General features: G+C 39.2%; 2 protein-coding genes across 2 annotated transcripts in view; both read left to right on the forward strand.

Moving 5' to 3' along the window:
• Window positions 1-1,821: 1,821 nt before the first annotated feature.
• Window positions 1,822-29,769, forward strand: LOC104158067 (PHD finger protein 20-like protein 1; the record flags this gene model as incomplete). The annotated part of the gene is made up of 11 exons (XM_009695628.1): window positions 1,822-2,007; window positions 2,210-2,416; window positions 10,088-10,144; window positions 11,468-11,572; window positions 18,631-18,795; window positions 19,197-19,378; window positions 21,298-21,397; window positions 23,594-23,789; window positions 24,190-24,559; window positions 27,959-28,121; window positions 29,244-29,769. Coding segments are annotated over 11 exons (1,874 nt in total), but the record flags the coding sequence as incomplete, so codon positions are not given.
• A 10,197-nt stretch (window positions 29,770-39,966) lies between these two features.
• Window positions 39,967-72,089, forward strand: part of TG (thyroglobulin) — a gene marked incomplete at its 3' end in the record, with an annotated part of 53,155 nt that continues 21,032 nt past the window's right edge. The window contains exons 1-20 of the mRNA XM_009695629.1: window positions 39,967-40,033; window positions 41,361-41,469; window positions 42,540-42,637; window positions 43,091-43,294; window positions 43,641-43,800; window positions 48,041-48,147; window positions 49,295-49,438; window positions 51,192-51,374; window positions 54,787-55,839; window positions 57,499-58,086; window positions 59,429-59,671; window positions 60,007-60,144; window positions 60,716-60,793; window positions 61,243-61,292; window positions 61,333-61,353; window positions 62,058-62,169; window positions 63,161-63,361; window positions 67,314-67,523; window positions 69,781-69,935; window positions 70,416-70,572. Of these exons, the coding sequence (XP_009693931.1) occupies window positions 39,967-40,033; window positions 41,361-41,469; window positions 42,540-42,637; window positions 43,091-43,294; window positions 43,641-43,800; window positions 48,041-48,147; window positions 49,295-49,438; window positions 51,192-51,374; window positions 54,787-55,839; window positions 57,499-58,086; window positions 59,429-59,671; window positions 60,007-60,144; window positions 60,716-60,793; window positions 61,243-61,292; window positions 61,333-61,353; window positions 62,058-62,169; window positions 63,161-63,361; window positions 67,314-67,523; window positions 69,781-69,935; window positions 70,416-70,572 (4,078 nt within the window). The remainder of the gene's footprint in view (window positions 40,034-41,360; window positions 41,470-42,539; window positions 42,638-43,090; window positions 43,295-43,640; window positions 43,801-48,040; window positions 48,148-49,294; window positions 49,439-51,191; window positions 51,375-54,786; window positions 55,840-57,498; window positions 58,087-59,428; window positions 59,672-60,006; window positions 60,145-60,715; window positions 60,794-61,242; window positions 61,293-61,332; window positions 61,354-62,057; window positions 62,170-63,160; window positions 63,362-67,313; window positions 67,524-69,780; window positions 69,936-70,415; window positions 70,573-72,089) is intronic.

Below are 72,089 nucleotides of genomic sequence, written 5' to 3' on the forward strand. Positions count from 1 at the left end.
AATAATATATTTATATTTATAGAGTTGTGGCTTTTAATGGTTGGCTTTCCCTTCAGCTGAAATCTCCACACTAGTATTAACAGTGATACAGGAAAAATCAAACCTCCCTTCTGAAGGGGCCTGATTCATTAAAAAGAAAAGACAGACATCTTGGTTGTGAACCTTTCCTTCTCTGAGAAATTCTGCCTTCAGCAGGCTGATGTGCTGTACCTGTTGGCTGTGGCATTCATCACCTTATGTGGTATTTCTGCCAAATACGATGTGAAAGAGAAGATGGGTTCAAGATCTGTGATGGGGAAATATAAAAAATCGAGTTTCTTTGTCTCAGAAAAATACCATAGATGTTCATCTTCTTAACATCTGTAACTGATTTACAAAGTACCAAAATATTGGTTATCAGAAGAACAGGGAAAGGTTTATTCTGCATCCTTGAATATGCTGGTTTTTGTGAATATTAAAATAGTTCTATAATTTTTTTTGAAATTACATTAGGTTTTTAGTGTTGCTTAGGGTCAGACTCTTTGCCTGAAGAACATTAAATGCTGAAGCTAAGAGTTAAAATAAATGTGGGTTCCAGTGAGTCAAAAGCTACATTTTTGTTTCACTTTTAGAATAGTGATTGAGGATGGAAGACTAAACCTGCATCGTGTGTTCCCCTTAACCTTGATTTGATATTTTTCCCTTAGGAGATAAGTTTCTTTTAATCTTTTCTCACAGATAACTTTAAATCAATGGGAGAGGGAGGGGTGCAAATTCAGCCATATTCAGGACACATTGGTATAAATTGTATTTTATCCTCACAAAATATTAGCAGTCATCTATATTTAATACACTTTCCCTCTCCACCCCTAAAACAATGGTAAGTAGTTTTCCTCGAGCGTGTTTGTATTTTGGATTAAGTTAGACTTCTCTGTAGCAATATTTTTAAAATAAACTAATTTAAAAATTGGTTACTTAATAGCTTGGATCTTGTTAGTGCTGTCTTTTAAACTTTGACTTCTGAGTCTTTACGACCTCTAATGGAAGTCTAGTTTTGCTGTGTCTTTATTTTTAAATCTGTACATCTTTGACTCTCAAAACTGCATAAGAAAAGGAGAGAACAGTCGTTTACAGTATAATGGTGATTTAAATGTTTTTCTTAGGCAAAAGTTTGTGAAACTAGGTCAAATTGGAGAGGTGTAGGGGAATGTGGGTTTTTTATTTTTAATGAATCAGGCCTAAATTAACCTATATCAATCCTCCTCCCCCCCCCTTTTTTTTTTCTTTTTAAGTATAAGGTTCTTGAGCCTGCTCGCTGTGCCATGCATTGGCAATGTGCATTTGAAATATAGTTGGGGTATTGATATCAGGTTAGCGGAAGACAGGAGGTGGGATATAAAATTAACCACTGCTTCTGATTATTTTTTGTAAGTTGTATGTTAGCACTGTCCGTGACTTTTTAGGTCTTTAACTGTGACCGTTTGTTCTGTTTACTGTTAAATCCTATTGCCCCCTTCCATTATAAGTAGCCTACTCTCATGGGTTATATGGGCGGGTTGCTTATTGTAAAGACACTGTTTGCGTGACACAACAGCCTTTATCAGTGGGGAAGTAGGTACCCTAATAATGTATAATAAGCAAAAAACAGAATCCTGTCTTGAGTATAACTCTTTTTTTACTCCTGGTAGTCACAGTTTCTAATTACTTTTACCAGTTCTGCTGTGATTACCAGCTTTGCAAATAAGAGCTATTTAAAGCACTCCCCATCTTTAGCTCTCAAATACTGCGGTAAGATTATGGTATATCTCTCTGCTTCATGAACATTGAAAGATCTCTTTTTAGGTCCATCACAGCCAGTGAATTCCCCTAGATCCTACAAACATAGCCAACGGAGAAGAAGATCACAGCGTTTAGCCACTTGCTCCTTGCCTGATGATTCTGTAGAAAATGTTTCTTCTCCCTCTTCAGTTACTGATGGAAAAGTGTTCTCCATCAGTGGTCAAAACCAACAGTCATCAAAATTGGAGGGTAATGTATCTTAATCTAATAAAGAACTGCCCAAGAGAAATTGAATCATAAAAATTAGACCTTTCATGGTTTTCATCTAATGGGATATTTTGACTTACTGTAGCTATAGCTGTATGCTGTTCCTATGTTATGTAACGCTGCAATCCAAACTGTTGTTTGACCTATGTATCTTTTTTAATACTACATTTTTTCTTTTATGTAGTACCTGATGTTGCTCATATGTCACTTGAGAAGCGTGGACCATGTCTCCCTCTTGATTTAAGCCGTAGTTCGGAAGTTACAGCACCATTATCCACAGAATCCACTTTCCGTAATGAATATCCCTGTAAAGACAAGGAAGATATTCAGATGATTACATATCTTTCTTCCAAAGCAGTAACTGATGGAAGAGTAGCTACAACAGCGTCAGGTAAAGAGATTCAGTATACAACCAGTTAGATTTATAGTTGTAGGGTTAAAACGTGTATATATTCAATCACACAGAAAGAGGGGATACTTTTTTTTTCCCTTTCTGCACACTCGCAAACCTGCCACTCTTCCTGGCATCCATCTATCTGCATATTCTTCATCTTCCGCTGGCTTTGAGCTGCATTAGCACTTCTTCTAACACACTTTTGAGGAGGATCTGAGAGTGTTGAATGTAAAAAGCAGTATTTCTTTCAAAAATATTTTATATTGTTAAAACTTGTAAAAATAATTTAAGAAGTTGTTTACTAAGATACTAATATGTACTAAATCTAGATGCCCTCATTTATCTTGTGGCTTCAGCGTTAAAACTTAGTACATTTTCAAAGACAGTCAACATTCTTCTACCTTTGCTTCTGTTTGCAGTGGAAATTTTGTCATTTGCTTGCTACAAAATGTTACTTGAAAATATTTCTGAAAAATCGTCTAAAACTTATGTAGATGTGGTTCACCCTCACAGAATTATATTAGAGGCCAGTACGGGAACTCTGTGCTGCCTCTCACTTCGTAAGTGTTTACTGGCTACTCTGGTTTAAGTGAATCACTTGGATAGAGGCAATTAAGAGATTTGGAGCAGGGTTCACATACTAGTTTGCAGACCCCAAAAGTGGGTTGTTTTAATCCAGTGTATGTTAGATGTCCATTTTCATAAATAAACCTCTTATGTGAGTATCATACCGTTTTTAATTGACTTCCAAGAGAGAATTCTCTCAAGTCTTTTGGTTTTTGATTTTTTGTTTGTTTTTTTGTTAAATGAGAAAATTGTTCAATAAAGTAAGAGGAGGAAGAAAATCAAATTATTGTACTCTGCTGGGGAAGTTTTTGGTAAATGTGATCGGTAGTAAGGGAGGACAACATGACCTTATAGTATATAATTATGGCACTCAAATTATAACTTAGTCTTGTTGCAGGGGGGAGAAATAACAACTTTGCATTAAGCTGATATTATAGCTGCAGTGCTCAACAGGTCAGTGAAACATTTTATTTAGTATATACAGCCCCTTCTTGGGTGTCTGCTTACACATGCTCCCACTGAAACTGTAAGGTAATCGCTTCATTGAATTGTAGCATAGCTATTTTAACCTGATGTAGCAAAAGCCGAGCAGAATTTTTGGATCAATATTGCATAGATTAAAACAGGTGATTGTAATTGTCCTTTCTCTCTCAAAAAAAAAATCTATTAATCTCTTAAACTAATTTGTCAAAATAAGGGCTATGGGAATTTCTAATGAGCTGCCACTTAAACTTTTAAAAATATTACTTAATTTCTCAAGTGAAACCATGTGGCAGTCTTCATTTGCCTTTGATACATTGCATAGCAGTAGAATCACAGATTCCTGAGAAAATGTCTTCTGTAAACGTCTTTTTATCTCATGTCTTCTACCACTAAGAGAAGTGCTTTTGGGAGATATATATTTGCCCACTCATAGACCAAGATCATAAAAGAAACCAACAGCTTCCAACTACCATCTGTTTCTTGTTTCTTAGAACTCATTTCAGTTACTAGGAATTTTTCTGATTCTGGCTTTTCTGATATTTTTTCTGTATCATTTAGTGTGTAGTTGGTAATGCTGATAGGTATTTATTTTGTTGCCCGCTTCTGTCAGGGGACTGGCTTGGAGTCCGAGTGATCTGACTCTAAACCCAGCACCCATGTGTTCCCTTGTACCTGTTTATTTGTTGAGCTGGGTCTTGGTCTTGACCACAGCTGAGTCTAATTAAAGAAATAATATGTTTCATTTATAGCCACCTTTATTTATGATTTGAAAGTGTTTGATGTCCACACACTTCATGTCAGGAGAAACCATTCCCTGACAAAATTATCTGATATTACTACTTGAGTCTGGAATGGGAAGATGGAAGCACTTTCAACCTATGCTGGAGGATACAGTTTATAGTGTATGTAAAGCTTAATGGGGCTTTTTTGGATCTACATAATTTTAAGTGTTATAAGCTCTCAAGCTCTGGTGGAACTCATTTGTCTCATATCCTCATATTCTTCTTAGAAGAAAAAGGAAAACAGCTTTTAAGCTCAGGTTTGAAACCTCTGGAGTTACTTTACACTGTTGAATAGTTTTTGTTGCATTCTCTGCTTTACAAGGTGTCTTTTTGCTTTTGAAATAGCACAGGTTCTCAAGACAGGTTACTTAAGCACACATATTTACACCAAATTCTTGCATGCTTCAGAAGAATTAATAGAATCCACTCTTTTTTTTGTCACTACTTTTCCTTTTCTAATGAACCTGTTTAAACAATGTCAAGCTAGTATATAAAGGAGAGGTACCCAAAGTTTTCCTTTCTCATTCCTGTTGATGCTTGAAATTATTGAGAAAAGTTAATTTGCATTATGCAAGAACATCTGCGTGCCTAAGTGTAATTTAATATATCGCATTGTTTAGCATATGCATTGTGACTCTATACATTACAATTTGAGAACTCTGGTGTAAAATCCAGACTATTCTGTAATTGTCTGCTTTTTTTAATCTGAAAGAACTATTTTAAATCTGTGTCCTTTTATGATGTTTCTGTTGTTTAGATTTTATTGACACAGTCTGGACAGATCTCGTATTGAGATTTTGATAACACTATGGAATTTACCAAGTGGACTTAAGTTGGACATGCTGTCTTCATAATCATTGAAGTAGATAAGTGTAGTTTCAGAAATTACAGAGATAATGGAAGTATTTAGCCTGAAACAGCCTATTACAATCACCGACTCTTCTGTAAAAGAGCTGTACTGATTTAGACTCAGAGTTGCAATTTGTGGCTTTGGAAGTTTAGACTTCTGATGGAGGCTATCTGTTGAGTCAATTGAAAAAATAATTTTATGTTGTTGAAAATGATGCATTTTAATGAGTTCTTCATTCAAAAGGTACTAACTTGGTGTTTTTCAGAGAGGAGGGACAAGATGCACTGAAGCACAGAAGCCTAAATAGCAACTCATAGTATGAACACATAGATCTCAGAATCGTTGCTCAAAATGAACAATTTATCATTTCTAAAGGCAACACAAAAGCACTGTGATCAATTCCTTCAGTCCACAGGCTACGTGGAAGTGCTGTGTGCTTTGGTAGACACTGATACACTACCAGTTGATCATTGAGCAGAGGTACTGCTGTGCCTAAACTGTTGCATGGGCCTACTTCTGATGGCCTGATATTGTACACACACAACTAAGAATCCTTGCTTTCATTTGTCGAACTGCTTAAAATGTGGATAACTTGCATTTTTGTCACTTAGTCTTTCCTAGACTTTAAATTCACAGTCAGTCGGAATACATGCAAAACGCTGTAGTTTTCCAGTTCTGACTACATGAAGTTCAGATCTTTCTGTAGTTGCAATTTTCTTTAGTTTTTTTTACTAGGTGATATTTTTCACTTGGTTTCTGTAACTCTACACCATTTATGTTAGTTTAACTGTTATGTGTTGAGCAAACATAATTTCAGCAAGCAATCTCGGTTTTAAAATTTAAGTAAAAGGAAAATATTACTACCTTTACTAATATAACAATAAGTATTTATAATACTAATATAACAGTATTATCATTAGCTGTTATTTTGTGTTCTAGCTCAGTCTATGATTTTGCTAGTAGGGTAACATTAGGTTAACTATATGGGAGAAATTTGCATTTATGCAAAAAGAAAAAAAATATTGTATACTTTTACATAATTTTACTGACAACAGTTCACTGCAGCAGGAACAAGAGGTGACTGATGTACAAAATTTTCAGAAAATGAGATCAGTCATTTTTTAATAAACTCTTGCCAGTGTTATTGGTTACCCTGCTTTTAAGAGGTATCTAGACTCTAGTGAACTAAAGCTCTTGTTACTTTGGAGCTGTTTGTTTTACTCCAAACATCTATTCACAGGTTTACTCCCTAATTTGAATGTCTGCCATTCTAATCTCTGTCCTGAAGTTCCCAGCTGATTCTTGGGGTGATGAGCTGAAGGCAAGCAAGAACCTTTCATACCCTTATCCTTCCTAAAGAGATAATTTTGTGCAGGTTCTGGTATTAATCTGTAATATGTATTTAAAGTGCATTTAGATATAAAATTCATGCTATGCACTGGGAATTCAAAACACAAAAGTAATGATAGAAACATGAATTATGCTGACCATGTTATGATTTAAGTGGTATATTAATGCAGATCATGATGTTTCTGTTATTAGGAAACTTGAAACATCAAAAGCCATGGAACAGAATATCGTGCAACAAAATAAGTTGCTTAACATTGGTACAATTTATTTTTAATTTGCTGAACTGAAATAGGCAGTACCACTAAAAGCCTGTCTGTGCTGCTGCGCTCGTAGGACAGCATCCTGTTCTGTGCCTGTGCTCGCACAGGGGAGGCTTGTGTCGCTTGACCTTGTCAGACCAGGAGAGGTAGCATTGGAAACGTGTCGTAAACCGGACTGCAAAGTGTTGTGGTTTGCATTTATTTTTAATATGAAACCAGTCTTCTGGTGATAAAATTGATCTTAGAACAATGATATAATCAGTAATTTCTCGAGTCTAATCTCTAAGCATCTTTCTCTCTGCTGAGTGTTAATTGCAAAGCTCCCACGCTTCACTTTGTGGGAGGTGGCTGACTAGACTGCTCCACAAGAACAAAATTGCAATTAAAAGTAACAGTTAAAAAAAAGATAATATTTCCATAAAGGAAATTTTTTATAAACTAGTATTTTTCTTGCTGTATTTGTTACTTGTCCTTCAGACCATGATTGTCTGCTTCATCTAATTTTGTGATTGATTGTAAGGCATAGTGATTGCACAGTTGAAAACTAGACTTTACAAGCCTTCACACTTTATTTAGGATTTGAGAATTTAGGATTGTCAATCTAGAATGATTTCTCATTAACGAAAATAAAAACCAAGAATAACATTGCAGTGTATGCAGGCATAATAGTAATTTCTCTTTTCAGGTTACTATAGTAAGGCAGTCTGGAAAGCTCTGTTGTTCATATGGATGTTTGTGTGACTGTAGCAGATTTCTGCCCATCATAAATGTTCCCTCAAACAGTTACTTAGTTACTAGCTGATTACTTTGTCAGATATGCTTGTATTAAAAATTATTGAGACACTGAAGTTTGTTGTGTTGTGGCTATCAATACCAGAGCACGTTTGAATGTCTGAGATCAGGATTTCTTCTGAATAATGAAGTTTAAGTACTAATTCATCTAATACTGAGACTAAATTTCTCTTGCGATTGCTTGGATGATGGATCATTCTCACATCTTTTCATCAAAATGGCAGTGACTTCACCAAATTATGTGCATTTGGGTGATCCTTTTGTGCTTTTTTTAGAAACCAGACAAGACGTTGATAGCATCATGATGTGGAGAAGTGTCACTTTTTTCTTTTGCTGAGGTGCTAAAGTATACTCATTGCTCCACAGATGGCAAAGCAGTTCGGAGAAATGTTAATTAGGAAACCCAAGAAAGGAATTATTTCGATAGTATTTTGTGTCGATGAGAAGTATCCTAGCAAGCTAAGTCCACCTGTGAAATACAGACAGAGGCAAGAGCCTGAATAGTAGATCAGTCTTGAAAGGATTTTGGTCTTAGATGAGATGGTTGATTTGAGGTAGTGGAAAGGCTCAGGTAGCCTCAGCCATGGTCAATCATTCAGCTTGTGTCTTGTGTTGGAAACCAACATGCAGAACTGAGCCGCTGCTTCTGGCTGCTGGCTAGATTGCATAGTATGGTGTTGTCTTGCATCTTGCAGCTGGGAACAGCTGGCATTTATAAAAGTGCTGTGTGGTGTGGTAGGTGATGTACCACTTGCTATTGCTACCCCTGCAGCTTTCTCACTCTATGTCATTTTGATTGTTTTCCTGAGAAGGCTGCCTTGGACCTGGAGTAAGTTTCATGTAACGTGTATGTTGTATCATAGTAGAATTGGATTGGTCTGTCCAAGCCTGGAAGGCCACCTTATGGAGTCAATCTTGCCTTTTCCCCGGAATCCTTTTATGACTGATGAATTTACTAAATTACCTTAACGCTGCTTATTTAAAAGCTATTTGTTATTTTATTACTGGATATTAAAAAAAAATTAAGGAGGAGATCAAAGAACCCATTCCAGATCAGCTTTGTATTTTGTCTTGACACCTAGCAGGTATTTTTCAGGACCTTTTTTGTTTTTTTTTTCATTCAGCACTTTAACCCACACGTGTTTCTTACATGCTGATACTTTTGTTGGGCTCATGCGCTGAGAGACACCAAAGGTGACTGGTGCCTCCACGTACTTACAGCTGGCATTGTAAAACCTGAACCCCTTATGACTTTGCAGAGCTGCCTTTTTGTACAGTGTGACTTCGGTATGGTCCTGAAATATCCTTAATGGTCTGATGAAGATTAGGCTTTCGTAATTACATTTAAATGAAACTTAAAGCTCACACAGTATTAGTGAACACAGTAATAGAGAGTTTCGAATTAGTTCAATAATGTTCTTTATAAATAACTTTTATTCTAGTTTGATTATTTGAAAATTCCATTGTCCTATTTGATTATAAATATTAACAATGAAAATTATAATTTGAGTTTTGTTTTGCCATGTTATTTCTTAATTTGCATCAGATAAAGATTAAAAAAACAGATAAATATTTCACTGAATAAACTTCTGGATAGTGCAATATAACAATTGTCAGTATATGATGCTGAATTCTGACAAATTATCACAGTATTTTACATGTAATTCAAATATGGATTAAATAAACACATGAAAGACAGTGAATTATTTAAATATTATTAAAATCAATGAAAAATGCAATAAGCAGAAGTGTACATTTCATACATAGCACTAATAATGTTGTACTAGAGCTTAGTTTCTCTGTTCACATAATGGAATGTTAACTTAAAAGATACTGACAATGTCAGCGCCTTTAATCCTTACTGTTGACATGGGTTTCTATTACAGTGAAACAAAAGGAAACAAAAAGGCTTAAAAGTAGCGGCAAAAGTAGACTTTAAACAGTATAAGTAGTTTAAAAGTGAGTGCAAATTCCAAAACAGACAAAGAAGTCTTCTGTGGCATGTATTGTCTTGTATGTAAGACTAAGACCTAGGCATTCGTATGCAGTAATTATATGTTAAGTGTGATGATATTATTACCAATAATTGACATTTCAATGATCTGACACAGCCAGTGATCTGGCTGCAATCCTTACAGAATGCCTAGTAAATCTGTCTTCTTGTTTTCAGCACCCTCGTCCCATGTACATGCCTTGCATCTGGAAATGCCTTTAACCAATAGTCTAAAGTTACCCAAAGGGAATAGTAAAAAAAAGAGGTCTTCCACATCAGTGAGCTCTGAAGGGACAGAGATACAGTGCTCTGTGCCCATAAAGGAGAAATGTTTTGAGAGTCTGAAGGAGAAAATATTAAAGAACGTGATTGAGAAGGACAAGCATTCAGAAGTTGGTAAACTACAATACTTTTTGTTTCCAGTGCTTTAGACAATAAAAATAATTGTAAAGTGACTTTAAAAATAATTTTATTGTTTGTATGTTTCTTCTTATTATGTACCATTAGGACTTTTTACAGCCTAATGACTTTTACAAGAAAGTGGGTCATCAACCAGACATTGCACTTATGTAATTCTTCTTCAATTTGCAGGTGCAGTGAGATTGGAAAGAAAAGGAAAACTGGAAGAGAAAAGTTCTTCAACATACGGTATGTAGAGGGCAACAATATTTTTAGGAAAAGAGGAAAAATTCTCTAACGCTTGATGTTTCTGAAGAGCAAATGTAAAAGCGTAAAATATTTCCTGGGCCCAGCTGGACGTCTTTTGTTTGTTTAGGTCTTAAAAACAGTTTTTATATATATATGACAAGTTTATAGTGGAAGAGTAATTTTAGAAGAGAAAATTAAAGTGCCCATAGCAAGGATTTGGGAAAAAAGTACCTATTAGAGGTCTGAAAAAAAGTTTGGTGAGTTTTTTTGTGTGTGTGTGTATTTTTTTTAATTTTTTTTTCCAGTTGATTGGTAATACTACCTTTATTTCCATGCTAATTTGGGGGCAGGGAGGAGAAAACAGTTGAGTGTTACTAGCGAAACATTTGGCAATTCTTGAAAGAAAATATAAATTAAGAGGGTTTTGGTTTTATCCTGTGTTAAAAAAAAAAAATAAAAAAATATTAGAGTTAGACAAGAATTCATAAATGATTCTGCTTTTTTTTTCCAGGAGGTAAAAGTTCTGTTTCTGTATTCCCCAAGAAGATAATAGAACTCCAGTTTGTGTGCAGGGAACAATCCTTAAAGACCGGCTTTAAGGATTTATTTTCTGTAACAAGTCATTTCCTCGTTATTTATCTTACTGCTGATCACTTAGAAAATGATTATGGAGTGAAAATGTTGTGGAATATATTTATCTGGGGAGAATTAACAGGTTAAATAGAATTTTTCTGAGACAAAGTACTTGTCCTCTTGTGTATGCCAACAGTGCTTAGAAGTGGACTGCAGTGTAAAAAATGTATCATAAATTTTGGTCAGAATCAATTTTGTATGAGGATGTCACTGTGTAGTAGAAAGTGCTGACAGCATCAGCAGTTTTGTGATACTGAATTTCCTTCAAATGACTTTCTATAGGCCTAGTATGTGTTTTTAAGACTATGCTATCTTTTTGGTTAGGAATTTTGCACTTTTGAAAACTTTTTCTCTTGCCCAAAACTTTTTGTTCTAAACTGTAAGTGAAATAGATGTTATAAGCTATTTAAATAATGTCACTTATTTTGTGTGCTTTGCTGTATCTTCTTCCGCTATGATATCTCATTTGGAAATACATAAAATGTTATTTGTTGAGAGAGATTCCTTTAAAGCATTCTACCGGCAATTAATGAGAGACATGCCCAAGATATCAAGTCAATTAACTGAATCATTTTGATTTGACTAGGCAACTGGAATACTTGATTTTGAACATCATCTGTAGGTTAAGCCGAATGAAGCAGGTAATTTGGAATGGTACTGCTGTTTTAAAATGTTTCAATTTTATTTCAGGTAAAAAAAAAGAAAAGGAAAAAGAGAAAAAAGAGAAAAAGGAGAAAGATCATAAATCGAAACAGAAAAAGAAGAAGAAAAAAAAGAAGAAATCTAAGCAGCATGGTAAGTTCAATTTACATAGTTTTCAAGTAAGCAAAACAACTCAGTGCATTTCTGACATTAGAAATTAAAACTTGTTTCTAAACAGTATGAATGTCTAGTTTTAGAAATTTTAAAGAATAAGCTTTGGCCTTAAATGTTGAAAGGACATTTAGGTTTATGACCTATTTTTTGGATTTACAGCCTGTCCCTAAGTGATGGACATAGATATTTCATGGAAGTTTTTTCTTCCTTCGAAAGATATGCTCACTCTTATCTCTTCAAATTCTTCATTTGAAGCTCTGTATACACATCCTACCTATTTTGCTCTAACATTAAAATTATTCTAGTATCTAGTCTGTTGCTAAATTTCAGTGGATTACTGTATATAATGCAGCCTCTCCTTAACAATTAATCCTTAACAGCTGAAATTGACATCCCTGTTGCAACAACCTTGTTTGTTGTCTTGACAAATGATGGTTCCATTTATCTTTGTCTTACTTTGCTATTCCAATTCTTTGATCATATCAGTCATCTTTTTCTTTTCTCTGCTATTTCCATTCCCTAGAAGGACAAAAAAAATTTGATTTTTAGATATGAAGCTCTAGGTAGCTTGTGCTTTTTTAACAAAATAAAAAACCCTTTGAAACCGCTTCATGCTTTGTTTCTCCTGGTTTGAGAAGTACTCCTGTAATAAAGTTTTAGCACCGTCCATTCTGTAACTCTCCTTGGCATGATTTCTGTGGAAAAACTGGACAATGTTTGGGGGTTTTTGGTTTTTTTTTTGTTTTGTTTTTTTTAGTAAAAAGATAACTCTTCTGCTGACCAGTACAGTTTTACTGTTTCTTTGTATTTCTTCCGCTTTTCCACATCCTTTGGTTTTTTTTATTTCCCATAACATCACACTACAGGTTCCTTGGTTTACCTTTTTTTGCAACCAGTGCAGTCTTAGGTGCAGCATTATGGCAATAAAAATAACAGCATGGGCAAATGCAGACTCATTCTGTCTTTTCTTCTTGCCAAAGACTGAACTTTATTTTTTGTGTTCTATGCCTGCTTACTTCAAGAAGTGTTTCAGGACTTAAAATAATACTACCTATTTTTATCTTGCCTCTGGGTTGGGTTTTTGAGAACATCTTTAGATATTAAAAAGTTTAAAAATTAGAATATAGACTGTCCTTTCTATGCCTACCAGATTGACTTTACTTTTGTGTACCTTGAGAGTGTATTTCACTAGATATCAGTCGTAAAAACTTTTAAGATTTCTTAAAATATGAGAAGGTGAAAATGTAAAACCTTACCAAACAAAAGAATTTTCTAAAAACTTTTCCACAAGAGTGTGTGAAAAAACCCTATGCATCAAAAGGAGCTTCTGACGACAAATTTTTAAAGATGCCTTGTGGATCTCTCGAGTGATTATACATTTGACTGTCCAAAATTTGTGACTCCCAAATCATGCAGTGCTTGAATGTGAACTGCAATAATCTAGGTTTCACATGCTTTACCATCTTTGTATTGGAGTAATACAATTTTAAACTATGAACTTCACTTGCTTTTTTTAACCTAAAAATTGTTGGGAGTTTTTTACTTACACTGGGAAGGCATCGAAGTATTTGCAAGGTACTGGTAAATGCTAGGTATGCAAAAGCCAAAGAAAAGAACAAAAACCCCAAGACCCTAAGCAGTGCCGGCTACTTCATCTGTGATTATTAAAACATGGCAGGGTGAGTTAGTACTCTCCATGGGTTTCATTTTTAGGAAAATGTTCAAAAGTAATGTGTCATCACCTTATGTACAGCAATATCCCCAGCAGCACTCTCAATGCAGTTTGATAAGAGTGAGAAAAATGTTTTATAGCTCTTCTGTCCTTTGTGTATATGACACTGAGTGTTGATGTAAAAGTGTTTGAAAAAGAACTTGCATAAAAATAAGCAAAATAATAATTGAAATATTTGAAAAAAGATCTTTTCTGCAGAACTGTTTTAACAGGTAACAAGGTAAGCTACAGATTTGAAATAAGGTCAAAACTAGAAATGTGTATTTTGTAATGGGGAAACATTGACATAGTATTTCCCTGAGCCTTCTATTTCCTGTATTTCCAAAGAGAGAGGTAAATAGAGAAGTTATCTGTCATCTTTGGTGTTGAATCCTGGAATTTAGATGAATCATCAGAAAAGGCTGATGTAGTGCACAATTTAGAAGATTTGGGAGGAGTTGGTCAGACTGGGGGTTCTCATCTAAACATGTGATACATTGCTGTTTCGCAAAGTGCTGTGCTTGAGATCAGAGAGTCTGAGGCTTCACACTGTCTGGGGTGCACTTGGTTCTCTGGTTCCATACAGCTCTGACATGCAATGGGTTCTGCAAACCCTGTTCATCCAAATTCTTTCAGATGGAGTACCTCTTGCAAATTAATATCAGAGCCATTTTCTTATGTCCAGTATTGTTCTTTGGTTTTATCTTGTTGAGTTTATAGGGTGGTTTGTTGTGGGTTGGGGTTTTTTGGATTCTTTTTATTCCTTTGGTCTTTTTGCTAACTTGTCTTGAAGCGTAGAAGCTTGGCAGAGGTACCATGATTAGGTTCCAATTTCTAGGGACCGTATCCAGTGCTTGTAAATATTAGGAGAAAACTATGTACCTCCCAATGCCCCAACAAATACAAATCTTAAATCCAGATGCAGAAAGCAGTGTAAGTAAAACTTGAGCATTTTATTCTTTGCAAATTCATCTTGTGAAAATCTGTTTCTGGTAATCCAGAAGTATTCTGCCTGGATATTTTTTTTTTTTAACTGGGGAAAAAAAGAAAAATTCTTCGGCAGATTGTGACTCCAGTCTGACCCTGAAAAAGCCCACTGAAAAATGATCTGTCAAAAGAAGCAGTCTTCTCTTTCTCCAGGACTAGCTCACTCTACTCAGAGCATGGGCAGAAATGAAAGGGTGCGAGGCATGCTCCATTCCTCTGGAATCAAATTGAGGCATCTTGGGGAAGAAGAAGGAGCGGGCACATTGTGTGCTCCAGATAAGTTTTGCACAAGGCTTTCAAACAAACAAAAAAAAATCCAACAAAAACTCTGAGTATATGCGTGATTGACTGTTCATATAAAACCCATATCACACAGAAGGTAGGTAATTTCTGTTATTTGTACTGTTCTGTTGCAGTGAGGTTGACAGCAATATAACATGAAGTAATTGACTCAACTACTCATTGAATAGAGTCCCCTACAGTGAATATACTTAGGAAATGTGGTAGACAGTGTGTTTTTGACAGGAGAAAGTAAATATGAACAGTGGCTTTATGAAAGGTATTTAGGAGAGAAACTTACTGTGGAACCCGTTGCAAGAAAACTGTAGCTACAGCTGGTAGCAGGCATGCTCAGGAATGCTTCCTACAGAGGGATGAAGGTGTAGAAATCTGATTACTCACTTGTATTCAAAGTAATATGTTTTAAGAAGAGTAAATGGATCACTACACTTAATTACCATTTCGCCAGCATAAGACATGGACATGCTCTAGCGGGTCCAGAGGAGGGCCACAAAGATGATCGGGGGCTGGAGCGCTTCTCCTGTGAGAACAAGCTGAGAGCCTGTTTAGCCTAGAAAAGAGAAGGCTCTGGGAACACCTTATAGCAGCCTTCTAGTACTTAAAGGGGGCCTACAGGAAAGATGGGGAGGGATTTTTTTATCGGGGAGAATAGTGACAGGACAAAGGGTATTAGTTTTAAACTGGAAGAGGGTAGATTTGGATTAGAAATTAGGAGGAAATTCTTTACTGCAAGGGTGGTGAGGCACTGGCACAGACCCCAGAGAAGTTGTGGCTGCCCCATCCCTGGAAGCGTTCAAGACCAGGTTGGATGAGGCTTTGAGCAACCTGGTCTGGTGGAAAGTGTCACTGTCCATGGCAGGGGCAAGTAATATGTTTTAAGAAGAGTAAATGGATCACTACACTTAATTACCATTTCGCCAGCATAAGACATGGACATGCTCTAGCGGGTCCAGAGGAGGGCCACAAAGATGATCGGGGGCTGGAGCGCTTCTCCTGTGAGAACAAGCTGAGAGCCTGTTTAGCCTAGAAAAGAGAAGGCTCTGGGAACACCTTATAGCAGCCTTCTAGTACTTAAAGGGGGCCTACAGGAAAGATGGGGAGGGATTTTTTTATCGAGGAGAATAGTGACAGGACAAAGGGTATTAGTTTTAAACTGGAAGAGGGTAGATTTGGATTAGAAATTAGGAGGAAATTCTTTACTGCAAGGGTGGTGAGGCACTGGCACAGACCCCAGAGAAGTTGTGGCTGCCCCATCCCTGGAAGCGTTCAAGACCAGGTTGGATGAGGCTTTGAGCAACCTGGTCTGGTGGAAAGTGTCCCTGTCCATGGCAGGGGCCTTGGAACTGGGTGATCTTTAACGTCCCTTCCAACCCAAACCATTCTATGATGTATGATTCCATGTCGTATCTGGGGCAGTCTCTCCAGTCACTATGATTAAGGACAGGCTTGCAAATGTTTTCCTTGAGGCTGTTGCAAATAGTGTATGTTAGAGGAAAATATATCATGCTGGTATCAATAAATGTCAATACTGCTGTATTACCAGTAAGCAGAAGTGCATGGTGCTGTCTGCACTTGTGTGCATGCTCTAACAGCCTCATCCTGCTCCCCTGTCTGGCTGAGCAGGGTGAGGGTCCACTAGTGAGAACATAGAGAGATATCTGTGTACAGTGTGGATCCCTCCAGCAGCTGGGCTCAGACACTGTCTGCCCACTAGCTGACTCTGGATCCCAGTTTTCCCAGTTACTAGCACCTGGACATACCAGCCTCCAGGGCCACAGCCCCACTGCATTACAGACCATCTCACTCGTATGTGCACTCTTGCACATGCCCAGAGTTGGCCAGGACTTCCCAGATTCACATAGCTCCCCAGCTCTCGCCCTTAGAGAGGCCCTCACACCCAGAGCTGGCCCTTGCAGTCGCACTCACCCCTTGCTCCCACTCCACTTCACCTGCTCACCAACTGGTCCAGCTTGATCTCTACTAACAATCCGACACTTGCTCTGGTTCCCGGTGCTGCAGCATGAACTCATGGGCCCCTGTGACCCTTGCAAGTGGCTGGCACTTGAGTCACTCCAGTCTCTGCAGGTGCTGGCACCACAGACACATGGGCCCTTCCAGCTGTGGTCTGACTCCTTTTGCAGGCACTCAGACTCCCATAGACATACCTACACACTGAATAGAAAGCCTCTTACCTGGATAAGAGTTAGAAATGGGTTTTAATAAGAATCACAGAATAGTTGAGGTTGGAAGGGACTTCTGGAGGTCCTCTGGTCCAAACCCCCTGCCCAAGTAGGGCTATCTAGAGCTGGTTGCCCAGGACTATGTTCAGTTGCCTTTTCAGTATCTCCAAGGAGGGAAGCTCCACCAGCTGTGCCAGCACAGATAGGACAGACTGTGCTGATCAGATGCAGGGCATGGCCAGACAAGTGTACTGACCAGCAAACTATTTATGCACAACTGACCTTTTTTATGCCTTTATTCCTCTGTTTTCCCTGTGCTTGTTCCTCCTCAAATCACTTAGGTCCATCCATTTTCCCTGCCTTTGGTTATTTTCAATCCCTGTTGGGGACAAGGTCAGACAAAACTCCCAGAGAGACCCTCCTGTTGAGTCACAAGGTCTGGAGAGGACCCCCTTGCTTTCTAAACCCCTTCTCAGAGAGGAGTCTAGTTGTGGCTGGATTCACTCCTAGTCCCAGACTTGGTCAACAGCTTATGTCTAAAGGATTAGATATATGCAGTCAAACCAGGCAGATGGCAGACTCAAAAGAGAATTTTATTCATTTAACCAAAGTTGAAACTCAGGATAAAAAGAAAATGCGCTCTTGACCAAAACAGGTTTATACTCTGACAAATGTTAAACTACAGGTTCAGGATACCATGTGGAATTCAATTACTACATGCCTCAGAGGATCCCCAAACTTTGGAATGATGATTCAAAATGCACAATCATTCACCTATAAGATGAAGGCTCTCAACCTCGAGAAGTTTCCTTAAGTGACATCCCAGCCTAAGAGGAGAGTCCCTGACGGCAGACCCATTGCTCCAAGGAGGACTGACTCAACATGGCCCCTTGGCAGGGCTCCATTTATACCCTAGGTTGAATCTGATCTGTGGTCATATGTGGTCAGTGGTCCAGAAACTTCTGTCTGTCGACCGAGTGGCCCCACCTTTCCTGTCCCTGGACTTAGGGGTCTATCAGTGAAGAAGTTTCTGTTGTTGTCTAGGGGCAGGGTGTGCACCTGCCAAAATCCCAAAATTACTTTCCCCTACATCCCATAGTGTTCCCCAACCCTGGGCTGCAGCTGCCCTTAGTCCAGAAGGTGATCCAGAGAGCTGCTCTGGGTAATGCATCGCGATGGGTTTTACACCTGAGTAATGGAGAGATGATGCTTCTGGGACAGCCCTGGGAGGGGCCTGAGCAGGGTGTGTTTGTTGTTTGCCTGCTCATCTTGTTTCTCTGGGCTTGTGCATACCTTCCTGGGGTGCTCCCAGGCCCATCCAGGAGCCATCAGCCCATCAGTGGCCTGGGAATATCCCAGGAGGGTTTTCTTTGGACTCCCTGTGCTTCTCTGCAGGTGTGCAAACAAGCTTTTATCACTTAACCTGACAGGACTGTCTGCAGTTACTTCTAGGTAGCAACAAAGAGATCTAAGGCAAAAAGAGAGACTTAGTGGCAGTATCTCTAAGGATAGCAGAGGGTACAGGATGAATTGTGGAACAAGAAGACTGTATAATGTTCTAGGAAAATGATTCCTCTGTACATTCAGAGATGGAGAGGAGGGGGGAGTTAAAAGGATAATGCTTGTCAGCTATTAAACTTCATTATGTTCCTCACTGGAAATTTTTTTTATAAAATATGTTAGGAAGAGCTTTTGCCATTTCATATTTACAGTTTCATTATCCTGATACCTCAATGTTGATATTCTTTACTTCTGAAGGTAATGTTGCAGTATGCTTAAATATTCTTTTTTTTTTGCATTTGTCATTTGTCATAAACTTTAATTTAGTAACAGCAACTTATTTTCTTTTAACTTTTCAGATTATTCAGATTATGAAGATAGTTCTGTTGAATTCTTGGACAGATGTTCCTCTCCATTAACACGGTCCTCGGGGAGCTCTCTGACTTTGCGCAGCATGTTCTCAGAGAAGAATACATCATACCAGTATCCAAGAGCTATCTTGTCTGTTGATCTTAGTGGAGAAAGTAGGTTGACTGAACAACAGCTTAAGTTTGTAGGTTTAATTCTTTGAGAAAGAGAATTTTAAAGGAAATTGTTTGGTTTATGTTTGATATTGTAGCTATAAATGTGGTGACTGATTTATACTTCATCTATTTAAGTCAAAATGCTTATATTCCTCAAACTGTTCTGCATTGTACTTGCTTCGGTTAAGTGTTGCTACTGTGCTTCAGAGGAGATGACGTTAAAGATTTTTTGCAGAATTCATCAGGAAATCTAATATACTAGCAGTGTGTTTGAGAGCGCTGTTGGTTTGTTTTTTTTTTGCTGTGTGCAGGTTAAGATTTTTAACTACCAAACCCCCCCATATTTCTGAAAAGTATTACATCTCTGCACACACAATTTCACATGTATTTATATTTACTAGACCTCTCAGATGTGGAGTTCTTGGATGATTCCTCTACAGAGAGTTTGTTACTTAGTGGTGACGAATACAATCAGGATTTTGATTCAACTAACTTTGAAGAGTCTCAGGATGAAGATGATGCTCTCAATGAAATTGTTAGATGCATTTGTGAACTGGATGAAGAAAATGGCTTTATGATTCAGGTAAAGATATTTAAGAGGGGGATATATTTTCCGTGTTAATGTCTTGCTTGTGAAGGTCCGCTTTTGATGTGTTTGAGACCAAAGTTATGTAGAGAGCTGTAAATAGAAGTGAACAATAACAAAAGATTTCTACGTTCTGCACTTGGCATGGCTCTATTTGGTGTATGCAGAACTATTACTCTAGGATGGGGTTTCTCCAGCAATTTAATATGTTAAAGAGGTTTGTAAGGAAAGGTAACCTTTTTCTTTATAGCCAGTGGATAAATTTGGAATAAAGTATCCTGTCCCACATGCAAATTTTCACTTCTGTCCACAGACCATCCCAATTATACCAGCCCTTCTGGTTTGGCCCTTGTGCTTTGCAGTACTGACTGTAGAAACCACTCTGCTCACTGTAAAAGTACCTCAGCTATATGCAAGATCTCTGCTATACAGATGTTTTAGTATTGTCAGTAACTGTGATGTGTGTGTGATGTGCATGCTTCATCTTTAGAACAGCACTTCTCAAACTAGATATCATACCTGATTTTAGAAACTGCTAAGAATTTGAATCTTACTTGGTATAGAAAAAAGGGAAGAAGAGTATACAGCATCTGCACAACATTCAGGTACTGATAGATTGCAGCTCCTGTTGCTTACCTATTTGTACTCCAATGAGGGGAGCAATTTCCATCTAGTAATGAATAATTTTAAGTCTTTGTCTCAAGGAATTCATAATATAGCAATTAGATCAGATGCAAGCAATAGTGAGGAAGAACTGAGTTGTCGGTAACTTTAAAAAAGCCATGAACTTCCTGTGGTTTTTTTCACCACTCAAAAAACAGGTTTGTATTCAGCTGTTAATGTGGTACCGTTTCTGTTGAAAATATGGAACCTTTTTACGTGAGATTTGAAGGAAGTAAGTATGACTGTCCTATATTAGTGGACCTAAAGTTTTTTGGAAATGACAGATAGACCTGAAAATGGAGGACACAAAGACTGTCCCTGGGAACACACTGAAATGCAGTGTTGTGTTGGAGGAACTAAGCAGGAGTTCAGCTATTGTTATAATGTGGAAAAATGGACTGATGTAGAAATCTTTGGAGAGAGGAGGGGAAATTGTAGCCATAGTGCTATGACAAGAGGAAAGGTGATTTCAGTGTTTTGAATAGGCTGATGCTCAAAAGCATGTCAAAACAGAGGAGACCCTTTCAGTGGTAAAACAGCAGGTACTTAGAAAACAAGAAAATGCTGAGTTGAGAAAGGGAAATGTATTTTTAAGTGGTAGTTTCCTGCCTGTTTTTAAAGTCCGATGACAGCCTGATTTTTCCTCTTCATACCTTGTCTCACTGAGAGCAACCAGTTTGCTGTTGCTAGGCCCTCATGTCTTACCACTTCTATTTTGCTCTCCTATTCTCTTGTTTCTCCTCTTTCATTTTCTCTTCATTTTCTTTTTCTTTTAGATTTTCCATTGGTGCGATATTAAAAACACATCTTTCTAGCGCACTGGAGAGATGCTTTGTAAATATAAATATTTAAACTGAAGAGTTTTCTACTTTTCACTGTTATGCTGTAATGTATTACATTATCTTTCTACTTTACTGTAATATTATACTCCTGTCTTATGTTTCACTACTAAATATTTAGGTGCTAAAATACTGAATGTTGTAATAAAATACTATTAAATATTACATCTTCAATTTTTTTTTTCCCCAGTCTGGAATTTGTGGTTGAGGTAACTTTCAGAACTAGAGCTCTTTTTTAGCTTGATGCCTTTGCCTACCCGAACACAAATTGCCCAGCTAAAATAATCTTACTCAAACCAGCTATTTAAGTTAAACTACTGTTCTCTGCATTTTGACGATACAAGAAGTAGCTTCTGATTTTTGAATCTACTTATCTCAGTTTTAGTTTCTGCTTTTGTGTTTTTCTAATGTCAGTGTGAAGAGTGCTTGTGTTGGCAGCACAGTGTTTGCATGGGACTGTTAGAGGACAGCATTCCAGAGCAGTACATCTGTTATATCTGCAGAGATCCGCCAGGTATGGGTAAACCACCTTTATCTGCAGCTGTCTGCTTGGGATTTTTAAGCAGAGATGTTATGCATTGCTTAAATTGTTAAAGCTTTGTCTGTTTTGCGTTATCTGTTATACTTCTTTGGGGCAAGTGATTCTAAGTTTGACTCTGAGCAAAAACTTACTTTCCTGTTAGTAATGTCTTGTTTAGCTATGCTAAATCTTATTCATGATCTTAATTACCATCGCTTTAGTTGTTGAAACTTAATTCCCCCCAAAACTTAGCACTTTTTGACATTAGCGTAGTCTGAAAAGTCTTTTTAAACAAATCATTCTGGTTAGTTTGCGATCTGGTTTGCCTATACTTGGAATCACATCTGTTCATTTAAATATTTTTTTTTTAGAGAGAAAGGACTCATTAACACAGTACATTCAAATATGCTGTGGATGTCATTTCATATTAATTGCAATTTTATAATGTTTACATTTGTCCAGAATTGTGTAAATAAAGATGTGGAACTGAGTATGTAAAATATAAAAAGTGCTAGATTTTTTTCATGGTAAACCATACTGCACAAACAGCATATCTTGAACTTAAGATTGTCAGGATAAGTTTGAAATGGTAAGATTTAGGAAAAGTCTATTTACTTTTAAACTGAATGTATTTGATTAGGAAGATGTTGATTTGAAAATAGTTCTGTCCATAAATCCATTTTTCTTGCAGTTACTTGGAGAAAAACTATATGATTTGGAAGAAAGCTTTTAGTATTTTCCCTGACAATTGATGCAAACGCACATACTTGTCTTCTAGTGAAATATCCAACAGTCCAGCTTTTTCAAAAGGGCAATGAGACTATACACCCAAATTTACTTTCATACTGAGTTTAAGAAATGAAATCTGAAAACTGTTTACAGAGGTATAAAATCGCACAGTTTTTTATTAGTTATTTTTGGGAAGAAAATTTAGGAAAATAGAATTGGAAAGAAGTGACTTTTTCATTTGCCCCAGTGTGAATCTAAATTGATGGTACAGAGTCTTATTTGATAGTTCTGTGTGGCATACTCTTTGAACAGTCAAGCTTTTTCTTATTAAAAGCAACTAATTTGTCATGTGTTCTTTCCCTGCACTGTACTAGGGACTTGGTTATCCCCTGTTATGCAGAGACTGTGTCCCTAATTTTTACCTTCTCTCCCTTCCTAACCATTACTTCTTTTCTTTCTGTGTCAGGAGAAAAAGGTCATTCACAATGTCAGTATTTTAAAGTGTATTGGGATAATGGGCAGAAAGGAGATAGACAGGGTATTCTCCTGAAAGGTATGAAGGGCTTCCATCAACCCATTCTTTGTTCTGTATATGATGATAGTTTGATATGAAATTGAGTGTAAGATATTGCAGTCACTCTGTTTGTCTGGATTCCTCATTGTAAACGACAATATTGGAATAATTAGCATTATACATTTCTAGTTTTGTTTTTTGTTTTCCTTTTTTTTTTTTTTAAATAATTATTAAATTACTGTAGAAGCATTAGCTAAATACTCATTCATACCTGTTGGGTTAAGATTGTAGATGGTGCCATAGTATGGGACACCAAAGGCCCGCTTACAACAACATCCTGTCTAGTAGTGTCTGGTGAAAGGCAACTCAAAGGAGAGTGTAAGAAGTCTGCTGTTGGATAACTTTGAAATGTCTGCTTTCCATGAAGCCTTCTTCTGGCTTCTGATAAATAGATATTGACTTCAGTATTGAAGCAAAATATTTGTCTTTTAGAAACAAACTAGGTGTTTTGGATATGTCCACATGAAATCCACTTTCTAACATTTCTCTTGGTAACTTAGGTTTTCTTTTTAAAAAAAAAAATAAGCTGCAGTAGTTAGATAAATAAAATACTGATTTAAACTTTTTTTTTTCCCAGTTAGATTGATAATAGTGCAGTTCTTAATATCCTGTACTTTGATTGCAGGGGTGATTAGATTTTCATTTCAAATACCATTTAGAGAAGTCTTGAGATTTCAGGTTTATTTTTGTTTTCATAAGTGTTAAAAGTTTCCTCTTAGTCCATAAAAACTAGATTTTAATATATTAATAGCAAGATCTTGACTCTTTCTTTCATGGATGTTATGAGACATTTAGGAGAATACAGCATATAATTATAGCACTCTAATTTTAAATATGTTTCTGCTGTGGCATTAGATGGCCCTCAGTTTGTTTATTGCTTACCCCAGGTCAGAGGTGGAGTGCCAAATATCTTTATGATAAAGACTGGCTAAACAATGGACACATGTGTGGATTATCATTTTTGAAAGAAAACTACTCTCATCTTAATGCCAAAAAGATTGTGTCAACACATCACCTACTGGCAGATGTATATGGTGTAACTGAAATATTGCATGGACTGCAGTTGAAGATTGGGATATTAAAGTAAGTATCAGTCCAGAGTTTATTCTCCATCTTCATATATTTAGGTAGCAGAGACTACCATTATTCCATATGCATTATTCTCTCACATTAAAGTTCTTTCTTGTATAATAGTTTAAATAATTCAAGTGCAAGATGTAGAGTACCCTCAGCTTTGGTGGGAGTTAGGTGTTCAGTACCTGAGCAGATCTATTGGGATTATTGATGATTTTTTTTTATATATAGTCAGTTTTGTGTTAAAGGGACATTCTGGATTTATCCTAAACTGATAAGTGACCTAGGAATACTTACGTATTGATAATGGTTCTTATCAATAGCTGTGATCTAGCAGAAGTGGATGCTTAATAGTTCAGTGCTGTTAAGTGGTATTCTCTATAACTTTGTTTCCTTCTCTTCGTTGCAGAAATAAGCATCACCCAGACCTTCATCTCTGGGCTTATTCAGGGATGCGAAAAGAACAAGAGCAAATAACTGTTGGGGTAGAGAAAAAATTAATTAATTTTCCAGATGCTGTAAATCCAACTGAAAGGACGTATCACAGTCAAAACCATAAAGAGCCACCCAGTATACCCCAGAAGATGGAAGAAACATACATCACAAGTGAGCACAGTTACCAAAAACCACAGAGTTTTGCTCAAGACTGCAAAGCAGTCACTGACCCTATGAGCTCAGATGATGAAGATACAAGTAGTTTTGACGAAGATCAGGAATTTCACACAGAGAATAAAAACTGTTTACAATATTCTTTTAAAGATGATGGTGTGAATGAGCAGGTAAGTATCATTCTTAATCTGGGAAGTTTCTTAGATGGAAAAATATGTTCAATCTCATAAAACTCAAGCACATACAAGTATTTAGAAATGTTCATTGTTGTAAGTCGATATATTCAAATAAGTCAGCAGAAATCACTAGAAGCAAAGTTGGATCTCTGAAATACTTTCAGGTGAAGTATAACCATTTTAGCTGGTGAATGAAATGCAAAGTGTGGTTAAAATATTGCCAATGCTAAAACTGTTTATGCTCAATCCAGTGTTGCGGGGGGAGGGGGGGAAGAGCTTAAATGCTTAAAATGCAGGATCTTGAAACAGAACTTTGTATGTTTTTTGTGAGGTTGAAGAAAATGGGACAAGTTTTCTTTTTTCTCTCAATTCTGTTTTCTACGTGTGGGGTTTGTTGTTATTGTTGTTTGTTAAACTGAGGTTTGTAATAATGTTTATTACTGTACTGTATTCTTTTAGTAGCAACACTGTCTAGAATGCTGTCCACAAGTAATAATTTACTGACCAACTGATTTCATCTCATGTGCAACTTCTTTTGATTCTTTTATATTGCATATTTCTTCTAACTAAATGTTTCACAAGTTTTTAGCCGGGATTATATTTGACTATTTAAACATGTCTCTCTTGTTTTTGCGTTAATGGTTTGAATACATTACGTTGTGGAAAAGGTTTGAAACTTGTTAGTCTGGTTTTAGTGAAAAGTTCTCTTTGAGCAAAAAACAAAGTGAAACAAAACTTTCTGTTTTCTGCAATACCAACTATGTGAGAATAAGTCGCCCAACTCATCCCTCTTTTGAAGTACAATTTCTGGTGTGGAAGAAATGAGTAAGATATGTCTTTTTTCTTTTAATTTTAGTTTTAACTGTGGCATGTAAGCTATATAGTCTGAGTATGAAGTTTTGGCTCATTCTAGTTAGAAATAACTGTTTGTATGCTAAATCGCATGATTATATTCAGTTTGTATAGTAAGGAAACTTGCAGCAGTATAGTATAAATACATTTGGAATTAGAAGAAAGTACATGTAAGCAGTGAAACAAAACTAATGTTTGTTTCAGACTAAAGCATACATCTAAAAAGCCAGGTGCTCTTTGTTTTACAAAGAGAACTGTTTGGGGCAGTGTCAGAATACTCTTTCCTTTGGGACACCTTAGTTCGCCTTGTTGTCAGTAGTCAACCTTGATATCTGAAATAAGTCTTTCTGTCTGGACTTAATATACATTGAAAAGCTCTCCTTTGTTTCTCCATGAACCTGTTTGTACTTACCTTAAAACCATGATGACACTGGCATTGAAGTGCCAATTTTACATGAACTGACTTGTCTGTAAGATGTCTTTTTCACCTCTCCTTGTCAAAGTTTTGGTTGGGGCTTTGGATTTTCCCTTCTAGCATCTCGCAGAACTTGGATTATTCTGGTTTTCCATACTGTTTTGTCTTATCCTAATCTACAGTTCTGTTACGTATCTTCTTTTCTCTTATAAACAGTGTTCAGACTGACTATTATGGAGTCCCTTTTTGGACTATGCATCATCTTTAAAGTTGTGTTTAGTTTCCTGGTTCTTGCTTCTGAAAGCATGAGCCTTCCCCACCTGAACCTCCCATTTATTTCTTCTTCACAAGCTGGATCCTGTACTCTGCTTCTGTTACTACCCCTGCTATCACTCCCTGATTGCCTACATTGATCTCTTAACTTAGAGGAGGACTTGTTTGATCTTGTGGGTTTTTTTTTCAAGGAACGTTTACTAGCCATTTGAATAAATACAGAGGTCATTAAAAGGTAAAAAAATAAATATATTATCTGCTGCAGTGGGCATCTAAAAGATCACCTAATGGATGATCTTGGTTTTAGAATTGTGGACTTGGGTCCTCATACAGCAGGGGAAAAATGGCATTCTTCTCTTGTGGTTTTAAGGTCTGAAAGTTCTAATAAATAGGGCATTTCTTACTTATGTTGGAAATATCTTTTACAAGATTAATAACAGTTTGAATAATGAAAACATTGTGGAGGCAAACCTGATGTCTTGAGAGAAGAAAGATTTTATCTGAAAGGTTTGAGAGTTTAGAGGTTTTTTATGACTCTTTAAATCTGTCCTTGATGAATAACTTTAACTCCTTTAATGAATATTGTGAATATTAACATTCTTGTCCTCCAGGACTTGCTCATAAAGCTACCAGCAGGTTGGTCCAGGTTTGATTTGGTTTTTTTAATTGATTTTAGGTCTTAAAAAGAAAGTTTTTGGGTTTTGGTTTTTTTGTTTGTTTGTTTTTTCTTGAGAAGTAACTGAAAATCTGTCAGTCCCTATTTTCTTCTTCCTGTCTCTTATCACTCTTCCCATTCTTGGTTGGAGGAAGAAATACTTTAAGAAAAAAACGGTGTTAAGTCTGTTATTATGTGAAGTAGAAAAAAATTAGCTAGGCGCTTCATCAGAGAAGTATATTAATATGATAAAATTCACTCCTTGCTCTGGCATTTGCCATGAACTGACACTGTGTAAGCACATGTATCCAGCATTCTAGTTGCTAAAATAGAATCATCAATAGTGAAAGAACTTCATCAGATATGAAGTCATAGTGGATGTAAAATGGAAATTGTGAATATTGCTAATTAATGGAGATGCTGAACATTTTAACTCATTAAATCCAGTATACTTCCTTTGGTGGCTTCCATTAGCTGAAACACCAAATATAGAAAGTTGAGGAACTTGTGTATTATCTCTGACTCACTATGAAGATACTAATTATTGCAAAGAAGTCAGTCTTCCTCAGATACTATGATTGCATAACTCTGCATGTAATTGCCCTTGTAACTATTCCCAAACATGTTCAATTCTATCCCAGACTTGTGCTTGCAAATTACATGAGACCACAGCAACAGCAGAAAATCAACAAATAGAATGGGCAGCTTATTTGTGCAAAATGTGACTTTTGACATCTTGGATATTACTGGATTTTAGGGAGTTTTCCTTCATTCTCTGGCTCAAGTTGAAACAAATGTTAGGATTTTGCACATTTTTGGTGATGGTAGACTGATGCAGTTCAGCACTTCATGATTTAAGTCATGTTTTGTATAAAAAGGGCATGGAAATGCAGTCTGTGTTACTGCATTAAACAAAGTGCATGAACTGGTAAACTTTACCTCTTATGTCACTCGCCCAGTGCTCTACATGCTCATTGTTATGGAATTTGTGTTTTGTTTGGTTCAGCCTATTGATGTGTCATGGTTTGTGGCTTTTTGAGTATACTTTTCGTCAAGTAGACAGAAGTACAATTCTGAAACAGCGTAGTTTATCATGTGACTCAGGTGTTGAAATCAACACCAGAAATTTAAAGAAAACAAAACAAAAAAATCCTTTTAAATGGCAATTTTTTTTCTTTCTGTTGCTTCTATGAAGAAGAATTCTGCTGAAGGAAACACTGTGTTTGTTTGTAATGAAAGAAAAGGCTCGGAAGAACAAGTGGACACACATCTTCAATGGCAGCTAAATCTCCTTACCCATATAGAGAATGTACAGAATGAAGTCACCAGCAGAATGGACCTGATTGAAAAAGAAGTTGATGGTAACTGCATTGCCACATACTTGTTAATATGCCTGTAACAGTATTTTTAATAGCTACCATGTTGAAGGTGATCTGAGGCACTAAGGGTGGATTTGTAAGTATTGTATTCAAATTTGGGTACCCAAAATTATAACCAGAGCTTGTACCCTTGATCCCCTCTAACCCCTTCCACAAGTTTTGAATGGCTAATAAAGTAGCCTAAGCACTCAGGACCCCTGAAGTTTGTGATATTAGGCAGACTTCACAAAGCTTAGATAACTTCTCTGTCCAGATTTGGATCATAAAGTTGATGGATTTTTCTATGCCTGGAATGTTTTTGGTCTGATTGTTCTAGTAATTGACAATATTTAGGAAAAAAAAAAAAAAGATGTGTTCAGTCTGCCTTCGACTTTGGTTTGCTCTATATTAGTAAGTAACTGGTTTCAGGAAGACAAATCAGGCTTCATGAGAAAACTTGAATGAAATTATAGTGTAGGAGTAAATATTACAGCATGTAAGTTTACTTGCCAGTCATCGAAATTAAGAATGAGGGGAGCTTGTAGTCTAGTCATAGGAGTCCTTATTGTCTTTTGACAAATAAAGTTGTCTTATTCTTATTTGCAGTTTTACTTTCAATATTCCTGCTCGTGCTAGGCAATATTTCTAGGCTAACAGACTTGACCTTTTCCCTTGTATCTCTGCAAGCAAAGAAATTCCTTGAAACATTTGTTGAAGATTGGAAAACCGTTCTCTAATCTGGACTTTGTAAACAGGAGCCTGTTAAAGTGACAAAAACAAGCCTTGCATTTAAGGATTGCGTTTCCTGTTGCAGAACTGTCATAGCTAGAAGATGGTGAACTGGAGTTTCTTTTATGTGTGTAGATGGTAAATCGTTAGCCAAAGGTATAATTTGCTCTCGGGTACCTTTTTATAGTAAAGGTCAAATCAGAAGATATATTTGGATTACTTGAGTGAAACAGAATTAGTTGGTGTTTCCCTAATAAAAATTTCTTCTGTTAAATAAAAATCACAGCCTCAGTGTATTTCCCCTTCTTATAAAAGACAGACAGTAAGAAGGGTTTAATTTTTATGAAAGCTGTTTCTGGAAAACTTATTCTAATCCGCTTCCTTTTCCTTCTGTAGTTTTAGAAAGCTGGCTTGATTTCACTGGAGAACTGGAACCACCAGATCCTCTGGCAAGATTGCCTCAGCTCAAGCGACGTATCAAACAGCTCTTAATTGACATGGGGAAAGTACAGCAAATAGCAACGCTTTGCTCTGTATGACAAAAGGAAGAATAAAGAAATAAAAATAGGTTATTTACAGTGAATTTTCTTACTAGCCACAAGACTGACAGGAAGACAGCAAAAAGCTGAGCATTTATCTGGTTCTTTGCTGATTACATTAATAGCCTGAAGCTTTAGAAAGAGAAGAGGAAATTTAGAGTAAGGAATCTGTTATATTGAAAATCTGAATTTTCAATGTCCAGCCTTCAAAGTGTTATGTATTACATACTGAAAAATGTTGGTATGATTTTTAATATGATAAACAAGAAAATCCACACACACAGGAAAGTTGAACAAACAAAAACTCTGCAAAGAACAATGCTACTCTTTTGAAACCTCTGGCAAAAAAACCTAAATTAGCAGAATTCAGCTGACTAAAAATTCTTGAGAACTACTTTTTTAATGAATTCCTCTTATCTTGCTAGTGAAAGATAGACACAGAGAGATCTGTATCCTCTCTACAAGGAAAGTTTTTAGATTATTTCCTTCTCTCATGAATGTTCAGGAAAACAAACATACTAGCTTTGATTTTTGAAAGAAATTACTTATCATGTTCTTTTTAAAATATTTTTTTAACTAGAAATCCTTACTGCAGCACCCTTAGGCTCCTTTAAAACGTAAGTGGCAAATAGTGGTCAGATGTGCCAAATAATATTAAAACCACTGGGATGAGAGTCTGATTATGACTTACATGAAGGTTTTTTCCAAAGTCCTACTCGGTGCCAGCAATCCATCCAAAATTGTATCTGGTTTATATTTTTTTATGTTCTATTGCAGTATTCAGGATTCAAGGTACAATTTTTGTCCTGGGTAGCTCTGTTCTGGTGTTGGCCCTCTGAAACCTTACCATCCTCAGCTGGGATGAGGAATGACAAGAGCAGCAAAGCTGTCTGTGGCTGTGAATATACTAAACCACTAGAATAAATATCACAAGAAACATTATCCAAGATGTTTTTATAAAATATTTCAGCTTCAGTGAGCAAAATGTCATGAAACCAAAGGCAACCTACTTGCTCTGTTAGCTCTTGCTGGATTTTCAGCCCAGGACTTTCCCTGTGCTTATAAGTTGCCGCTGTACCCAGTGCTACATACATATTTGTATGTGTATGTATATGTGTATAGATACACATGTACATATATACATACTATATACATTTGTATCTACATATGTCTAGTTTTATTAAAATAGACTATAAGAACTGGTGGTTAACATGAAATGTTACCTTTTAACAAGCAGTTTCTAAATTGAAAATAATGTATGTACAGCTTTTGAAATTTGTAAAATATGACTGTTAAAAGGAGGCTATTTAACTGATGACATTAAGATACTTGAACATTTTATGCCTCACATCTGTTTATCAGTTCTAGTTATCTGTATAAATGCATTTTAGAACCGATAGACAGTAAACTTGAATTTACCTTTTGATAAAAGTACAAGCCACTGTACATTCAAAAATTATTTAAATTTGCAAATACACTGTTCTATATGTAAGGTACTGTATGTAAAACTGTTTATTAAAACTATTCTGCTTACTCTACATTTTCCACTTTTTTTCCTGATCTACGTACAAATGTAAAAAAGAAGTGATTGTTATAATGTACAGACCATCAAAAATCAAAAAATCTTGGAATGCCTTTTGAGGATACATAAAATTGAAAAATGTGCCAAAGATGGATTATCTGGGAAAGGCTTTGCAATAAGTGCATTGAACTTTCATGATAAAACCATTATTGAGAAAGAAAGCAGCATGACTGGTTCATTACTAAAATAAACCTACCTTGACATTTCCCATCTGTCTATCATATCTGAAGTGAATTGTCACTCTTGATGTCCAAAGCAAAATGTAAACCCCTGTTACAAAGTGATTGCTATTTAAAAAGTCTTGCCAAATCGAGCTTGTAGGAGACGTTACAGAGCTGCATGGTAACGTGGAAGTTAATTACGGAATCATGATTGGCAACTTCATAATGCAGAAAGAACACCAGAGCTGAGAAGTTGTTGACATTTTTATAGCAACTGCTAATAAATAAAATACTCTGTGTTATATAGGTGGATGCTTAAATATCTGCTTCAAACAATATGAATAGTTGAGTGACCTACTTGCTTTTGGATATGTGAGACTTTTTTATATATTATTCACTTGCTGCATATCCTTGAATGTGGTACTGTGTGTACTGTATAAGAGAAGTGTAAATGCAGATGAATTACTTTGAAACAAAGTGGAGTGTATTTACATAATTTATACAGCATACACTGTAGCAATATTATGCAATGTGTGTGCATGTGTATGATGTAATATAATTGTAAATGTTACTGAAGATGGAGGTGGATAGAGAGATTCCAAGTGGGAGGACAGAGGTTTCATTCTTAGTGCAGAGATGGAGGAATGGTATCCTGGAAAGGAAATTGTAAGGTCAAAGTTAAAGTTGCCCTTGCAGCTTTAACTTGTCTTCTGTTTGTATTTGTAATGGTCTCTAAATTTACATGAGTATGTATTTATCCCTCAGGATCCTGCCTTGTTCAGGATGGACTGTGCTTACAAAAACAAATAATCTGTTCAGTATTTTTTTTATCTTCATTTATTGTGTAGTCATGTATTATAAAAATTCCTGCAAGCATTCATATCTTCTAAGAAATACAATTTCGATGTCCTTATGGACAGTGCTTTGATACGTTGTGTATTGCTTGAATGCTTCACAAACTTGTCTGAGTTTGCCTTCTCAAATTGTGACGTTAGTCTGTAACATGTAAACATTAGTTTTGGCCCCAGTTTCTCAAGCATACAAAGATTTGGGATGCTTTTGTAGTTTTTTCTTTAAACACTTACAAGTCAAGTGCCATAAAAATGCTAAGTGTTTTGCACAGAATGTAACTTACAATTGATTTCTTTGCTCATGTGCCAGTCAAACCCAATGTTATCTGGCTTGTACCAGTATTTCTTCTAGTTGGCCTTATAGAGAGAATCTTTCCTGTAGGCATCATTTTCCATCTGTCTTCCCTGCTTTCTCTAAATAAGCCAGGGATCTACACACAGTCTATCTGCAACATCATTTATCGGGGCGTGAACTGCAATTACTTGAGCTGTATGATGAAGAAAGACCCTCTCTGAGGAAGAAATAGTATATGGTGATGTAAGGACTGGTTTTGATACATGTGCACAGAAAGGTAAAATTTTTGAATTTGCAGCCTTTTAATATAAATTCTTAATAGTAATAAATAAAAGGAAAATGCTGTTGTACGGAAGCCTCGTGATTTCATAGGGATAGATGGCAAACTTGTGGAACCTTTAAATGCCCAGCTTTTTGTCCGAGCGTTGTTTTTTTTTCATGGAGGTATCAGGGTGATTCATATCAAAGCCTTCTCCTTCCTATAACCATACCGTAGGCATCTACATCAGGAATTCTGCCTTTTCAGTTGCAGTGATTGCAGTAGGACAGCAGTATTGCAGTAATAAATGAAACATAGTTTTGGTGAAGTGATCGGATACCACATGATGGGGCTGCCTGTGGTTCAGTTACAAAACTGAGGTGCTTCAAGTCATATGACAGGGAATGTGTTGGAAGATGCTTCCTGCTAACCATTTTCTTGGGTAGCTGTAGGTTGAGTAGTGCCCATATTTTGGATATTCTGGCCTTAGAAGCGTAGGTCTTTGTTCAACTGTGGAGTAATTTACAGTAGCAGAAGCCTGTCATCCTCTTTAAAATAGTCAAAGAAGATGGGTTGCAATTTTCTGATAGATTTCACATATTTGCTGAGTGGCAAAGAATTGAAACTGTTCTTCCATGGGTGCAGTCCTCTTGTAGGGCTAACATCCACCTGTCCTTCTTAACTTTATCTCTGAGCTTCTGCGTGTGCTCCTCATCTGTTTGTTCTGCAACTTGCATGTTTTTCTCCTTTTGTTCTTCAGCTTTCTGCACTCTGGCTTCTGTGATGCCTGGAGGGTTTCACTCCTTGTGCCCAGCTCTTTCTGGCTGCTGGGGGAAGCAGTCTTAGGGAAAGGTTTCTACTCTTCTGTCTTCAGCCTCCAGTGTGTCCTGTGAGCTGTGTACGGTTGGAGTGTGCGTACCATGATCAAAATCTTCAGATATTTTTGCTGTCTGCCTTCTGTAAGCCTCTTCTGATGTTGTGCAAGTGGTGATCTCCCTCTGCTCCCATCTGGCTTCTGACTTAACTAGACTTGAATGAATATTACAGCAAAACCCCTCTGGCACTGTTGGGCTCCAGCGCTCCTTACCAAACTGAAGGTTGGGTTGTAAAGGAGTCGTTCAAACATCACAGTAAAATTATGGAAGTATTTTGATGCTTGCAAACCAGAATATTTTTTTCTTTCTGTTTGAAGGGAAACTGCAACTATTTTTCTTCACTGAAACTTTAAAAGACATAAGATGGGTCCTGAACTCAACTGGAGCTTGATGTAAAAGTCGATAACAGAAGCAGGGGGTGGGAAGCACTCTGCAAGCAGGGACTTCGTAACAAGAAGTGTGCAATCAGGCTGTCTTGACTACCTTACCCTGTTAGCAGTTATATGGAAATGCTGTGTGTTGAATGATGCCATTCATTTGCAAACAGGACTCATTTTTGCAATGTCAGTTTACAAACTCGAACTGTAGGTTTTCTCTCTACTGCTTAGAAATCTTACAGTACATGCACCTTAATATTGGAGTGCTTGTCAAGGTCAGAGGCTTAATCACTTTTGAAATGGCTATTGCTATTCTCACATTTTATTAGCTGACACTTTTTTTTCCCCTGTTTTGCTGAGTCCGTATGGCTTTAGGTGATCATTTTACAGAGGATGTTTTAAATACTTCAGTAATTGTTTTTATTATATTATGCTATGTCCTGGGTGCTGGGTGTGGGGGTCTGTCTTTAGCAATAAGTATTATACACTATGTGTATATTTGGTTTTATATGGAAAACAAATATGAAGCATGTAATGATGGTGAAAATACACTGCACAGAGAGCAGACTGTGCGTTTGGCAGCCGTTCTGCACCAGCCTGAACGACTCAAATAAAAAATTGGGAGACTACATGCAGAAAGTGAACTAGCATGAAAAATTCAGGAGTGGCTTACCCTTTTCATACACACTGGGCCTGTTTGTAAGCGGTAGATGAGCCGGCCTTATTCTATGGATTGAATAACTAAAGCTAGTTCAATTGCTATTTACTTTGAACAGCAGCCTTCGTTTCTTTAAAACTGACCAGAACCATCTCCGTTCAGCTGTAGCCGTGTGCGTCAGTGTATTGTCACTAAACACTCTGAGAGAGGCAGCAGTGCACTATTATTAAATCTTCTATGAGAGAAGCAAAATACTTTCTTCTGTGATTTGTTTTTTATAATAGCAATAATGTTGACTGCATTCTAATACAATAAAGGTCTGTTGAGATTGTTATGTGCCTGGGCTCCCATTCAGTGGACTTTTGTTTCAATGAACTAGTGAGTGCTTGTGTATGTTTTAAAGCATTAGGGAATCTTCAGTTGCATTTTTAGCCTGTAGTCACTAAGTTATATGCAGTTGTCGATACTCATTTATTTGTATACATTGCAAAGGTTTAGGGAATCTTCAGTTGTAGTTTACCCTGTAGGCAAATGTTGCAGTCAGTAAATTATTTACAGTACTGAATTACTTACTGTGTGGCAAAGTAATTAGAAGATATTTCTGTTCCTGAAGTGCTTTGCTGTTTAACAGTTTCAGGGTTGAGTTTTGCAATGTACTCAGTTCTTAAAAGACAGTGTCTTTCAACAGCGTGTTCACAGTGGTGGCATCTCTTGTTGGGGGCAGATGTCTGCCTTCTAAGGGTGTTTCTAGTTTTGTGCCTTTGTACAAAGTCATTACAAAATAACTTCAATTTGCTTTTAGTGCTATGTTTTAATATTGCCTACAAACTGTTGTTCAGGACTCTACTGTAGTAGAAAACAAATAAAGAAACAATGCCAAGAAAGTTCTTCCCCTAGACATCCTGTGGACCAAGGCATAAATGATAAGCAGGAGATGAATGAAATTGGACAAAATCTCAATGAGTTACTAATACACAGAAATTGTTCTGTTGTTCACAACAAAAATAGATATGGTCATAAACATGTAATAAATTTCAAAATTTTAATTCTGAAACAGATATTTTAATCATTATTGAAGGGATAGTCTCAAAGCAGTCTCTCAAATTTAAGATACAAGGCCAAATTAATATCTTGGAGTAATACACTGAAACACTTTTTCTAAGTAGCAGACTTACTAAAGAAGAGTTTTCCTGAGTCAGACCAAACATCTAGCTAGCCCGGTGTCTTATCTTCAGTAGAAATACAATGTCAGCAGCTGTAGAAAGATACCAACTATAAAAGGTCTGTACAAATTGATCTTTCCCTTAATGTATCTTTCACTTCTGGTAGACTGAGGTTTCCTTTACCAAAATCTTTATGAAGACCATTAGTTTTATCAAACGCTGACTGATCTGTGCTCCGTGAGTTTAATCCATCTTTCTCTCATTCGTTTCTCTCCACAACATCAGGTGACATACTGAACTCCACAGCTTGTTGTGTGACAGTTGTCTTTGTCCTTGAACTTGTTTTCTGACTCCATTGGCTGTACAGTGTTGCCTTCAGTTCAGAGAAGGTAAAGTATTGCATTATCGAAAGACCAAAAGTGGTTTTGTCCTACCAACACCAGAAGTTTGGCACCCTGTTGTTGTCCTTGTGTGACTGCTGGTGTCTTTTCTCACGGCATTAGCTTGCTTTTGTCAAACATTGAATAGTTTCAGTGTGCAAATCTATCCTTCGGGCCACTGTGGGTTGCAGAACTGACTTTGCTTGGAATTTCAGACCAAACTGCATCTCAGATGTCATGAGAATAAAATAAATATTTTTCTACCTTGCATCACTGTGGTACTACTAGATAGAGGAAAACTGTGTTATCTCCAATGGATAAGTAAGAAAAAAAGCCATTTTATCTGTCCCAGCAATGGTTCATTTCTGCAGGGACAAAGGGAAATGCAAATGTTCTTACATGGGCTTTAGGTTTTTTTGTCACCAAAGGCACTTTGCCAGCTGGTAAATGATAATACAAAAAACTGAGAAGTCCTCTGCCCAGTTTTCTGATCTAGCCAAGTTTAGTATAGAAGTTACTGGAACTTCCCCATCATTCTTTCAATCTGAAGAACATGTCATGTATGAAGTGACTGAAACTTGTGTTATCTGGTGGGGCTATGCTTTTTTCCTTGTCATCTTTTAATTTTGCATCATGTGAGGACTTTTTAAAACTTAATCAGGGATGATAGAGATGCTAAGTGCTTCACAAGTTCCTGTTATTGCTATCTGTGCCAAAATCATGTGAAGATTATTGAGACGAATGTCTCATGCTTGGGAAGAAATGTACCAAATGTAAAACATAGTTCTCCTCTATCTGTAAGTGTAATAAGTTACTAACAAATGGTATTAGTCTATGTTTTTACATAATTTAAATCTATGAGAGGACTGTCCAATATTAGTGATCTGTTTAGCACAGCAAAGCATTTTGTTATTTAAAAATAAATTAATTAATTGATAGAGGCATAGGATGATGATGTTTTCAGTTCTTAAAGGTTTTGCTTCCAATTTACTGCCTCATTCAGGAGTCTCCCTGAAGTTCTTTTCTTAAACGAAGGTTGACTTCTTAGGCTCAAGTTTTATTTGGGTGAAAGCAACTCTTCTGTGGGTATAGGTGTTTATGTATTCATGTACAGGAATCATTTACCCTTGGGCTTTTCGATATGTAAAAATTGCAGTTGCACAGTCTTTTCTGCTAGGAAAGTGTATGCAAAACTGGAACAATGAATAAACGGTGTGCTTCTCCCTTGATGTTTGTGATTTCAATGTTTCGTCACACTGACATTTTTCTTTCCCCCAACAATTATAGTCTAGATTGAGTAGCTTTTTGCCAGTGTGTACAGTAAACGAAACCCTCATTTCCAGCACCAGAGCAATGATTTTGATGACATGTTAGTTTTAAGGCCATATTGGTCACAGGGACCTTCTCTGCTTGCTGCTTTTCTCCCCTTCATTGGTGAGCTAATTTAAGATACTCTTCCACCTTTTCTCAGGTGCTAAAAATAGAGGTCAATTCAATTGTCCCTTCACTGAAGGTTATGCAGTGAGGCTTTCCGTAATTTGAATTTGCCCAGCTATAGACAAGTGCCTTTTTTTCTCTGATGAATGTGGATTGCGCATATTGCTCTGTAAACTACTATTTTTTCTTTTTCTTTCTTTTTAATCCATGGGCTATTGCATCCCATTGAACTTACATGTACTGAGAAGCCCATCTTGGTGTGACACACATCTAGAAGTGGTTTAAGTGATGCCAATTGCCAAAACTCACTTTCTCACTTTGTTTTTTAAGAGACTTTTAAGACTTGGCTGTTCTTCCCAAATTGCACAGTTGAGAGGTTGTTTTCCAAGGGTTTCTGAAGGAAATAAAAGTAATCTTGGGAGTCAACACCATGCAGGTATTGCAGATACGTGCTTCTTTCTGTTAGCAATAGGCCTTTGATACCTCCTTGGTTTCCTGTCTGCCTTACTCTGTTATCAACTACTGATGCCCTTTGGTAGCAAAGAATAGAGGAAAGTGAACAGCTACCTAAATGAGCTTGCTTCTCTCCCCTTTTGCTGTGCAAGGAACCCGAATGACACTTTTTTTACTAACTTTAGAAAATTGGACTAAATCAATATCACACCCCCAAGCACACCCTGGATATGTGTTTCAGTGCCTTGGGAACATCGTTGTACCTGTAAGCACCGACCCTGCTGCCCCTGGAGAGCCCATGACGTTGGGCTTGGCTGTCTCTTGTTGCTCTCCTGTAACTGCCCCACTGCACTGGGGGTCAGACACAAACCTGAGGCTCTTGAAGCACACTTGAGTCAGAAATATATGTCATGGTCAAACTTTTCATCTTTTCTGTTTCAACCACCCTAGTGCTAATGCTGACTATTTTCTGTTTAGTCAGATTCCTTTGCTCTGCATCTACGTTTCCGTACAAATGCTATGCTAATGCAGAAATTAATTTTCTTTCTGTGCCTGCTTAATCATGGCTGTTGCAGGATTTTTCTTCTTTATACCTCTGAAGATTGCCTTTTTTGGTCTGTCATCTATGCTGGACATGTTCTTCATCTTTTCCCAGCTTGATCTTTCTGCGGACTATTGACTTTCCTCAAGTCCAGAGAAGGTTTCTTGAAAGTAAAACCCAAATATAGTCCCACTCCTTTTAAAAAGGCTAGTCATGCTAAGGCAAGCTCGTGCCACTGTTTGAGATCACATTTACCATATATATCAAACACTATAGCACTGCAGAGGTCTACAGCCCGCACAGAAGGATGCTTGAATCACTTAGCACGATTTTGGTCTGTAAGAGAGTATCAGTAGACTTGTTTCTAGACTGTCTAGTACCCGTGAAACACAAACAAGAGTGTTGCTGTCCCTTTTTCTTGAAATTAGCCTAAGTGCAGCCTCAAACATGTGCCTCTGTTACTATATAGCTAATTATTCTGGGCCCATTTGTCCTACCACCTTTGCACAAGTAAGGGTGAGTTCTCACAATTCCTGATACAAGTAAATGCTAACTGACATCATAAGAGGTGGACAAGTAAGAAGTGATACTCTGGAATCAAGGAAATATTTCTGATATGTTTTAGGTTGAGGATCTTGCATGTAATTAGTACCAAAGGCTTGACTTAACATGCTTAATGGTTATACTGATCTTAGACCTGGAGGATGAAGCCCAAGAAATTAAGCTGCTTCCTGTCAGATACTTGGATGTATTAACGTGCATGGTGCAAGTGCCAGTAAAAGCAAAAGGTTGAATGGAATTTATTCGGACCCTCAGTTCGCTTCATAGTCAGTGGAGCTGCATCCATCCTGTTTTTCACTTAGTAAATAACCACATTATGAATTGTATTTATTCCTAGTGCTGCAGCACTTGGAAGCCTAACTCTTGCCTGTCCCCCCAGCAGGCTAAGCTCTCTAGAAACATAAAAAAGTGTACTGCTAATACAGATCTGCACCACAGTGCAGGTGAGAGCCAGAGCTCTGGCTGGGGTCATGTCAAAATGCTCAATTTGCATGGTGATTTAATGAAGTTCTCCCCTGCCACCCCCTGTGCCCAGTACTGCTTGTTCTCCTCTGCGATGAGCGGGCTCAGTAGTGCTCCCTGGAGCGGGGATGAGAACTGGCTGAGGAGAACCTCTTGTGATTTTCTCAGAAGGACCGTATGCGTCACTCGCCCAATTTTGTGGCCAGTCTACCAGCACATAAGTGAACCCATCCGCACGATGGTTGTTATAAAAAGCCGGGTGAAGGCTATGTGGGGTGTGCAGGGCTGCCTCACTGACAAAAGGGGATGGAGCAGGAGAACCACGAGGGCCGTTCCAGGTGAACAGCCCTCTTGTGATTTTCTCAGAAGGACTGTATGCGTCACTCGCCCAATTTTGTGGCCAGTCTACCAGCACATAAGTGAACCCATCCGCACGATGGTTGTTATAAAAAGCCGGGTGAAGGCTATGTGGGGTGTGCAGGGCTGCCTCACTGACAAAAGGGGATGGAGCTCTCCCGTCGCAAGATGGGCTCCATCCCATTTTGCACCTTCCTTTACTGCTTTATTAGCATAGCAGCAGCCAGTATATTTGGTAAGTACACTTATTCTTTTCCTTTGCTTGCATCCAGTAGTGACTGTGTTCCTGTGATCTTTGTGCTACTCTCTGTATTATTCCAACGAAGTATATAATGATCTTGAATCTTGCATACGGCAAACTTAGCTAGTTATTGTGTGCTGTGCAAACTGAGTTTGGGCTCCAGGTTAAATACTAGGCTGTAAGGATCTTTAAATGATCAGGGTTGTCTAAGTTCAGTACACCTGGATTTTGGATGAGCTATCCTAAAATCCCCTTACAGTCTTGTGCAAATTTTCACTTGGGCTTAAGAGGACACAGTGAAAGCTTACAGAAACAGAAGTGATTGAGAGGTCTTAGGTGCACTGGAACCATCTGTGGTTAAAGTCTCTGAGTAGCAAATTATTGGAGGCTGAAAAGTATTCAGGATACTTATGATGTGTTTACACTACTATGTGTGGTCATGCTCAGACCAAATATTGGATTAAGTGAACCTTTGGTATGAATCGCTGTAGCTATGGTTTTGTTTGTTTGCTGTGTTTTTATAGAACTAATCAATGGAATTAAGATCATGATATTCATCAGATTTTGAGGATGGGGAAAATATCAGATCAACGAATCTGTTCTGTAAAAAGGAATTTACTGAATTTTATCATTCTTCTAAAACAGCATCCAAATGTGGTTTTGAATGCATTAAGAACTGAAGAGTTGACTGTTTTCTTGCTAGGTGGCTTTGGTAGTTCATCACTTACCCCAGTAAAAATTGGGAAGTGCTCCTAATATGAATTAGTCTGATGCTAACTGCTAGACATTGATTCTTTTTAGGTCTTTCATGAGATAAAGAAATGCGTCTCCTTTTGATGTAGTAGTGAGTGACTTAGCTTCAATAAAGAATAAATACTCAGAAACATTAATAGTGATGTGTGTGGTTGTGGCAAAGGACTGTTTTGTGGTGATAGGCACAACGAACTCTAAGTAAGGTACCCCAGGTACCAGGAAATGATAGCCATACCAGTACAGAACAGACCTGAGACTAATTAAATACAGGCTTGGGAAAGGGATTCATGAGCATCTCCATCATGTTCTTATCCTGCAGCTGGCAGACCCGCGAGTTTGTTCAGTACCTCCTTGTGCTGTCCCATGCAGAAATGCATGCAAGGAGCAATGGGGAAACAACCAGGGAGGACCCATGAACCTGGGGCTGTTACCACGCAGTGTTGACACTGACACGGTTTTGATAAGAACAGGCTTGTGGTGAAATGCAGCGTTGACACTGACAGGGTTTTGATAAGAACAGGCTTGTGGTGAAACCACCCTTACTTGTTTACCTTCTCGCTGCTTTCAGAGTATCAGACAGATTCCCAACCATTACGTCCATGCGAACTTCAGAGGGAAAAGGCTTTTTCAGGAGGAGAAACCTACGTTCCTCAGTGCTCAGAAGATGGCCAGTTCAGGTAATTCATCCCTGCTATTATTCTGCTGTTATACGACATGACCTTTCATTACTAATGAAAGCTTTAACCTTTGTTTTGAAGAGCCTCTGTATCGGTGGACTGGAGGGTGAGGGGTGCAGGAGACTTGACGTGACTTCATTGAGCCATGTTGCAGATCCAACCTCTCCTGAATGAATTCTCTGTTGCTGAAAATAATCTTTGGGTAGAGTGGTCAATCTAAGATTACTGGGCTAATCTTGGTGGCATTATTTGCACATTAAATACTTGGTGCAGGTTGTTGTGTAATGCAACTGCCATCTTCCTATGTATGCTCATGGGCACACGGTCTGTGATCAGCATGCCAGCTGGCACAGCTAAGCCAAGTTGACTTGGAGAAGTTATCATCCACCCTGCTGTAAGTGGCACAGTTGGGTTTCATTCTAAAGGTAGTAAAGGAACTAAAAAGCACATGGAGAATAGCAATTTAGAGAGCAGCAAGTTTCTTGAAGATGCAAAAAGTTAATGAGGTAAAGCTGAGGCTGAGGCAGAGTACAGATTGTAATGTTCTCTACTATTATCTTATTGTTGTTGCCTAGGGTGGGTAACCTTGACCATTCTAGATTTGACTTAGAAAATGTCTCAAAATGTATGGTAAATCTCAAATACTGAGAATCAGGATTCTGTCCAACCTGCTTGCTTCCTGAATGACTTCAAGTCACTTATCTGCAATTGCTGAAGACTTCTGAGAATTACTAGAAGAGCTCTCATTAGGTAGAGTTAGAGTGGCCGGAAACACAGCCCTTTCTGATTCCATTATTTGTGGTGCTAAAGTGCTTGTATTTGTTTGGCTTGCTTTATGTTTTTGTTCATGTCCTGTACTGACTGAGGAGACTGTCACTAACAAAATACAATATATTATTTGTGATCTACTTCAGGACAGTACAGTGCAGTAGGAATGGTCTTTCCTGTTGGTGTGTGGTGCTAAAGTGCTTGTATTTGTTTGGCTTGCTTTATGTTTTTGTTCATGTCCTGTACTGACTGAGGAGACTGTCACTAACAAAATACAATATATTATTTGTGATCTACTTCAGGACAGTACAGTGCAGTAGGAATGGTCTTTCCTGTTGGTGTGTGGATGAGAATGGCATTGAGGTACCTGGCAGCAAACAGAATGGATATCCCATATCTTGTAAGACACAAGTTTCTATTTTTGTTTGGATTTGGTAAAGAACCATTTAAATCTGCATTTGAATGCTGCAATCAAGAATAGGTTAGCCCCAGACTTTGATGGACTCTAGTTTGTTGTAATTTGCTGGGTCTTTCTAGTGGAAGTTCTGCAGTTTCTTCAGGGCTGATCGTGGATCGTGGAAACCTGATACACCTGAATGGTCTATGTTTTTGGTCACAGTAGTGTAAAACATGAATGAAAGATCGACTTAGTGTATTGGCTTTTGAGTTGGAGAGTTTCAACCCCATCTCTGGTGGGTTTCTCTATACCAGTTGACATAACCTCAAGTCCATCAATGTCCTGGGTGGCACAATCAGAACTTGCAACTCTGAGAAAACTCAGATGTTGTCTTAAGAAATGATTTAGTGCCCAACAAGTACCTTCCACTAACAGTGCCCCTCTCTGGTACTACAGGCTTATCCTTTTGCCAACTGCAAAAGCAGAGGATCTTGGTGAGTCAATACATCAACAGCAGTAGTACCTCCTACATCCCTCAGTGCCTGGATTCAGGGGCTTTTGATGAAGTGCAGTGTGACACAGAGCTGGGTCAGTGCTGGTGTGTAGATCCGGAAGGAATGGAGATTTATGGCACCAGGCAGAGAGGAAAGCCAACACGGTGTAAGTAATATTCAATAAAATTGGTGGGTTTTGTAGGTTTGAAAAGTTTGGTGTGAATGAAAGGTGGTAGATCAGGAGCTTGGACATTGCAAACCGTGCTTATCCTATGGAAGTATAGGTGCTTAATTGATGTATTTAAGTCCTTGTTTTGTAGAATATCTGAAGTTGGAAGGGACCCATAAGGGTCATCGAGTCTAATTCCCTGCTCCTCATAAAGACAATATGAGGCACCTAGGTGTCCATGTTCAATGTAATAAATCTAAACCCCTTCTAAACCATAGAGTGGCTATTCAGCTGTTTGTGAGAAGTTAAAACACCAACAAAAGTTACCTTTGTTTCCCATCAGGTCCAGGGAACTGTGAGATCCGAGACCGTCGTATTCTGCATGGGTTTGGGGAGAAGAGCCCACCACAGTGCTCAGCAGATGGAGAGTTTCTGCCTGTCCAGTGCAAGTTTGTCAACACAACGGACATGATGTTTCTTGATCTCGTTCATAGTTATAACAGGTAAAAGCACATGCTTCTGAAATAGAAAAACAATCCAGCATACCTCTTCAAGTCACTGTCTTACTGCTTTTTTTTCCCCACATGAAACCCTTCTTCTGGGACCACAGTTGATGTTATTTTCTATTAAAGAATGGACCAAGTAAAAACACTTTTTTTATGACTTTAATTTGCTCATTTAGAAAAAATTGATATTCAATCCCTGCAGTCTAATCTGTGTGCCCTCACACATTGCAATCTGTATTTGAAAAAGTATCCAGGACTACTTTTCAGGCAGACACCCAGCAGCAAATGAGACAAATGCACAAGGAACGGAGGAATTCAGATTATATGAGGTAGGAAAGATGATTCAATATAGGAGATGAAAAGAGATGGACAGACGGACAAGTGGCAACACGCAAAGAGCAAGTTCCACGTCACAATGGGAAACTCTCATCCATATAGACAGTGCCCAGGTTGCTCACACAGGTGAACCAGCAAATGATGAATGGGCGTGCTGACGTGAAACTAGCTTTGGGTGGATGGAGAGGGCTGGGGGAGACTTCAAAACGCTGGATCCAATCCTCGTCCATGAGAGCAAGAAGCTGTTGTCCTGTGGAGGAGCTGGGAATTAATGCTCAGGTAGAGAAATAAGGGATGGGCAAAGTGAACCGCAGGGAGAGGACTTTATTTTGGTGCAGATGTTCAGACTCTCTAGAGAAACCTTTCGATCTCTCATGAAATACTGTTACCTTGGCATCTCAGTCAACACATTTTGCCGGTGGAGGGCAGTGGAGTAAATGTAGTGTCTCATTCTGACTTGACAATGTAGTAGCAAAGACATTTTATTGTAAATGTCAATGTTGCTGTTTTGAGAGTTTTCTTTTTTAATTTAAGCAAAACTGAAAGGCAGGCCCAAATGCACAGTGCAAATTTGTCAGAGCTTCAGGAGAGGCTGTTTTGGTAAAAGCAAAATAATCTGGCTGCTTTGTTTGTTGGCTTGTGGAGTGTGGAAATTCTAAAAGAGCAATTACAGAGGTGAAAGCAATGCTTTAAATTAACATTTTTTTTCTCCCATTGGGAGATTTGTCTGCAAAGACCTGTGAGATTGGGCTTTTCTTGTGTCCGTGTCATGTAATCAATCACAGCGGGATCATTTCACTCCCAGCTGTCTGCCTTTCTAATGATGGCATTTACTTAACCCATTACCATCATATCTGAGTATCTCAGGTCATTACTATATTTATTTTCATACTATTCCTGCCTGAAATATCATTATCCCATCCCATAAACAGGAGCGCAGAATACAGAGTTGAAGGGATGAGTTCCACAGCAAAGGACTATAGCAGAACAGGGATTTAAACCCATAATTTGTGTTCATGTGGAACCAGTGAAGGAACTTTCTTTGGTTCCACAGACTGATTTTTGAAATCTAGACATGTCACACTAACTCCCTTCCCAAATTATTAAAATCCCTACACCTTCATAAATATTCCAGAATAAATCTGTATGTTAAAAAAAATAAATGGAGAAGTTCAGAAGCTTAGAGCTAAGACTTTACCGAGAGGAAGACTTTTGAAAGAAAGATGAGCCCAAATTTCCTACTTCACACTGGCAGCTTGGCTTATTTTATACAGGCTATGCCTGGGTCCTACTTGGATGGGCAGCCATGTAGAAATTCCTGTAACAGATTGATGGAAATGATCAAAAAGTCAAAAGTCAAGTAGGATCTTTTTACTTTTTTGCTATAATTTTCATCAGACTGAAGACCTTGTGTCAGTGTCTTTATCCCAGCGCACTGGAGGTTCTGCCCTGTTATGTATTGTTTCATTGACAGTAGAAAAAACCACAATTTGTTTTTCTCCCTCTGTTTCTGAATAGTCAATGAGAAAGGCAACTATAACTTGAGCTGCACACGTGAAACATAGAAGGGGTTACTTGCAAACTTGCTTTTGAAAATCAGTAGTGAGTTGTCTTTGCTGGAAGCCAAGAGCAGAGAGTCACAGTTTGAAGAAAAGGTCAACAACCTCACGTTTATTTACTTACCCATATTTTTAAGTGCAAGCATTCTTGTTGAAACTCATGGATACACTGTAAATTTACCCATAACTTAAAAGTCGTCATCTTTGCTTCAGCCATTGTTTTGGACTGGGTCTGATAGATGAGGTATTCTATGTTATCGCTACTCATCTCAAAGGCTGTGATTGAAAAGAGGTTGAGAAAAGAAAAAAAGCTGTAGGAAATGAGTTTTCCAAGTAAGGTGAGAAAAGTTCTATCCTCTTGTTTTTGTGGGCCTAATTTATATCCATTTGTGCTTTATTTAGTTGTACTCTCAACTTTGAACAAAAATAACCAGAATGACAGGATATGACTACACATCAGCCCCATATAAAAATATTATGATTACACATGTGATTTCTTAACGTTGAATATGAAAGACAGCGGCATGCAGAATTTTTTCATTGCATCCTGTTTCACTCAGCTAAATGTTGACATGCTGAGGCGATGAGCTCCAAGGACATAGGCAGTGCAGAGGTCTGTCTTTGAATATAGGAGCATTGCTCTCCTAAGAAGGGAAAAGATCATATTCCTGATTTGGCAGTGGCCAGTGCATGGTAATTCAGGAGAGCAGAAGGCTATTGAAATACCCCAAGCTATTTATGTCCATATGTACGCAGAAGGCCATAGAAAGATGGTATTTAGGTGTTTAGATCTTAAATTGCATTGTTTTAATGCTGACAGAAGTCCCTTTGTGCCTTGAAGTATGACCTTCTGATTGCTTTTAGCATGCCAGTGTCAGCGGTGGAGCAGGATTTGATGAACAAAAGTGGAGGGAGCCAGTAGGGTTTTAATTTGAAGATGTGGAAGAGTGCCAGAGCAAAGCAGTGCTGCGCAGGGATGTGCAAGCTCTGGGACAGGAGCACTGCTGGATGATGCTGGGACAACACAAGGTTACCAGCCCTTTCCTCTGCCAGGGGTTGCTGTTGCTTCGTGCATTCCCCAGCTTGCGCTTTTATGTGCTGAGGAAGCAGTAACATCTTCAGCTCTCCTGGCAAGAGGTGGCAGAGCTCTCAGGCAGACTCTTGAAGGTAGGAAAAGCCCCTCACTCCGTTCCTCTCGCCTGACCACTGGGTCTCAGCCCAACAAGCATTTCACTGCAGGAGGGTGGCACTGGAATTGGGCCTGCTCATAGTCCCAGTTTCACAGGGTCACTGTAAACTGATTTGGCCTGTTAACCTTTTTCCCAGTTGATCAGGGCCTAATCTGCCATTACTCTTACTGCTAAGTGTCCTTCCTTGGTAAAAACCTAATTTGTGTAATTCTTGGAATGTCTTGAGCAGAAAATTCCACTTCCCTGTTGCTAGATTTGCCCAAATGAACCACATGCAGTTGGGACTCCAGACCTTTATTGTATTTCATGGTAAGGGTATGTATCTGTAAAATAATATGATTGGTTTAGAACTTGGCATTTTGAATCTAGAAGAACTTATCTTCTGTTTGGAAAAAACCTTATCTTTCTGTTGGAGAAACCCTAGAGTGTCTGTCAGCTAAGATCACATTTATTATGTTTTTTCCAGCTCTGACCCTCTTAAGTTACCTTCCTAAAATCATTGCTTTGCTGGAATCTGGCTATTGTCAGTCCTAGAATATTATACTGGAAATTAGCATTTCTTTGATCTCCAGAAGTAAGAGTCAATCTTACTTGTAATATTTTAAAAACCCTTTCTCCTTAATCTGTTAAGCCGTGCTCTGAAAATGAAAAAGATTAGTGAGATTTTTATCAGCTTTTGTGCTTAATTCAGTGCAAAAAGCGTACATAGCATGTAGGGAAGAGGAAGCAACCTGTTTGTTTAGGCACTCTGCCAACCTGTGCAGATTTGTGGAAGGAGCTAATGAACAAGTGTTGTAATAACATTAAGCCAACGTCCATTTTACACTCTTTGACAGGCTTTCAAAGATGAGAATAGAATTGAAAATGTTAGATGCTGGGTACCTGTTTAGGAAGGGTCAGAAATCTGTCTGAGGGGAAATTGTCCTGTGTTTGTTTAAAAAAATGGCATTTGGGAGACTTGTTAGCCTGCTGAAACACTGATCTGGATCATGTCAGAGCCTGGTTGCCACAAGGAGACCAAAAGGTTTTGCAATGGCTTTGTGCTCTGCAGACATCCTTGCTGTACGAATGCGGGAGGGAAACACAGATGATGTTTTGTTGTTGTCGATGGGCCTCCCCAGGCTCTTCACAAGAGGCTGTTTTTCCTTCCAGGCTCCCAAGGGCTTTCCAAACGTTCAGCTCCTTGCGGCAGATGTTCCCGGAGGTCTCTGGGTACTGCTACTGTGCAGACAGCCTGGGGAGAGAGCTAGCAGACACTGGTAAGTACCCTCCAGCATCTGGTTCTTTAGCTTCAGTGGCTTTGAATTCCCACGGGAAGGACAAATAACAAATACCAGTCTTCAGATTCATTTGAGACTTCAATTTCATTCTTACAAAGAGTAAGACCACCGTGACCAGTGTAGTGCCCATGGGAAAGACTGGAGCTCACTAATGAAATCCCACCCGTAGGAGCAGCACTTCAGTCAGTAGCAAGTGGAGTTGGTGCCCAGGAGCTAATCCTGTCATTTTTGGGAGGGTGGAACAGGATTTCTAAATGTCCAACCTCTGCCCACACTAGAAAGCTGCATCATATTCGATAAGTCCAACTTGCAAATGTAAGGGAATATAAAGGGCCTGGAGACTGAACTATTTTCTTCTTGCTCATGTAGAATCGTAGAATGGTTTGAATTGGAAGGGACCTTTAAAGATCATCTAGTCCAACCCTCCTGCCATGGGCAGGGACATCAGATGGTCCTTCTTTTTCTCTCATAGCCTTAGGATACCTTTTAGCCATGTGAATAGTTGATGGGACTCTTCAGAAGAAAGAAAGAATGTTTTTTTCAAGAAGGAGGAATGCGGAGGTTGAGGACTTCCAACTCCTCTTCCTTAGATACTATGGTTTTAAAATTTAAAAAAAAACAAAAACAAACAAAATCAGGAAAAATGCAAAGCACGATAGCTTAAAATTTAGATGGTAGATGAGAACTTCTACACTTAATTCCCATAAGGGTGAAAAGTTCTCAAAAAATTTGTGCACTCAGGGAAACTACTGCAGGTCGGTTTTGGGGTTTTTTTGTGTACAACCAAAATGATTAGGAATTGTTTTTTGGTAACATCAGTTTCCAAAATTCCATCAGTTACTCTACTGCAGACTGAACCTGACAAAACCACAGCACACTGCCAGTTACGGGATGTTCCTCCTGCTTGTTTTGGTAGATGTCAAGGCATGAAGCTAGTGACTGGGCACTCAGCAGTGGGTTATAAGGTACACTGCAGTAAGGTTATGCAGTATAAGTTCACATTTGGCCTGTGAACACCTGACTGGTGTTCTTGTTCCTGATAGGCTTCCAGTTCTGCTACTCTGGTATAAAGCAAGTGACTTCTGTCTTAAAACCAGGCTCTGTGCTAAAAGTCTCTCTTTCCCAGGCTTGGAACTGCTGCTTGATGAAGTTTACGACACAGTTTTCTCTGTGCTGGAGCCTGCCCGCATGTTCACAGAGACCAGCATATATCGGATCCTGCAGAGGCGATTTCTGGGGGTTCAGCTAGCTACTTCTGGCAAGTTCAGATGTAAGTAGCACCCAGGTGATGCCCTGTAAATAAGGTGACAATTTTGGAGCTCATATGTGACAACTGCCATTGGGAAGAGTTGTTCTAGGAGTCTCTTGCACTAGAAGCATATAATATCACAGTGCAAGAATCAAGGTTCCTGAATTGCAGCTGGCTTTTAACCTCTGGATTGTACATTCTTACCGGCAGACTGTACCTGGCCTCTGATTGACACTTTCCCATGCACTCGAAGTTCACATTAGTTGAAATCCCACGAACTCTCTGTATCTCTTGCTCTGAGATTATGGAGATGGAGACAGATCTGATGATTTATTAAATTAAGAGCCTGAGAAAATACTCCCTAATTTATGTCGATACACTCAGAAATAGGAAGGATCTTACATTGACCACAATACATTTGACCCTCAGGAGGCTCCACAAGAGTTTGTAGTGCCTTAGCCAGCAAGGCTGAACTTCTGGATCTGCCCTTGGGTCCATTCCCTCCCCAGTCAGGGCAGGCAAATGGGCAGAGAGTTTCTCTGCCTACAGGCAGTGAACTCTGCGGTACAGGAGGTGGGATACCTCATTCTCTCTCCTACACCAGAGGCCAAGAGAATTGCCTTGGCTGGGGAGAGTTTAAACCCCCTGGTGTGATACTTCATCCCCCCATCCACATTCCTCTGACATCGCTGTCTGACCCTCGTTAAGGAGTTGCATCACCAGCGATATTATGCAGATAGTGATGTAAGTCTTCTGGCCACATGATCGCACGGTTTTTCTATTTCTGAGCAAACTGATCATTCTGGGAAGTCTAGAATGCATTTACCCCCCTTCCACTGCGTGATGTTGAGTAAGCTCTGACTGAAGCTAGGGATGCAGCAGCTGTCTAACAGCCACAAGATGGAGATGTGACCACGTTCATCAGCTGCTGAGGGGGACTGCTTTGGTGACTTACCCAGATCTCACACCGTCACCTGAAGCCACACGCATTAGGAAAGTTGTTAGACGTCCTTGATGAACAGGTTTGCTCTGATGCGATGCTCTTGCTGCTTCAACCTGGTAGCTGAGTGTAGCTGAAAAGCTCTTGAAGGTGAGAAATGTTCAGGCTATAGGATTTCAGGTTTATATAAACAAGAAAAATTTCTGTTGGAAGGGTGGAGTCTAGTATTGGAGACATCATAACTCAGAAAACTTGCTTTATGGAGTTTTGGCTTCTCTGCCATTAAGGCCAGTTTGACAAGAGTAGAGTCTTCAGATCCCTGCAGAGGGAAAGAAAGAAATTGGGTAGTCCCAGACCAAACCTCCACAGTCAGCTGAACATCCTTTTGCAGGAGCAATGCCTCATTCTCTTCAGAAATATTGGTGTTTCCCTTCATCTCAGTCTCCCAAGCTGCACATCTATCTCTGTTGACCAGCTTTGCATTTACATTAAGAGCAGAGCTCACCTAGCCTCCAGCATGGTTTCCTGAGAGAGATGCTGCTACTCTGCCAGCCCATGACTATGGCTGAAAAATGTGGTGAGGTTTTATTTTCTGTTTAGTTTTCAGAAATGAGTAGCTACAATAGAAAGGCCTGGGGGCAATTCTCCAGGGGAAAAGAGGATGGAGAATTCGCATTTTGGGCTGATACTTAAAGTGTCACTGAAAACAATCAGGAAATTAAACTTTTTTTTTCTTTTTTTTTTTCCTCCCAAATAGGCAAACAATGAGATCAAGCAAAGATGGCTCTGAAACTTTAAGCTTTCATGCCTTGACACATACTGTTTTTCTTCCAGGCCCCTCGAGGTGTGAGGCTGAGCGGTACACAGCCCTGCGTTACCAGCATGCCTACGTGCCGTCTTGTGATGCTGACGGGGGCTACGCACCAGTGCAGTGTCAGCAGGGACAGTGCTGGTGTGTAGACACCAAAGGGCAAGAGGTGCTGGGCACAAAGAGGCGAGGACAACCCCCGGCCTGCGGTATGTATGAGGTTTGGAAAAGGAAAAATGAGAACATCTCTTGGCATCTTTAGAAGGAAACCTGAAGGACTAGTTCCCTTGTCAGCACTGACAGATTCTGGTGTTCAAAAACTGGGATCCAAAAACCTCCTTAGGGTTAAGAGCCACATTCTAACAAGTTATTAAATATCGTATTCCTTTTATTTTCCTTTATGACCTTTCTTTAGCCTTTTAGTTTTGCATACAACAAGGCTTTTCTTTGCAACCGTGATATCCGTCTCTTGACTCCAGGAGTTGGGGCATTAAGTCAGAATATCTGGGATAATATAAGGAAGCCAATGATGGTGGGTTTGGGTTTTACCTCCTTCCTTTGATGAAATGCTATGGAATTTCCAAGGTGTCTCTTATCCTAAGCGTTTTTTTTCTATCTCTGTCACTGCATTTTTGGCCATGAAAAAAAAAACCCAAACAATTCAGAAAAAATGTATGGGTTTGGGCTTTGAGAAATTTCATGAAGAATACACCATCAAATCAGTGCCCCAAATGGAAATGACAGCAGAAATGTCCAAGGGCCAAAGGGGAGGAGGAAGGTTAAAAACCTTCACTCTGAAGCGCACTACCTAAATATTCAGGATTGTGCTGGAGGGCTGGGTCACAGGGTCTTAATGCAGGGGCCATCTTCAGGGAAGATAATTGTTCTGTCTACGAGACACAGTCTTACCACGCAGATAGAGGAGGAGGAACCTGCTCTGTGTGTCACAACTCCAAGTCGCTCAGAGTACTCTGGGCACAGACAGGCTTACTGTGAAATAAAAATGTTAGCGTGCCTCTGAGGCTCGTCACCAAGGATATTGCAAGGGAACCTCCAAGAGGCCTTGCCATATGTTGAGGCTGGTTGTTTTCTCTTTGAATGTGCTTTGCTGAGCCCTCCTGATGATTTTTTTTTGGGGGGGGGGAGGGGGCGGGATTAACTTGAGACTGCTTGCAGCTTTTATTGGCAGACTCAGGATATTTAAGCAGGGAAAAATTTCTGCAGAGGTTTTGCAGACTAACTCCTGAGAAGGTATTTCGTGAGGATATAGCTGCAGTCTGTGTTCAGACAGCTACATACCATGTGCGTGTCTCCAGTTCTGCTCTGCTTTATTTCTCTTTAATATCTTCGGCTCTCACACTCAGCAGCATGAACACTGGAGGAGGCAGAGACGTAGGTGTGGGTAGCACGTTGGGTATTCGTATGGCCTGGGGCACCAGGCAGTCCTGATAGGGACAAGCTTCTTTTCAGACCTTTTACAGTAAATTCACCCCAGCAATGCTTTTCTGCTTATTCCTTCTCACTCTGCTTTGATTCAACAGTGGGTAGGAGGGGAGAGCATTTAAAGACCATGATCTTACATTTGTTTCATATTAGCCTACTTGCGGGATTGTGGTTTATATTAACTTATTGGTCCCCAGAGGAATGTTCTTCATCCCTCTTACCAAGAACCAACACTGAAAACAGAAGGGACCCATCCTCCAGAAAATGCCTTTACAAAGGAACCACTGTGAGGGACCCTGAACCTCTGCCAGGAACTGCAGAGCAGGACAAGGGTGTGAAAAGAGAAGTGAGAAAGATGCTGATCACAGAGCCTCAGATTACTTGCTAATCTATTTTAGCAACTTTTAAGATTTCCAGCTTTTATCCTTACCATTAACAGGATTTATGACTGCTTTTTCATACTGCCTGAAGGTGGAATAAATGGGGATGGGGTGGGAAGCCCAAGGGAGGCCATGCTGGAGCCGACCAATGCCCTTTATCCACCCTCCTGTCTCCTACAAGGACAGCAGTGGTGCTTACGGAGAAAGTGTGAGAAACATGAGAAACGCATATAGCTTCCATATATCCTACTGCAGCCAGGAGAGGCCCCAAACTGGAGGCTGAACCCAGGTCATCGTGTTCAGCACACCCCTATGGAGTCATCTTCCAGGAATTTACCTAATTGCCCTTTAACCTTTTATCCTTCCTAGCATCCTCTGGCGATAAATTTTGTGATCATAATTATGTGCTCTACTTCTGGACTATTCTAATTCCTGTACTGTGAGAAATACTCAATAATAATTGTCTACTGTGAGTGATATGGAGAATCCTGTTTTTTGAAAACCGTTACCATATTTTTTTGTCCAAGCTGAATAGTCTTCTATTGGAAAAACTGTTCTGTCCTCAAAATATTTTTGCATCCCTTCTCTAGAATTCTGCTACTTTTCAAGGAAAGATAACTGTGTGGCACATGTTTCAAGCTGCTGCCTGCGTTCCAGAGATCCAGTCAGTGCCATAACCATCCTGCCTGTTTGGTTCTCAGTGTCTTTATATCTACCAAGTCTTTCATTTTTTTATATCTTTTGAGCCTTAAGCTGACATTTTCAGAGTTCTTTCTTCACTGATATGTTGCATCCTGACTTGTGATATGTTGCATCCTAACTTGGAGCCACTGCTGTCTATATGAACGTAGAGATGAGGCTGGATGCAGATACACGTGTGACATAGCTTGGCCCAGGATAGGGGTGGCCAGGGCCGCTGTTGGTACCATCGGTACCCTGACATTTGACTACTTTTGTTGAAATTCTGTATTTTTTTCCTTTAGAAATCATTTGTGAATGCCATCTGGTCCTTAGCACTCTATTACTGCTAATTTTAACAATTTGTTTTCAAACCTCTTGTAATGAACACTTCACTATGAAACTGAAGATCTAGGTAGGAAGTGTCTATAAATTCCTCATTAGTAAGCATTGATTAAAATAACTTCCTCTTTTTCTGCAGTCTATTTCTCTTTCTTAGATTCAAATATTGTGCCTGGATCATTGGAGGTTTTCATTAGAAGCAGACATCCTACCAGGGGGTCAAAACATTTGGAAAAGACTTTGTTCATTCTTTCGCCCATAGGAACAGGAATGAGGATTTACACTGGGAGAGAATAGAACCAGAAAAAGACCACAGAGCAGACAACTCAGACGTGGTGAAGAAATGTTTCCTTTCATTTTGTGTCTTGACTAGAGAATTTTGTTTATAGACCATATAGGATATTAGGAAGAACTTCTTCACTGTTAGAGTCGTTAGGCATTGGAACAGGCTCCCCAGGGAGGTGGTGGACTCACCATCCCTGGAGGTGTTCAAAAAACATTTAGATGTGGCGCTTCGAGACAAGGTTTGGTGGGTTTAGCGGGCATGGTGACATCGGGTGTACGGTTGGATTTGATGATCTTTGAGGTCTCTTCCAACCATAATGATTCTATGATTCTATGATTCTACAACAGTTCAAATTTCCTTATAATGTGTGTGATGAGGAACTAGAGACAGATTTCTGCTGTGGTTTCTGCTGAGACTACTTGAAAGGTAGTCGTAGAGTTACAGGTGTTGGAGGTTTCAAACTTTGCATTTTTTTTAAAAATCTTTGTCTAGGTGAAGAACAAGTGTGCATCTCGGAGAGACGACGGGCCTTGGTGAGGATATTTTATGGCCCTGCTGGGTACTTCAGTCAGCCCAATTTGTTTTCCACACCAAATATGCAGTCAGTAAAAATAGCTGGCTTCTCAAGACCCTGCCCTCCCTCCTTCAAGGAGCTGTTTCTGGACTCTGGATTGTCATCCCCAGTTGCACAAAGCCAGATTCCTGGGCTAGAAACCACCCTTACTGAAGCCATCACGGCAATGTTCCCATCAAGGGAACTGGCTCAAGTGGCACTGCAATTCACTGCCAATCCAAAGCGTTTCCAAGAAAATCTCTTTGGAGGAAAGTTCTTGAAGAATTTGATCCAGTTTAACTTCACAGGGGCACTTGGCACTAATGGGAAATACAGCATTGGCCAATTTTTCCCACAGGAGGATATGGCAGAGAGGGATAATGGCCCAGGCCTTCTGCAATCAGCTGAGGCATTTTCACTGGAGGTATCAAAGGGGAGCTCCATTTTGAGTAAAACTCTTGTAGGCAGCTTTGGCCGCACTGTAACTCTACAGGACAATCAGAATATGATGAAATTCCTTTCCTCTGTTCTGGAACTACCAGAGTTCTTTACTTTTCTTCAACAAGTGATTTCTGTCCCCAAAAGCATTGCTGAAGATTTAGGTGAAGTGGTGAAACTAGCATTGGGATCTGAAGGCTGTGGTGAGGAGCCAAGGGACCTGTTTGTTCCAACATGCACCAAGGAGGGGAGATATGAGGAAGTTCAGTGCTATGCAGGAGAGTGCTGGTGTTTGGACACTTCAGGTAAGGAAGTTCCAGGCTCAAGATTTCAAGGCAAACGTCCAAGGTGTCCCACTGATTGTGAGAAGCAAAGGAGAAACCTGCAAAACTTGAAGCAAAGCCTGCCTGCGGGATCAGATCTTTTTATTCCCTCTTGTACCGAGGATGGAGACTTTCTGCCACTCCAGTGTTATGGGGCGAATTGCTTCTGCGTTGATTTGAATGGCAAGACTATTCCAGGAATAAGGGGAAAAGCTGGAAAGGCAATGCAATGTAAGTCCTAGGGATTGGGAATTTAAAGATGTTTCCTTATTGTGTTGGAATTTCATGATTCTTTCTTCATATCTGATTATATCTGGAAATGTGTGGATGATGTATACAAACAATTTTATCCCCTAACAGGAAAGCAAGTCAGCCCTACAGTTGCAGAGGAATAGTGGGAAATACAGTGTCTGTAAACATTGATATCCTAAGTCTTAAAGATGGTCCCCTCTTCTTTCAGTGCACAGGTTAGGCACACTCAAAACAGGAGCATGACGTCTTGCCTTGTTAATGAGCATGTCATTGGCGTATGTCTCTACCTAAGTGTGTAGCTAGTGTGTATAATGTCCATGATGCCCATGAGACCTTGAGCATCTGTGTAACTGAATGTGACCCATGCTGAGTGAAAAAGCTGTTTTACTTCCAGGACCAGGTCACCTGGGCATGGTCACTGGCTCATCCTTGTCCTGGGAAATGAAGACCTTCAGTGCCTTAAACCATGAACCTATTTTAATCTTTTAGCTCAAGAATATATCCTCAATTTGGTAGGATGTCACAGAAGTTCAAACATAGGAGAGGGATTCAAAGGCTAATAGGTTTCTCATAAAAGTCATGCAGTTGAGCCAGAAAAGTGAGTTGCAAATGACGTGTCAGACATCAGTTTGGCATTGCAACTAGCTTATAGATTATGAACTGCCTCTTCCTGCTCTTCTATTAATGATGTAATACAACGGAAGCAGGAGGCACATAGGCCGAGGATATTTGTCTTTCAAGTTTCTGTGAACTGAATATGGCACATCAACAGGGAGAACAGACCGAGAGAAGAGCCTGCTTCTCATTTTGGAAGGAGTAGCAGAGTAGAGTAACGAGCAGATGATAATGGTACATAGTGAAGGAGCTCCTTTGAACAGCTGTTTGCAGAAGTAATGGGGAATTTATCACAATGATCTGAATTGGTAGGGGATTTATGTCTAGCAACCCTTCTGTAGTGCAATCAAAAATAAACAAGTTCATAATTCTTTGATGCTGAAAAGGAGAAGAGGTCCTATGTTTTGCTAGGTTTGTAGGGCTGCTTGGTGGCAAATGGAAATTTTACTCTGGAGGTGGCAGAAAAGGCTTCCAAAACAAACTCACTCCAGCATTTTGAGGGATGGTATTTTTATATTCAGCTGCAATATTCAGTAGAGAATAGGAAGAGAGGACAACAGAATACGAAAATTCTGGTTAGGTCCAAAGGGAAATAAAATCAGTATTATCCTAGCATTCTGACGATTGCTTTTGCAGGGATTGGCTGAATAAAAAGTAACTGCTGGATTACCAAGTGTATCTGAAAACACCTAGTTGGTGTGAACCGATTCAGGAAGGTATTTAGTGGCATCAAGCAACTATCCCCCCAGTAAGAACTACAGGCACCTATTGTGCTCAAATATTTTTAAAAATCATATCCATATGCATCTTTCAGTGCTCAGATGCCTTTGGAAATCTTACCATGGTTCAGTATTGGAGCTTAAAAGCACTAGCTCCCTTAGTAACAGGCCAAAAATGTTGTTGTTAGTATTGGGATAAGTGACCAAGTTTAGTAACGGTGTTTATGGTACTAGGGGAGTAGGGGATATTGTGTATCTTCAGTGCATTCGTAAGCCGTGCTATGCATGTTTTTCTTTTCCCCAGGCCCAAGTGCTTGCCAAGTAACAGCTGGTGAAGAGTTTCTAAAGGCTGTGAAACTCCTGTTGTCAGACCCAAGTGCTCTGTCTCAGCTCTCCACCGTTTACCTCCCGCAGTGTGATACTGACGGTGCCTGGAAGCAGGTACAGTGCAGCGGCCCTCCTGAACAAGCCTTTGACTGGTACGAAAGGTGGATTGCAGAGAACAATGAAGGCCAAACCCTACCCATTGCTAATCTATTGAGCATCATAACTGGATATAAAGAGGCATCTTCCAAAGGCTTTTCAGCTTTTGTTGAAGCTTTGTATGAGGCTGGGCACCAGAATGTCTTCCCAGCATTTACCACGTATTCCTCCTTCACTGATCTCCCACCTGAAGTGCTAGAAGGAAACTTGACCTATGCATCTGAGAACATTTTACTGGACCCATATATATTCTGGCAGCTTCTGAATGAGCAGCTGACCTATTACCCAGGACCCTATACTGATTTCAGTGCCCCATTAAGCCACTTTGAACTTCGTGATTGTTGGTGTGTTAATAGCAAAGGAGAAGAGCTGCAAGGAACAAAGGCAGAAGTGAACCAGGTCCCAGAATGTAAGTCACAGAATTTCTGGCACATAAGTAGCAGTGTTTCTGGTTTTTGCTTTTATGCCACAAGAGTGAAGTCTTTTCAATTGCTGTGAGGTAAGAGACAATGACTTGTCGGAAAGATCAAAAAGTCTTTTCAATTGCTGTGAAGTAAGAGACAATGACTTGTCGGAAAGATCATCAATGCTGCCATTGTCATTGGCCACCAGAGGTGGGATAACTCATTTTTGGTAAATAAGTGGTCTCTACTACCATTGTCACTGACCACCAGAGGTGGGGTAACTCATTTTTGGTAAATAAGTGGTCTCTCAGCTTTGGGAGTAAGGAGGAATAAAGTTCCATATTGAGTTTGTGTAGATTTTCTAATTTGGAATTTGGACATACAATGTTTTTGCAGAAGATACTTAGCCAGACGGCAAAGGACACTGTGAAGTTAGAAGCAGTGTGTGAAGAGTTGTATGGAAAATTCAGGATTACACTGTGATATAAATGACTTTCAAGAATGCCTTAAAATGAGACAAGAGGAATTTTCTTTACTGTTTCTTACTGCACAGTCAAGAGTAACAGAAATCTCCTAGAAGTCACTAGGAGAAGAGTGAGGCCAGCAATGAAGTTTGGCAAGCCCTCTGTCTAGACACGTCCACCAAGGCTGTTAGACCCTCTTTGGGGTTACTTCAGCAGATGACTTATATTATAAATGTAAGTCACTAAAACCATTCTCATCACATAGTAGTTTTCCAGCGGGGAGGAAGAGACAGGACAATGAATGGCAAACTTCCTCCAAATGGGCAAGGGGTGCTGGAGATGCCAGTGCTGCAGGCAAATGGGGAATAAAGGGGACGAAGCAGATTAGCAGAGAGTTATTCTAGCGGAGAAGCTTTCAATGAGCTGGTTCGATGTGTTGAACTGCCATGCCTGAGTCAGTAGATGTATGGAGAGGACGGCCCAATTGTCAGCTGCCAGTCTGGACCCAAGGGATATACCTTCATTTTCCTTTCTCGCTCTCTCTTCTGATTATCCATCTTTTTTATGACAGCAACTGGTGGACAGCTCTGTAGAGACCTATTAACTCCTTTTGTAACCAATGAAGAGGAGGTAACTTAAAATCGTCAAGGCTTTGGCCCAAGACTTGGAGAAAGTTTGGGTGATTCCTGGTACTCTTGGACTCTTGCTGTTATATAGCTAAGCATTGACAAGTCTTGTTTGTTTGCTTGTTTCATTACGCAATTCAAAACCGAGCGAGTGCAGAAGGAAACAGAAGATGCTAATTAAAAGACCAGCTAGTTTTCACATACAAATCTGTACTGGATTTGGATGAAAAGCATTGATATACCCTCTGGTTCTACAGGTCCCGGTATATGTGAAACTGTTAAGCAGGAAGCCATGAAATTTATGGAGGAGGCAGAGCAGCTCATCCTTGCATCAAATCGTTCCCACTTCGCTTTTGGAGAGAGCTTCTTGATGGCAAAGGGAATTCAGCTCTCGGACAATGACCTCCTACGTTCTGCTCAGCCCTACGAGTCAGAGGTGGTGGTCTCCGAAAAGCTGTTATCAGGCAGTGACTATGCTCTCCAGCTGGCTGCATGGTCAGGTAGCTGAAAGACAGATGAGAGCTTAATTAAATGGATTAATGCCCAGAATCTGTGCAAGAGTACTCTATGTCAAATTCAACTTTGAAAAACAGGTGCAACTCAGCAGGTATAATTAATAAGTGTAATTAACCTGCCAACCCAAGGGCTGATTTCAGTTCTTTTATGTGTATGACACGATGCATGTATAAGATCTGGACAGTTACCAGCCTTTATGTACTTGCAGCGTTTGTTAATTTGCCTTCTAAAGTACAGGGAACATTCAGGTGTTGGAAAATGTGCATTCAAAATATCTTGTACTGGCCACTGAGAACTTTCTTCTACTTACCTTTTACAGTCTTGCATTTCTACTGGCGGAGTCACTTTACTTCAAAACTTTCTGCTGGGGAAGCAATGCAGCTGGGATTTCTCCCTTACATCCCACAATGTGATGGCCTGGGAAACTGGGAGCCAACTCAGTGCTATGAGAGCACAGGTGAGTGATTGCTAGCAGCGTACTTTGGGCTGTCTGAACAAAGAAAAGCTAAGCGGAATTCTAACAAAAATTCAGAAAACCTGTATTCTTGTAGCCAAACTGGAGAGAGGTGAAGTGGTCTACAGGATGGGTGGAAAATTGACTGGAGTGAGGGACTCAAGTGGCAGATCCATGGGGCTCAAAAATCAGTCGATTTTCAGTTTTTTCCTGCTAGTTGTGTTCCCCGGAGGTCAGTTCAGAGGCTAGTATTGCTTAATGCCTTCATTAATGACAAGGACGATGAGATGGAGTGCACTCTCAGCAAGTTTGTGGGTGATACCAAACTGCTGGGAGAAGAAGATATGCTGCAGGATAGGGCTGCAATGGAAGAGTCTCACTAGAGCTGCTAAATTTCCATTCTCACCACTGCTCTTAGGTGTGGTCTACTTATCTCTGGATAGCAGAATTAACTGTGACTTAGATTTATGGACTACTTTCTATAGCACTACTGAGGATTAAAATCCTCCCAGTATGCAACAAAGCTTACTGCATTACAACATCTAAAATAAAGCTGCTTTTCTTCCCTGGCCAGGTCATTGCTGGTGTGTGGATGAGAGAGGACGTTATGTCATGGATTCCTTGGTCTCACGCTCAGCAGAACTTCCCAAATGTCAGTTGGTTTTTCTTCCTAAATGTTTGTCTTTACCTGTTCTTACAAATTTTAATATTTATTGAAAATTCTGGTATGATACGCATGAAGCAAGACTTGTTTCTAAACATAGAAAGAAAAAAAGGAATTTTGTGCTTGTTTTGCTAGTTCATGTAATTTCACTATGTGTGATTTTGGCCTGCATGATTTGAGAATGGACCCTCTACTGTTGGTGGCCCTGCTTGATCAGGGAGATTGGACCAGATGTCCAACCAGATGTCTCCAGAGGTCCCTTCCATCCTCAACCATCCTGTGATTCTGTGGTTATCAAACACTGGTCAGGAATTCCCTGCCTGAGGCTGTAGCAGAGCCAAATGGAGATATTCAAAGGAGCTGAGGTTGTATCCCTTTAGCTTAGATTTGAGAACTTGATTTTATTTTAACATGCATATATGTTTTCCCTCTTACAGGCCAGACATCATGTCAGCGATCTCGAACTAATGCCTTAATTTCCAGCTGGAGACAGAAAAAAAAAACTGGATGCCTCTACTGCTGATCTATTCATCCCCCACTGCCTTGAGGTGGTTTAACATGACTGAGGGAGGAAGAAACAAAATATCCACAGTTTTGCTTACAGCATGCCCAAGACCCATATAGTTTGAGTCTATGCTCCTTAAGCATCGCATGTGCATTCCTGTTAGCCTGAAAGAAAAGGATAAGACAAAACTAACAGCGGGCATTGCCCTGCATAAGGCAGAATTTAAATAGTTTTGAGATGAAGACTGAGAATAGGAAGCTTTGTCCCTGCCTACACTTCCCTCCTACAGAGTGGTTTTGCCTGGTCCTTTTGCAGGGTTATGCTTAAAAGGCACAACTTAGTTGACTGACATTTGGAGGGCTCTTTCTTCCTGACCTGTGAGAGAATGTCACGATGAGAGGGAGTTGGATGCAGGTATCCCAAAGTAGAGGCCATGATGCTCTCAAAATATGGCAGTGAGCAGGATAAAGCCCTGAGATGGGCAAGGAACAGACGTTTTAAACCAAGATTATACCAGAACTTCATCTCAATGGGCTTTCAGTCTGCACACTATTTCTCTCAGGGCCTGATCTGTGTATTAAGTTAGGTAGACTGTATTTTAATATTTTGTGTTTCTTTTCAACTTGTTGCATTAATGGACAAATGTAAATATAATCAAATATTTTAACTGACCTGTGGGGTATGGGTTGTGGTGTATCTGTATTAATATACATTGCTTTGCAATGACATGTAATTGATTCTTTGTAGACAGGAGAATACGCTGTGCTACAGAGATCTGACACAGATATTTGGTGTGTAGATCCTGTGTCAGGAGAAGTATTTCAGCGTGGCAGGAAAGATTTGGATGGCAATCCTGAGTGTAAGTAATGCTTTACCCACAGCCCGTGATGCTAGCGGCAATGCCTCATGCTTTGCAGCGTATGTACTTTCCTTTTCAGAATGATGCCTTGTGAAACACAGGGGGCTTATGGTTTAATTCCTCAGTGATAAGGTACATATAAGCACATCAACGTTGAAAGAGTATCTGAAAATAGGTATCTTTTGCTTTCATAACACCAGAAATAGACTGGTCTAGGTAAACTGATGAACAGGTTTCAATGCATTTTTTTTACCTTCCATAGAAAATTCTATGGGCTCATGGATGAGTTTTCTAAGGCAGTGGATCCTGAACTGTGCGAACTGGGTCATGTGCAGTCAGTGAGTCAATTTTACATGGTCCACAACTGCTCCATGGAATGCAATTAGTTCTATAATACCTTTTTGTTGTCTTCAAATATAGACAGAGAACTGTTGAAGTTTCATAGGAGATGGTTGATCCAAAAAGTTAAAGAATCCCTGCTCTCAGGAATTGAGATGCCCTGTTGGACAATAAATATTCCATGGTTGGGGTTTTTTCCAGTTCTAAAGGTATAAAACTGGGATATTTTTACTATTTTAAAAGGTAAATGATCATATTATTACATTTAAAATTACCTTGATCAAAAATTCTTACAAAAAAGATTAATTTGATTTAAAAAAAGATTTTAAATTTCAGCATCTAAATGATACACTATCAAATTTATGGAAAAAAAAGATGTAAATACAAAATAAATATCTGTAATTTTTCAACTATTTTATTGATGCAAACCCATATAAATTGCACTTCAATCTTTAGAAAAAATGTGGGTTTTTTCTAGTGGAAGTGAAATTCCCTGGTTTTATAATGATTCAAATGATTTATAGTTTCAAGATCTCTTAACTTTCTTCCTTCTAATAAAACTGAACGCAGGCTGGAAGCACTGCTGCTAAAGTCTTTAGGACAGTTTGTTGTTTTCTGTTCTGTATCTTGCAATGAATTTCTGTCTTTAAAGGTCCTAGTTTCTGTAATATGCTGAAGTCTAAAACTGGTTTACGAGAAGCTGGCAAAGGCTACATCCCCCAATGTGAAGGGGACAACAGGACTTTCTTGCCCGTGCAGTGCAGCCAGGATCAGGAGAGCTGCTGGTGCGTCTTTGACAATGGAGAAGAGGTGCCAGGAACACGAGTAAGCGGAGGAAGACCTGCATGTGCAAGTGAGTTCCTGCTTGAGTCACATTGCTGCTGGTCAAATCCAGGTCTGGAACTTGACCCAGATCCTAACTTTTCCCAGTATTTATTTGTATTTAATCTTCTTTGTTCAGAACTTTATAGAGACTTTTGCTCAACCAGTATGCTTATCCTTGTGTTATAGCAGATTTCAAACCTACCTGGGCATGATGTCAAGGTTTCTTCAAGTGCTTCGTCAGAGAGAAAGGAGAAGGGAATGGATCTTTGACTTTTCCTATTCACAAAATTGGTTAAATCAAAGCAGTTGACCTATAAAACTTAGCTAAAAAGTCAGTCTGAACAGTTTGCTGCAAACTTGAACCTCTTCCAGTCTGAATTGGCTCTGGGATCAAAACCCATTCACCTGACTAAAATAAAATTTGAAAAATGTATGGTTCTGCCGTTCCTACTTTTGGCTTGTGACGAGAGTTGTGAAAAGGATGTGCCAAAACACTACATATTCGCAGAGTGTTTTCTGCATGACCAGAGCTGTGAAGCACTGGAATTCACTCATGGTTTCCAGTGAGATGTCCAAATGGGAGACATTTGGATAAATTTAATTTGCAATGGCCTTTATACATCTTCCCATCACTGAAGTGAAGCAAAACAAATTAAACTTTCTACAAGGCTGTGCTCCAAAGTGTAATGATTAGTGGAAACTAGAGATGTAAAAAGAAACCTTTCAACTAGTGCCTGCAGGACACTACTGTTTCCATAGTTCTTTTGTGTTTTGTTTTTTTTTTTTAAAAGACAGCTGTTGGTACATTTAGGAAAACGAGACCACATGATAAGAAATTGCTTCAGTTTCCTTTTGAGGTTCTGCTCTATAAAGAGCAGCACATGCTCACCAACCAAATACCTGATTGTGTCAGCCCAACCGGCTGTAAAGTGTTTTAATCAATTAGACAGCTACTCAGCCAACTTGGAAACCACCACCACCATTGTTTTCTTTGAGCTCTCTTGTACTGATAGAGAGCCATGCAGATGGGATTTTATAAGAAGACACAAGGAGACCTCAATGTATCTGCCCCATACATTGTGGTGCTGTGCAGAGATGCCCAACCGAGCTGTGAAGAGATGAGCTCCAGAGCTAGGATGGTGTAGCCGTGTGAGCGTAGCAGTCCAGTTGAGGTTTCTAGCTCTTCAGAGCAGCAGAGCTGATCAGTCTAACAAGTACAGTTCTGCTGCCATCCTGCTCTCAAGTGATGGGCTGGTATCTCTGTGGGACAGGGTGCTGTGGGATGCTCAGGGTGATACCCGGCACTTGGCAGTACGGATTGACATTCTCATAGACTGAAGGTGAACAGGGAAAAGTGGAAACATTTCTAGTAGGCCAGAGAAAAGTCGGAACTAGTTGTAAATGTTAAGTCTTTGATATCTCCTTCTCTCCATGAAAGCTCATTTTCTAGATTTCCCCCTAAATTCGAAGGGATTTATGGAATATGTTCAAAGGAGGGTGTAGGTGTACCCTGAGATATGTCGTTAAGAAGATTTTACATTTTGAGTACACATCCGATGTTTCTTGGGATCCTGTAATGCTGTGCTTTTCCTAGAGGAAACAGTGACTGAATGATTAATAATCTTTCTTTTTAAAAGGCTGAGCTGAGAGAGAAAGCTGTTTTGAAAATATAGTGGAAACCTGGCTTTCCAGAAAGCTATTTGTTGTTTTCCTCGTAGAAATATCATTGAAATAATCCTTAATGATTTTCCTGGATTTTCAAATATCAGCAGAACTTTTTCATGCTAAATAACTTAGTTATTGTGTAAGAATAAGGAAGCAAAAGTTATTTTTCCCCTCAGTCTATCCAGCCTTATACCTCTAGTCCTGGGAACTGCTACTAATTGTTCAGGAAAAAGAGAAAGGAGTACTATCTCACTATCTTGGAGATCTTGTCTATCAGCAAAAGAAGCTGTTGTGGTGGGAAAATATGGTAAACTTCTTCTCCAACATCAGAACAGACAGCTGTAAACAGCAAGTAATAACTTCACAGTGTCCAGTGCATGCAATGAGGTTTTCATTAGCTTAATCATTTCCATCAGAGGTAGAATTCAACTTTTTCTAGTTGACATGCGCCACAGAGATGATGCCAAGTATCCTAGCAGTCCTCACACGCATCTCCCATACTCATGCCCACTTTCCACAGCTCTGAGTAGAGATAGAGGAGAGAAAGCCTTCCAGAGAAGCTCCTGGAGACAGTAATTTTCCTGTGTAAATCTTTAGAAACACCATGAGAGAAGTGTCAATATTCAATTGGATTCTGATTCACTCCTACAGGGCCGAGAAATTGGGGCAGAAATAGAAGAATAACAAAATGGTGCATGCTTAATAAAGATAGTAAAGGAGATGACATCTGTAGAGGGATATATAAGCAAATTACTGATTGTAAACTGAAATCTGTGAACCACACCAGGAAACCATCCATCCCTTATGTTTGGGGGGCTGGTTATTTCCCTAGCTGACACACCAACTCTCCTTGGAGCAGACAGTAAAAGACTGGAGCAGCATACAGCTGAGATTGGATTTGTCTTGCTGGGTATAGAAATGTATTAGAGCAATAAAGAGACCACAGACTGATTTTTATATACTTTGTATAAAGAGATATTGATGTAATTTACACATAATGGTGGATGTAGGTTACATTGGTTGGAATAAGTATTACTATCTCTCTTACAGTGGTATCTTTTGGTCCTGAGATCTCGGGAGGTTTATTAAAAGCTTGTTAAACAAGGTTGCCAGGTTTCTACCTTTACTGAAAAAGAGACTGGATTCAGAGTCAAAGAGTGAAGAGAAAGAATGTAGTGGCCCCACTTTCAGAGTTATTGCAGAAAAGATGTTGTAAAGGAGATTTGGAAAAAAAATGCATTTGGCAGTTCAGAGGGACAGATATGAAAGCCTTTTATTTTGGCATTGAAATGCTCAGGTTTGGAAAATAAGGATGTACTGTGCACACTGGATCCCAGATTCATCCTGTAATGTTTTAAGCTTTAACTGAAGTGGCTGCTAAGTTAAGGAATTAAACTTCCTAGCTCTGTCAGAAGGGGAGAGAGAGACTGCTTAGACCTGAACCATGAGCAATGTTTGCCTTCCTCCAGTGACTAGGGAGGCTGGGACTGATCTGAGCATTCCTATTTGGAAAAAGATCTATATATACACCAAGCAAGTGAATTGTAGGAAATGAGAACATTTTCTAAATGAGGAAGTTGTTTTTTCTTCCTATGTTTTGTAACTCTAGAACTCAGAAGTGTTTAATTATTAATAGATATATTAAGTAATTAGGTTGGGATTTGGCTAATATTGAGTGAAGCAGTTGGTTTGTACCGATTAGTAGAAATTAATTATCGTTGTAGTTAGCCTGCTATTAGTCTGTTACAATGGGCTAGCAGGGTTGAAATGACTGTATTGATGCAGTTTGTTGATAGGGTAAACTTTGTGCTCCAAATCCAAAGTTGTATACTACTGTTAAGGACCTGCCGTGTCACCAGAAACATCCTGGTGCTGTTGAAGACATCATAGTCATAAGCTCCTGATCTTAAAGTTTTCAAACTACACTCGAAAGGGAACTGAGATTATTTTTTTCTTGGCCCTGCCTATTTCCACTGGATATCTTTTGTAAAGGTTTGTTCTGCTGATGGTTAGAAACCTCCTTCTCATTTCCTGCTTAAATTTATTCGTGACTGTTTTAAACTTAGCTGTTCTTAGAAACCATGCACGTAGCTTTCTTGTCCCAATGCATTACTCTCCCCAATCAGTATGTGTCTTTTCATCAACTTTACTAAACTGAGCCATGCTGACATCAAAACAGATCCAAGTTAAGATGAGTGGGAAATGCACAGGGTGCTGTCTAGGTTTTCTCTGTTGATACGAGGGTTTTGTAGGCATTTTACTGGAAGTGCTTCATAGTTGGCTGCTAATATATCCCCTTTCTCATGTGCCTAAAGGTCCGCAGTGTGCTCTGCCGTTCGATGCATCATCTGTTCTCAATGGAGCTGTATTTTGTGAAAACATTTCTGGGCAAGCTTCAGGCATTCAGCAGTGCTGGCTGGCGTGTCGCCAGGGCTTCCACAGTGCCTCTTCCACCACGTCGTTTCAGTGTGATGTGCAACAGCATCGATGGGTCTCGGCTGCCCCGCTCTACCAGGCCTGCCAGAGTATGTCTGAACTGCCGTGGGTTGGGAAGGGCACAGAGCAATGTGAATAGATGTACAAACATCCACTTTCATCACAAAGCTACTGTGTGAATGACAATAATAAGACACAACAGTTACATGGGAGTTGCTAATTTAAGGTGCAGTAGATTGGTACTGTCTTCTGCCATCTTCATCTCTGTCTCTTGACTGGCTTCTATGCCAGAAAAAGTCCTGCTTTTCTGTAATAATATAGCTATAAATAGTTATTCAATCTATATGCAGATTTTTCTTTGTTAGTTAAAAGATGCTGGCACCATGAAGTGATTCTAATGGAACCACTTAGTCATGGAAGAACAGATGAGCGCCAGATGTTTGAATTTGGCAGAATTTGACTGTTTATTTGCATAATCAAGTCACTGTTACTTCTGCATCTTTTTGCAGCGGTCTGTTCTTTAGGATTATTGTTGTCTTTGTTGGCTGACTTGTGGTATTTTTCAAACCATTTTTCTTTCCAGAAAAAAGTGGCACTATAAATCTTGAAAGAGTTGATTGTCTGTTCAGAGCTCATGTAATTGGATATTAATGTTGACCTTTTCAATTATTTCAAACAGAGATACATTCTGATCAAAACGGCAATTTGTACCCATGCTGAACTTTAAGAAATGCAAATCTTGATGTGAAGTTTGCAGCTACTCTTCATCTCCAGAATGGGTTAAACCTATTCTGGAAACCCCTCTATCGACACATTTCCAGTTGTACACAAGGTCTTCTGTTCCAAACGTAAATGTTTTTAAACTTTAAATTTCAGACTGAGGCTTTTGTCTGTCTGTAATCATGTTTGCTAGGTTTTTGTAGCAAGTTATGAAGTAACTTTCATGTTTGCCTGATGGCAGTTAAAAAACTGTTTGTAAGAACAGAGGGAAGTGTGTGGCAACCAGATACAAGCTGCTGTTTAATGCAAGCTAAGAACCTCCCCCAGTAATTTGTGTTTGACATAGAATGTGGTTCTATGGAGAGAGAAAAAATGCCCAACATGTCAGAAGGTGATTGAATAAACTTCATGATAATGGAGAACTCACCACCACACTTAGTAATTTGTTCCAATGGATAATTACCCACACTCTTAAAAATCTTATTTCCTGTTCTTTATGTGTACGCTTAGAGATTGTGGTTAAGTCAGCTCTTAAGCACTCTCTGATAAACAAAACAGATAGAGGGCTTTGTGCCTTGCGGGAAAAAGCAGGCTTTCGTGTCCTCTGCTCTCTCCCACCGTTCTTCTTGGAAGATCTCCAGGCTTTCCCATGCTTGCTCATTTTGGGGTGAGGGCCAGGGAGTTGTGCTCCAGCAGTGACACTGGTATGTGATGCAGCGAGGGTCTGTAGAAGAGGTGAATGAGGGACAGCTCTGCCACTTGTCCAGGCTGGTGGGGTAAGATCCAGTTCCATTTGGAGGCGGCATGATGGCATGACCACTGAGCTGAATCTGACATAACAAACCCTCCATGAAACCTGGGATCAGTGTAACTCCAGTGGAGACCAGAAATTTACATGTTTTTTTTCTGGCTAAGAACTGACTAAATAGATTTTCATTTTGGGACTGATAAGCTCACAGATTTCTCATCAATTTGTGTGATTTGTGTCATTTTGGTTTGCTATCAAAAGACTGGAAGGCCCTTGTAGATGTCCACGTCAATGTCATTGACATCAAATCAAATTCATTCTGTCCTAAAACTTGATTCTCATTTAGTTTGACAAGCTAGGTTTCTGAAATCCCACTTGAATTAGTATTAATTGCTTTAACCATTTAATTCCTTTTTTAATAGAAATCTTTTCATGATTGTGTCTAAGAGAAGTGGAGATCGACAGGTTACTAATTCCTGTCTTTCTATTTCTTTTCTAAGTATTGGTATAACGTCAGATTTCATCCAGCTCTCTAGAAATTCCTATCTGCTAAGTCTTATAAAAAAATCATCATTAATGATCCAGATTGTTCCTTATCCTTCTGTAAGTTAGTGCTCCAGTGTAAAATATCTCTTTATCATTACAGAACTGTATCACCTGGCTTTTTCCCTAATGCACAACATATATATTTATCAAGCATGTCTCTTGCTGCTTATTATTTACTATTGACAGCTCTACTGCTTTCACTTAGAAATGGGGAGATACTATTGATGCAAGATCAAAATGCCAAATCAGTGTTGTCTTTTCTCCAAGTAACTTTAAAAGTCAGTTTCTACATTAGTGAGGCTACTAAATGCCCTTTCTACTTTAATTTTTAGAGCTCCAGTTGTTTCAGACAGTTCAAGCTCAAACACACTTTCAACTACTACTGCCTCCTGAGAAGACTTGTAGTTCTGACTACTCTGGATTACTCCAGGCATTCCAAATATTTATTTTAGATGAGTTGAAGGCTCGTGGTTTGTGTCACCTCCAGGTAATTTCAATTCCTTATTCTCTGTTGTTGGTGGGGTTTTTTTTGTTAGTTTGTTTGGATTTTTTTGTATTAAAAAAAAAAAGTGAGACACAAAGTAGAAGCCTGTTTGAGAGAGGTGGAAGAGCAGAACATGTCATGAAATCTGTCAGGATTGGCAGCACTCTCATATGGATGACTGGGCAAATAGGATGTTTAGTCTCACTGACCCCACATTGGCAGATCAGCTTAATTGTAGCCATAGAAGTCATATCACATCAGTCCAATATTTATTAAAAATATGTTTTGATGGAAGAGATCATTTTGACTGTTCTTACAGTGAGTAAATGACCTGCTGAAACTATCTTTTCCTACTTCTGTTTTTACAGGACTTTTTGAAAATGTTGCTTTTGAGCATAGCACAGTGCAAATGAATAGGGAAAGGCAATAACTAGAAGGTTCTCAGGTTGGCTAACTGTAGTTTCATTTAATTTTGAATTTGAGGTAAATGCATTTGGAAATACTGGCTCAGTTTCTGTCTGTGATGATTCCACTGTCTTTGTCGAATGCCTGAGTGCGGACCGCCTGGGGGTGAATGTCACATGGAGGACTCAGCTGGAAAACATCCCGGCAACTTCTCTCCCTGATTTACATGATATTGGTAAGGTTTTTTTTCCCTTTGATATTTCTGTGAATTAAACCTGCTTTGCTTTTAATTGTTTTGCTTCCCTGTGTCTGCTCTTAGAAGGCACTAACAAGGTATTATAACACTGGAGTTGTGTTTTTGAACTTTTGGTGTTGATATATTTCTCTTTTCAGGCTGTGACTGCACAGTGCTATAATTGAATGTTTCTTTCACATAGGTCTGCCTCTCCCAGCTTCCTTAACTGAGATTGAAAATTACTTTATTGGGCATGAGCTGAACTGCCCCAGAGGTTAATTTCCATTGGGCAGATCCTCAGTGGTGGAAAAGATATTATTCATTATTGGGTTGAACTCAGAGAAACACAATTCACACGTTGCCAAAAATATAACTGATTTCTTCCAAGGTTTTTTGTTTTCTTTTTCTTCTTTTTTTATTTATTACATTACCTTTAACACTAAAGAATGACCCTTACCTCAGACATCCTAGAGCAGTTATGCAGAGATCACTGACTGGCAGATCTTTGCTGTGGTTTCAAGCAAGTTAAGGTTGATGTAGGGAACTTCTTTCAATGCAGTCAGTGTTTCCCTTCAAAATAAAATACGTAAAAGATACATCCCAAGTTCAAATGCCCTCTATGCAACCTTTTCTCCTGTTTTACTGCTTTGCAATGGTGTTCCCAGCACTAAATATAAAGAGTTCTGCCTGCACATATCCTTCCCTCTAACTTTGGGACTTGCAGATGTGTGCTTTACAGCAGTTTTTGCCTGATCAGAAACGAATTCAAAAGCCTTCAGGATGCAGACAGAAGCTGTAGTGGTCATGTGGTTCCTGACTTTACAGTCTGTTTGTGTTTACATCCTCTCAGTTGCTCCAGATTATAAGGGGAACATTGATTATTCAAGCAGTTTGCAGGAGGTGGATCAAAGACAATTTCTGGAAAAACATTTGCAAAGTGTTGTTGGTTATGTAGTGATCTCCAGTTAGTTCCTTGCGAGCTAAGTATCATTTTTGCCTGGGGTTGAACAAAACTAAGTGCTATTTTGTTATTTATAGTATGTGTCAATGCAGCAGAAGGTTGCTCAAAGCTGGAGGAAACAGAGCATTGAGAATACAAGGACACAACTATCAACTTTAATGTGAGGTCCGTTCACTTTAGCCCATAAGTGTAAAAACCTTGTGTCCCTCCTCTGCGAGGGAGGAAACAACATCTACATGACGGCAATCACCTGCGGACCAACAGTCGGGAAGAAAGGGCCTGTACACTTCCAGTATTAAAGGTCTAGGATGACTTTTCAGAAAAAGCATCTTACACCTGTGGTCTGTTCAGCATGGGCAGGAGGGCAGAGCTGCGTCACTGGAGCCTCATACTTGGCTGTGAAATTCTCTCCTCACAGAACTGAAGAGCCACCCATGGCCTACAGTGCAAAGTCGGGAAACTCACCGCGTGAGAAGGCAGCGGTACCCTCAGCTATTTGTCTTGGACACATCAGCCACAAAATAATAATCTTTGTACAGCGTGTGAGCTGTAACAT

This window comes from Cariama cristata, unplaced genomic scaffold, assembly GCF_000690535.1.
Source record: "Cariama cristata isolate BGI_N322 unplaced genomic scaffold, ASM69053v1 scaffold10822, whole genome shotgun sequence".
Classification (NCBI taxonomy): Eukaryota; Metazoa; Chordata; class Aves; order Cariamiformes; family Cariamidae; genus Cariama; species Cariama cristata.